Raw genomic sequence first — 57,164 nt, forward strand, 5'->3', positions numbered from 1 at the left:
AAATTTCCTATTTTCCTTCAACGTTTTCCTTCTCAGAGGTATTATTATAGACTGGAGCTGCTGCTCCACTTCTTCTGATGAAGACGCTGATAAAGAGAGGAACAGATCAAACCAGGCCATGGTGAGTGTTGAACATTAACAGGTGTGTGGTCGTTTATTAAAGGAAGTCAGAGCAGGTGACAGAGGCGGTGAGAGTGGATCCACATGTGGGAGAGTTTATTATCTCTGTCTGATAATCAGTTTAAATTTAACCTCCACAGGTGGAGGAAATCCTGTTGGATAATTATATCTGACCTGTTTTTAAGAGTTTCTTCAGATGCTAGACTCTGGTTGTCCCTGCAGGCCACCGTACTTCATTTATGAAGAGTAAACACTCTCTTTGAATGCTGGTAATTTAATTTCTGGGGTAAAATATGCAAAAATAATAAACATTTAACATTGTATGTTATTACAGTTTACGTAGATACTATCCATAATTAGAACTATACAGACAAATTTCACTGTTTTTGGTACTTTTGGACACGTCTTGATTTTTTTTCTCTCCATTGGTGGTCAGATCTCTGACTGCACTGGTAAATCCTCAAAAACCTCAAGAGTTTCTCTTACGTTCCTCGTACTTCCATCAAACTGTATCATAAAGTTTCACTCTGCTCCGACGACACCGTGGTGTATCCCAGAAAAGGTGAGCATCAGTTCAGGCTTCTTCAGTCAAACAGATATTTAAAATCATGTCAACTTAACAGAATCAACTTTATATTTTTTTTCACACACACTCAAATATAAGAAAACACAGGAAGTGACATTTTAATTAAAAAGGCCCCGGGGCCACTAGTAACATGGAGGACCCCAGAGACCCCGAAGTCTACCAAGCTCAGATTATCACAGTTTTCAGAACCTTATATGAAACAGAAAGACCTTAGCAAGCGTCTGACACCGTCAACGGCAGGACGGGGACGAGCTGTCGTTACAGCAGGTGTAATAAAACAACAGAAGCCCCGCCCCCAGCTTCTTCTGTCTTTGATCTCAGGTGAGACGCACCTGGAAGACAGGAGCCTGATTCTTTAAATCCAGAACGCACACCTTCCCTGTTTACAGCTGTTTTAATAAAGATGGGACCGCAGTTAAAACCTTACTATGAATATAAGTCAGATCTCATCAGTCCTGGCTGTCAGGATTGGGATTAATTTCCTATTTTTGATAGATAATTATTATTACACACGTGTAAAACTGCATGAGTTTTTAGGCCAGAAGGAGAAAGCGTACTCTGTCCTTAACTTCAAACCATGAAGCTCCAAATCTTTGTTTGAGCCAGACTGGAAGTTTCTACAAAGTCTGATAAAATTCCTTTTAAGTTTTCCTGAGATATCAGGTCCACTAGCCTGACCTGGCAGGACCTGAACCTGGAAACATAACACCTCCAGCCTCGACTATCACCGGCGAGGAGGAATAAAAACAGCAGCTGAGCTTCTGTGCTGGAAACTCTGAGCAGAGTGAAACAGAAGGTTATCGAATAACACACAGGAAGTCCTGGGATTCTCTGGAGTATGAGTAATTCTTGGGGAAAAAAACATCTGACCGGAAGCATGGGATTCTTTCTGAATGTGGATGAAAATGGAAAGTTGTCCACGTGTTATCTCGGCCCTCCAGCTGGATCTCTGTTTGACGTCTTTGTCAGCAGCCGTCACAGTTTCAGACCTCATGAGCGAGCCGGCTCTGCCTCAGGATTCAGATGTGGTTTTGGTTGGAAGCTGACAATTTGGGTCAAGTTTTGAGGAAAAATCCATCAAAATAGCTTTAAATACACTGAATTACTTCAATGTTTACCTGAATAAAAGATAACCCTGATGACTTCTTTATATAACCATGACTTTTATGCTGATAAAGATCAGTGGGTCTGAAATAAAGCTTTAATTCAGGCTGTTTTTGTTTGAAGTCCCAGAATTCCTCACTTTGGTCCCACATTCATGCCCTCTGTCCCCCCCTGGTGTCTCAACTTCACAATGCAGCTGTCAGGTCTGCTACAGAACTTTCTGGGCCCATGAAACACTGAGAAAGACCCTGCCCCAGGTGATTTATCAATGATATCACTATATGTGTGTGGATCGATGGCATTGGTGCAGTAATCTTTATGACAGCCATCTTTCTTTGGAGCTGAAATGTGTGTCGAGCTTTTACTGGGTTCTAATGCTGAAAGCAATTATTCATTCTTATTTTTGACCACTTTTTGACATGTTTTGACCCCTTTTCACCACTTTTCATCACTATTTCACTACTTTCCAACATGTTTTAACCCATTTTCACCACTTTTCTGGACAATTTAGTCACTTTTTTGGAGACTTTACGACTTTTTTAACGCTTTTGACCTACTTTGGGTATATTATCCCAATTTTCACTTCATTTGAACAACTTTTTGCCTCTTTTTACCCATTTTTGACAAGTTTTGACCCCTTTTCACAACTTTTTCCTGCCTATTTTGGCCCTTTTTAACCCTCTTTTTCCAGTTTTGCTTCTTTTTTGTCAATTCTTTCCCCGTTTGCCTCCGTTCACATCTTCTCACTGTGTTTCCCGTCAATTCTTACCTTCTATGACTGTTTTGCTGCGTTTAACCCAATTTTAGCAACTTTAACCCATTTGCCTCTTTCAATTTATTTCTGCCACTTTTAACACAATTTTAACCCATGTTTGACACATTTCTACCCCCCTTTCACCCTTTTTTCTGCACATTCACACTCTTTTTGACAGTTTTGACCACTTTTCACCCATACTCTAAAAATCTGTGCCTCTTTTAATCCATTTTTGACACATTTTTACCTCTCTTTACCACTTTCTGCCAGTTTTTCCCCTTTTTGCCCTTTCTGCCAGTTCCTGCTATTATTTAATTATTTCCTTAAAGTTTTCTCAGAATTTTCTGAATGATTCTCTGGCATCCTGACATTACTTTACAGATGCTTTATTTCAGTGCGCCCATCCACATTGTTAATATTACCAATAAAAAGGTAATTCTATTTTAAGTAAATAGGTTTACAATTTAAAAAGACTGTACTGATTGATTGATATTATTGATTTATACTCACTGTGCAAGATGGCAACATGCTTGAAATAAAAAAATGAAAGAAAGCACACCAGTTCTAGACAGCCCAGTCAAAACCAGAGCAGGTTAAGAGTGCAATCTAGGATTTGAATGAATTGCAATGGATTGTGGATGCTGTTTTTGCAGGTCATGGTTCCTGATTTTAAAGATTGATTACAGGATTTTATGGATTGTGAAATGGAGATGATAAAAACGCACATCCTGAAAAGCCAACTAAGGATTTCAGTTGTCCTCCATGTTTGTTTTCACATTTTTCTGAGTTTCTGTGAGATCTCATGTCTGTCGAATCTCCACTGTGAAACTGTTTCCACAAACAGCAGGTGTGTGGTCTCAGTCTGTCCCAGTCATCTAGTGTGTGTGTTCAGATTATAAAGTTAAAAATCAGTTCAAACTGTCCTTTTGACTCTAGTCTCCAACAGCCGACCCAGCAAAGCCAGTTCCCTGAAATCTTTCAGTACTAGACCTCGAGGACGGACTTGACACCAGAGACTGAGACGACTCATTAGGAAAATGTCTGGAGTCAGAAATATGAGCTGTGGCTTCACTTCTCAAATCAGGGACAAAAACAAAGTCTGATGCGGACGGTAAATTTAGAAATAAATTCACAGAGTCAGCAGAAGCACTAAAACAGTAGTAAGAGAACAACATGTGTCGAGGACAAAGCAGAAGTGAAACCATGAGTGTTGAGATGGATTTAAAATACTGACATGAGGAAGAGGAGAGGGTGGCATCAACTGTTCCAAAACCAACAATAGAAAAGTGATCCATCATAGAATATTCACCAGGATCATCAGCTGCGGTACCTTTTTCAGCATGAAGGTGAACAAAGAAGAAAGTCTATAAATTTTCTTAAAAATGTAAAAACTTTATTGGCCAGTACAATCATCATTAAAAACATGTAATGCCGAACAGTCTGACTATGCAGCTCAAACATACAAGGCTAAATAAAAAGCTTTCATTCCAGTCAGCTGTGCCAGTCAGAGGTTCTCCTCTCATCAGTACCGTATCTTTCCATCACAGTGGTTCCTCTCTGAAATCAAACATCTTTGGTAGACAGTTTTTGGTTTCAGTGTTGGAAAAGTGGGTTTAAAAATACCAACAAGGTGCAGAGACGTTTGGGAACGTCTCATCAGGTGAAGGTTATTATTAATAATCAGTAGTTTTCCTTTTCCAATCATTGATGTCCAGCTCAGTAAAAGTCGACCTCGGCTGCAGTGTCTTTATTCTGAGGTAGGAACTGCAGCCGAGGACTCGAACCAGAACCAGGGTCCTCCAGTGGAAAAGACCCTTGGATCTGGGAGATGTTGTTGTTCATTTGTTTTTGAAAAAGTGTCTGAAGTGTTGATTTATCGGACACTAACATCGCCAAAAAACTCAAACAAATGACAGCAAACAGATCAGTGCCACTTAAAGGGATAGTTTGGTGTTTTTGAAGTGGGGTTGTTTGAAGAGGGTAACAACTTTCCTCCATTCTCGTTGGTTCCTAACAGCTGTTCTTCACTCCCAGACATCCATCTGACTTTCACGAGTCATTAGGATCACATGACTGTAAATAACCTTTAGTAACTATGTGAGCTGTTGGAGATGTAGGCAAATAGGCTGCAGGTTAATTTGTTCCACATAGTTTTGCTCATTTAAGAAAAAATGTGATCTTGAAAACATCGCGGGAAGTGTTTGCTGTATTTTCCACCAGAAAGATTCTCTGTTCTGCTTCTACGGGCACGGCCCAGAGTCTGTGGCCTCAGTCCTGATGGTTTCTACCGTCACAGGCCGGGCTGGCCATCATCTTCTGGAGCGAATATATTTACAAGTACCTTTGACAGTTCCACTAAAAAACACCAAACTATTCCTTTAAAAACATTTGAGCTGCATTCACGCCACACCAGAAGGAGAGATATCCAAATCTATGACTGTCTAAGACTACAGGTCCTCGATGTTTACTTCTTTAAATCAAGCAGACCCAGCTGCATTCATGACATTTTAGATTTAGCACGTTTTACACATTTCTCTGTTTCTGTGCCCAAAAGTCAGTGTGCTGAAACAAGAAAACAATCACTGTGAGTAACCCAGAGTCTGACATTATACAGCATTATCTGCCAAATACAGCTAGATCTTCTGGTTGTTGAGTAAATTCCTGTTTCACATGGCAGGTAGATGTTTGTACCAGAATAGTTAGGTATGAGAGAGCTACGCTGAGTTTAACTCTCGTCTGGAGCAGCTCCATGAACACCTGAGTGTACGGCTGCAGCACAGAGACTGTCGAGGTCAAACTGACTGAACCACAACCAGAATGCTTGAAATCCACTGGTCAGTGAAAAAGTATCACTGTGGTCTGAAATCTGCTGCCAGTAAACTGTTCAGATTGTTTTTGTCAACGAAGGCAGGAATGAGCGTGTGTAGGAACCAACAGCTTTGCTTAACCTCCGGCTGCTCTGGAAAGATTCACCTCCAAAGGAAGAACAAAAAAACACTCCAGTGACCCTGACCATCAGAAGTGAACCGAGCTGACCAGCATGCTGCTGTTAAAAAAGTCATCCAAGTCCATTCTCTGCACATGTTCCTGCATACGGAAGAGGATTAGGACCGCCAAAAAAAATTATTTTCTTCTTTTTTTTTTTTTGAGAAATATAATTTTAAAAATAGAACAATTTTTTGAAAAAAAGTTTGTTTGTTTTTTTGAGAGGATTTTTAACAATCCTGAATTCAGATTTTAAAGAAAAGCCGTCTAAGAAAAAGTTTAGTCAAAACTCAGGCTTTTTGGAGGACAGACGCTCTAGTGTAGTGGTTCTTAACTGATGGGTCGGGACCCAAATGTGGGTCATGGAGCAGTTTTCAGTGGGTCCCGAATATGTGTCTTGAAAAAAATGGTGGCAAAAGTCTAAGAAGAACATGCAGCCATACCGTTTATTTTAATCTGTTTAATTGTGATAATGGGTGAACGTATATGTTTTACCTATATTTCAACTCGTTTCTCCTTTTCTTGCTATAAAAGCAGCTTTTACCATGGTGATGAAGTGACTCCTCAAGATCTCTGGAAAATTGGCTAAAATGTACACGTTACTATGGGGAAAGGGGGGTGTAAAAAATGTGAGTTTTGTCCTGTCTCTTGTTCCTGTCATAAATTCTGTTCCATCCAAGTTCTTAAGTGCAACTTCTTTATTTATTCAAAAGTGAACTGTTAAAATTTTTTGGAAATTTGGCTCACGATTAATCATCAAAGATATTGGTGGGTCCTGGGGCTAGACCAGTTGGGAACCACTGTCCTGGTAGTTAGGTAGTGCTCCGTGTACGTGGACCGGTTCAAGTCTGACCTGTGGCTCCTTCACCGTGTGTCATTCTCCACTCTCCCATAAGTTTCTGGTTCTATCTGCTGTCTGATCTCTAGAATAAAGGCAAAAAAAAAAGCTGGAAAATAATTTTTAAAAAGATAATAAGACTTTTCCCTCAGAATTTTCTCCTTTTACATTATCAAAATCTGAAAAAAAAGATCTTTAATCTCAGATTTTTTACTTTTAACTTAAAGACAGAATTCTTTACAATTGAGAAGATGTACTTAAAAAAAAAGCAAGTTCAGTTTGAATTTGGACTTTAATTTTATGTCAGTATTCTTACTTTTTTCGGCATCCAGAATTCACCATTTTTCTCAGAATTTTAGCTTTTGAATTTAATCTCAGAATTCTAATGTTTCCTCACAATTCTGATTTTAATCTCAGAATTTTGACTTTAAACATTAAAGTAAGAACTTTTTTTCTCTAGAATTTAAATGAGCTGTTTCCAAAAAAATCAGTTAGAATTACTTAAACTTAAACTACAAGTCAGAGTTATAACATGTTTTCAGAATTCTGACTTTCGCCTTTAACCCTTAAAACCTGTTGTATCATATTTGATAGACTTTTATGACACTTCTATCTAATCATTATGATCATAAATGACTAAAAAAAAATTATGAATAAAATCTAATAAATGATAAAAATGCCCTCAAGTGGATTATCAGTTACCAAAAACACCTAATGTATCAAATGAGATACAAAAAATATAAAATATAATGTTAAATTTTATGGAAATTTAGATTTTTTTAGAGAAAGAGAAAGTGAAATAAACATTTCAGTTCCAAAAAATAGAATTTTCTGGCTATAGTTTGTGTTTTCAGGCTTTTACGGGTTAACCTTGGAATCTGATTTGAAAAAAGTTTTTTCTTTCTAACAACACAAAAATAAGACTGAAATTTGACTTTTTTTCCTCAGAATTGTAACTTTTGACTTTAATCTCAGAATTTTGATTTTTAATTTTATAATCAGGATCATAGCTTGTGCTGAATAAAAAGTTGTCTCTCCAATAAAATCTGTCAATCTTATTATCTTTAACTATCCTGACTTTCATTAAGAATTTGATATATATGTACCTGCAGGCCCCTGTAAAAAGCCTCTATTGATGATTTTAAACAAGCAAAATCTCCTGAATTTCCCTAAATTTGAGGTTTAACTGCATGCATGACCACAAACAGGGGGATTTTCTTACCACGACTCGCTCTTCCTGCCCATCCTCATCAAAAACATCTGTGTGATATCAGCATTAGCCATGCTAACTAAAAATATTCTTATTATTCTCTGCCGTTAGGATGCTGGAAATCTGGACATTTGGGGATTTAGGATTGACTTTTAGGTTTAAAAAGAAATGTTTGGAAATGTCTCATCAGTCAAAAGTTAAACTAAAAGGTGAAATTGCTCCCCCTACTGTCTGATTTCTCAGTGTTTAATTACTGGAGGTTTTCCTTTTGCAACATGTAAATGCAGCAGGAAGAATTCTACAAAATTCATTGCCTGTATGCAGCGTCATGCTTATAATGAAGCTGCTTCATACTCTTTGTTTTCTAGGATGTTCTTTTCCAGCCTTTGTCACTGAGAGGAAAGAGCCTTCTAAGCGTAAAACTTTGAGGCGTTGGCCACCATCTTGGTCATTATAGCATCTTTTTTACATGTCTAACCTCTTGATAGGCTCTGATTTGATTGGGGGCAGGGAATAACCATATTGACGACTCAAATTTTGAGGATTATATGGACAAAAATCAGGAACCAGGCCTACTTCTCTCCAGATGGGAAGGGAGGGGAAAGGCCCTAAAATCGTCCTGTCCTGGGAGGATAAGAGAGGAACCGTCAGCAGCAGCCGTCTCTGCAGCGTTCTCTCTATGCAACACATGCTGGAAGTCTGTAACTGCAACTAAACTAAATCAAACGCGATAAAAACATCCAAATGTTCTTCCCTTGCCCACTAGGATGAAGAAGAGCCTTTTCCCTTTTCTAATCTGACGTGATGTGAATGCAGCTCAAAATCTCCCTCCGTTTTTACAGTCGTTTCTTGGATCAACCAACTAAAAAGTTTCCTCTCTTTTTCTAATTTTTCCTCTTTTATAACAACAAAAACCTGCTTTAAAAATCAGAGTAAAAACAACAAAAACACTGAGGTTAAACACAGAGATATCAGCTACAAATATGTTCAGTAGTTCTTTTGAAATTTGGACCAAAAAACTTTTGTTGTCTCCCTGTTTGCTCCAGTTTCAGTCCGATGAAGCTCGGGGGTTAATTTGCCTGCAGCATGTTTTTGATCTGCTTGGAGGTAGCCTCATCGTTCAGATGTTTGGTCGTGTACCTGCAGAGACGGAGCAGGAAATTATTTAGGGATATCTGAAAACAATGATAACAACCTCACAACCTGATAAAGCATGGCTACTGGTGGATACTGGGAAAGTGTTGCAGAAAAAGTGTAGCCTCTCATATCCTAAATCCTGAGTGGTTTCAATCAGTGCGCTACAAACGTAACCGTTTAGGATGTGCTCCTGTTATAGAGACAGACCTGAGAGCGTTGAGTAATCCCTCCACACTGCTGGGCGGCTGCTCCTTCAGCACTCTGATGCATCCTTTCATCTAAAAAAAACAATCAGTTATTATTAAAACATTTACATTTTATGAAGAGTTTGACAATTCCTGAATTCTAAACCTCAAAGTCTGATATGGACTGATATTTACAGCTGATATAGACTGATAATTACAGCTGATATAGACTGATATTTACAGCTGATATAGACTGATATTTACAGCTGATATAGACTGATATTTACAGCTGATATAGGCTGATATTTACAGCTGATATAGGCTGATATTTACAGCTGATATAGGCTGATATTTACAGCTGATATAGACTGATAATTACAGCTGATATAGACTGATATTAACAATTGATTTAGACTGATATTTACAGCTGATATAGACTGATATTTACAGCTGATATAGACTGATAATTACAGCTGATATAGACTGATATTAACAATTGATTTAGACTGATATTTACAGCTGATATAGACTGATATTTACAGCTGATATAGGCTGATATTTACAGCTGATATAGGCTGATATTTACAGCTGATATAGGCTGATATTTACAGCTGATATAGGCTGATATTTACAGCTGATATAGGCTGATATTTACAGCTGATATAGGCTGATATTTACAGCTGATATAGACTGATATTTACAGCTGATATAGGCTGATATTTACAGCTGATATAGGCTGATATTTACAGCTGATATAGACTGATATTTACAGCTGATATAGACTGATATTTACAGCTGATATAGACTGATATTTACAGCTGATATAGACTGATAATTACAGCTGATATAGACTGATATTTACAGCTGATATAGACTGATATTTACAGCTGATATAGACTGATATTTACAGCTGATATAGGCTGATATTTACAGCTGATATAGACTGATATTTACAGCTGATATAGACTGATATTTACAGCTGATATAGACTGATATTTACAGCTGATATAGACTGATATTTACAATTGATTTAGACTGATATTTACAGCTGATATAGACTGATATTAACAATTGATTTAGACTGATAATTACAGCTGATATAGACTGATATTTACAGCTGATATAGACTGATATTTACAGCTGATATAGACTGATATTTACAGCTGATATAGACTGATATTTACAATTGATTTAGACTGATAATTACAGCTGATATAGACTGATATTTACAGCTGATATAGACTGATATTTACAGCTGATATAGACTGATATTTACAGCTGATATAGACTGATATTTACAGCTGATATAGACTGATATTTACAGCTGATATAGACTGATATTTACAATTGATTTAGACTGATATTTACAGCTGATATAGACTGATATTTACAATTGATTTAGACTGATAATTACAGCTGATATAGACTGATATTTACAGCTGATATAGACTGATATTTACAGCTGATATAGACTGATATTTACAGCTGATATAGGCTGATATTTACAGCTGATATAGACTGATATTTACAGCTGATATAGACTGATATTTACAGCTGATATAGACTGATATTTACAATTGATTTAGACTGATAATTACAGCTGATATAGACTGATATTTACAATTGATTTAGACTGATATTTACAGCTGATATAGACTGATATTTACAATTGATTTAGACTGATAATTACAGCTGATATAGACTGATATTAACAATTGATTTAGACTGATATTTACAGCTGATATAGACTGATATTTACAATTGATTTAGACTGATAATTACAGCTGATATAGACTGATATTAACAATTGATTTAGACTGATATTTACAGCTGATATAGACTGATATTTACAATTGATTTAGACTGATATTTACAGCTGATATAGACTGATATTTACAATTGATTTAGACTGATAATTACAGCTGATATAGACTGATATTAACAATTGATTTAGACTGATATTTACAGCTGATATAGACTGATATTTACAGCTGATATAGACTGATATTTACAGCTGATACAGACTGATATTTACAGCTGATATAGGCTGATATTTACAGCTGATATAGACTGATATTTACAGCTGATACAGACTGATATTTACAGCTGATATAGACTGATATTTACAGCTGATATAGACTGATATTTACAGCTGATATAGACTGATATTTACAGCTGATATAGGCTGATATTTACAGCTGATATAGACTGATATTTACAGCTGATATAGACTGATATTTACAGCTGATATAGACTGATATTCACAGCTGATATAGACTGATATTTACAATTGATTTAGACTGATATTTACAGCTGATATAGACTGATATTAACAATTGATTTAGACTGATATTTACAGCTGATACAGACTGATATTTACAGCTGATATAGACTGATATTTACAGCTGATATAGACTGATATTTACAGCTGATACAGACTGATATTTACAGCTGATATAGACTGATATTTACAGCTGATATAGACTGATATTTACAGCTGATATAGACTGATATTTACAGCTGATATAGACTGATATTTACAGCTTATACAGACTGATATTTAGAGTTGATTTAGACCGATATTTACAGCTGATATAGACTGATATTAACAATTGATTTAGACTGATATTTACAGCTGATACAGACTGATATTTACAGCTGATATAGACTGATATTTACAGCTGATACAGACTGATATTTACAGCTGATATAGACTGATATTTACAGCTGATATAGACTGATATTTACAGCTGATATAGACTGATATTTACAGCTGATATAGACTGATATTTACAGCTGATACAGACTGATATTTAGAGTTGATTTAGACCGATATTTACAGCTGATATAGACTGATATTAACAATTGATTTAGACTGATATTTACAGCTGATATAGACTGATATTTACAGCTGATATAGACTGATATTAACAATTGATTTAGACTGATGTCTACAGCTGATATAGACTGATATTTACAGCTGATATAGACTGATGTTTACAGCTGATATAGACTGATATTTACAGCTGATATAGACTGATATTTACAGCTGATATAGACTGATATTTAGAGTTGATATAGACTGATATTTACAGCCGATATAGACTGATATTTACAGCTGATATAGACTGATATTTACAGCTGATTTATACTAATATTAACAATTGATAAATGTTAATAGATTTGTGGATATAAGCCAATAGTTACAGGTGTAGAATATGTTGTTTGCTTGCTGTGTATATGGTGATTGGGTGTTGCTAACGTACGTCTATATTGGAAGTCTTAACGAAGGCTCCAGCCGGGTGAACGTGGTCGTACAGGATTATGACGCCGACCATCACACGGAGGCAGAACAACACCGTCTCGTCACTGGTGAATCGACTGCGGTACTCCCTGCAAAAACACACAGCACTGGTTTGTCTAAAGCCCGACTTCTACTTCTGCATCAAATCTACACCATAGATCTGTTCAGCCCTGAGCCCTGCACACAAGCTTACAAACTGAGCCAATGTGCTCCTCTTTAAAAGTGTAACTACAAGCCAACATGGCACAGAATGCAAGCCCAGTCTAAGTAAACTCTGCAGGCATGAATGACTGCAGACTTTACATCTAGAGAAATCAGTTTTCCAGCTTACCAACAAGTGCACAACTTCCCCTGTTGAGGTCACTACAGCGTAGGTTACTACGGTGTAGGGCACTACAGTGTAGCTCAATACAGTGTAGCTCAATACGGTGTAGGTCACCAGCGTGTAGGTCACTATAGTGTAGGTTACTGCGGTGTAGGTCACTACAGTGAAGGTCACCATGTTGTTGGTCACTATGATGTAGGTCATTACAGTTTAGGTCACTAAAGTGAAGGTCACTGAGTAGGTCACTACAGTGTAGGTCACTACAGAGTGGGTCACTACAGTGTAGCTCAACACGGTGTAGGTAACTTCAGTGTAGGTCACCATGGTGTTGGTCACTATGATGTAGGTCACTAAAGTTCAGGTCACTACAGAGTAGGTCACTACGGCGTAGGCCACTTCAGTGGAGGTCACTACAGTGTAGGTCACTACAGCGTAGGTCACTACGGTGTAGGGCACTATGTTGTAGATCACTACAATGTAGGTCACCAAAGTGTAGGTCACTAAAGTTCAGGTCACTACAGTGTAGGTCACTTCAGTGTAGGTCACTACAGAGTAGGTCACTACGGTGTAGGTCATTATGTTGTAGGTCACTACAGTGTAGGTCACTACAGTGTAGGTCACTACAGTGTAGGTCACTACAGTGAAGGTGACTAAAGTGTAGGTCACTACAGTGTAGGTCACTACGCTGTAGGTCAGTATGTTGTAGGTCACTACAGTGAAGGTCACTAAAGAGTAGGTCACTTCAGTGAAGGTCACCACGGTGTAGGTCACTATGGTGTAGGTCACTTCAATGAGAGTCACTATGGGGTAGATTTGGTGCAGTAGTATAAAACAGGTGAATTCAGGAACATGTAAGGACTCACGGTGTTTCCAGCATCACTTTACAAACGCTGGCCATCGTGCTCAGACAGTCTGTTGTGTTTTCAGTCGGGACCTCTGGATTCTGCAACAACAGCAACATATAAACAAAGTTTAATAAAAAAAAAAAAACAGAAAGCCTAAAACTTATTCTATTGATGGTCCAGAGCAACGCAAACAGGCAGGTTCATGTCTTTATTCTCAACAGTGAGGGATTAATTTTAGAAACTAGAGTTTTAGAGTGTGCTTTTCATTATGCTCTCACCCATCCACTGTCTGATTAACATTATAATGTTGGAGAAGAACTTCATTCATTATCTTTATATACAGATGTTCATTTTTTATAAATAAATCATATTTAAACACTTCTTTGTCTAAAATATAAACAATTAAAGGACATGTAGAGGAGAGGAAATGTATCTTATTTTTCTCAGTGATGTAATAAAATGCAGTTGCAAAGATTTAATAAGTCAAATAGAAAATTACAGACAAGTCAGGCTGTTGCATGTCGCTTGGCCTCCAACAGCACTATAGCTCATCATGGATTCTGTTAGTGGCATTGTCAGGATCTCAGAGTGCAGACGGGACTTTCTCATGAGTTTCTCAGACATTTTTCAGAATAAAAGATATTTAACAGATACTTTTAAGATGGACAAGGTTTATTTGAACAATATTTAACCAAATATTTTATTTCATTGTTTTGTTGCAGATAAAAAATGAAGCATGTAGTCCAGAGGAATTTAATTCTGAATACTCAATCTAACAGGGATTTTGGTTTCAAAAAAGGTTTGAGGATTCTTTAAACTAAAGGAACAAGTTAAGTGTAACAGCATGTGTTAGTAGTCAGAAAAACTTAGAGGGAAAGCGCCCTCTGCTGGTGATTTAGGGGAAGGGTTAGCAGATAAACTGCTTAAAGTGCTTCTGCTGCCCCCAACAGGCTTGAATGATCATTACAGCTACAGCATTTACATGAACCGCCTTGGACCTGAGCTTTTGTTTGGGATGTTTTTTTTAGCTTTGAACAAGAAGAAGTTTTAACCAAAAACTGATGTATGCAGACAACATGCTTATCTTAATATACAGGCCACCAAAAAAAAACTTCAGCTTGAAGTCATTTTCCCAAAGTGTATGTTCAAAATCACTAAAGATGTCTGTGAGACGGACAGCACTACACATCTCTAAAAGGATCTGTTTCTCGAAACATCACTGAGTCGGTTTTTGACCGCCTGATGAGAGATGCTAAAATTTTTTAAGGCTGTATATGGACTAAATTTACACTAAAAGGATCTTAAAACATTCCTTTAAAATATTAAAGATTTCCAAAAAATATAAAACAACATATCTGCAAACTTTCCAAGACATACTGACAGTTTCTGTGATAATTCTTTAAAATCCCTTTAAAAACTCATAATGTGCTCACCAAATATTTCAATACGTATTTCTGGAAAAAAAATCCAAATATTCAAATAAAACTTTATCCCAAATTCCTGATCAAATCACTCCAAATTTACAAATAAATCCCCCTAAATTCCAAAGAAAATTAAGAAAATATTTCTAATCGAATTTCCCTGAACATCCAAACAAATTTTCTGAAGATTTCCATAAATATTGAAAAAAATTATGAAGGAAATTCCTCACTCAAGTCAACCAATCAAATGCCCCCAAATTAACAAATTACCCAAATTCCCATGAAAGTTCTGAAAATTTTAAAGCAACCCATCCCCCATTTAAAAAAAAAAACAAAAAACTTTAAATCAAACTCTCCAAAATATACGAACATATACCCAAAATTTTTAAGAAAATTCCTGAAAACTTCAAAGCAAATTCCCACAGTGGGAATTCCGGACAATTATCTCAAAATTATAACACCAGAATTTACTTTTACATTGTAAAAAAGCCAAAATGTAGTAACGTCCTCTTACATACATGCAGAATCTGAGAAGATTAAATGTTTTTTCCCTCTAAATTTTATCAATAAATCCAAACACAAGAGTGTATTTTTTGTGCCTTTCTCTTGTTTATAATTTCTGTTTTGTTGCATTTATAAGCCTTCCTTATTTTAAATATTAAAATACAGACATGACCTTTAATGTAAATGAAGTGGAAAAACACAGACAACCAAATAACCAAGTATATAATGATAAAATATATATTTAGACATTTTTATTTACTAATTTATCAATCTATTTTCATAATCAGTGATAGAATACAAATGTTAGTAGATCCATTTCTGTGATTATTTTCATTTATGTTTGTATCTTAATTTTTAAAATTCTTGTAAAGTACTGAACTTCATATCTACTGAGTTTATCAATAAAAATTCACTTATTCAAATATGATAATAATGTGTCAAAGAATGAGTTCAGAGAGGTAAATAAAACAGAATAAATGCAGTCATTAAATAAAGAAATATTTTTTTAAAAGTGCAATAAAGATTAAACATTTAAAATCTAAATAAATCTGAATTTATGCAAATAAAAAAACCAAACAAAAAATACATATTGTTTTCACAAATACAGAAATAAATCAGGACTATGTGTGAAAATGGATGAAAATTGTTATAAAGACTCTTTTTTGGTCTTAATTTAGTAACTAACCATTAAACCTGAGTGTGCAGTTTAGGTTCATGTATGTATTTAGATAGTTGGGGAATATTCTGTCTTAGATAAGTGAATCTAAATCAGGTTCATAAATCTCAGTTTGGACTCACGTCTGAGACGAACTTTGACGTAGCGTCGCTTAGCGTCTTCAGCATCGGCGTGGAGCTGGCGTAAAATAACGACATCCGATTGGCCAGCTCGTTGTTGACTTCATTTCCTGAATCCGCCTGGAACCAAAAATAAAACCATAAGCAGCCATGATGATCCAGGATGAGCTGAAAATATATATTTACTGAAGAGAAGGCAGTCTCTAAAGTCAGTCAGATGTTTTAGTCTCTTACAGAAAGGTTGTTGATCCTCATCCGGCTGATTGTTCGTCTGTAATAGCTGAAGTCGTTCTGGATCGCAGGGTTTGTCATCTGGAGAGGAGGGTGAGGAAGAGGAGTTTGTTTTATTTCTAATCCTGACATTTTTGTCTGTAATTTATGACTCATAATAACAACTCATTTAGACTGCCATGGAGGCTTTTAGGCCGATACAGGGAGAAGAAGGGGTTAAAGGAGGTGAGGAAAACGAAGATGAGGGATACGGTAGAGATGAGAGGAGGTAGAGGAGGTGCAGGTGAAGGAGCGTGAATGGACCTTGAGCTCGTCGAAGCGCAGCGTGAAGTGCAGGATGTGGGCGAACTGTCGAGCCAGAGCCTGTTTCTGCTCCAGGTGCTGAGTGGGAGTGGAGGCAGAGCTGGTGAGGACAACCAGGAGACGCCGCAGACTGGACTCTGATGGAGAGGGGAGACAGAGGGGAGACGGATTCGTTAGTGACGACATTTACTGAGATGATCTCCACGTCTGCTGCCATGCTCCCTCTAGTGGCTGCAGCGAGTTCTACAGTCAAATTATCAAAGACTTGGAGAAGAACTTGACAGTTGCAGAGTCTACGTTATTTTTTGTCCTGATGGTGGCACTAGAGAGAAGTTTACATTCTTCTCACCGAGTTTCTGGGAGAACTCGTAGAATGTTTTGAGTTTAGCGACCAGAGGAACCACGGCAGACCAGGCCTTCTCCTGAACGCCCTCCACACCAGGACTCTGGATGGCCTGAAAACACAGAAATATCTCTGTTAGAACAGTAACAAAGGCTCAAAAATACGTTTAACTGACATTAGAGCCTGATCAGTCTGACTGGACAACTGCCCTCGTCCCAGTAAACCTACAGTATAGAAGCAGAAGTCTGAGTCCTCCACAATAGGTGGCGGTATACCTGCTTTTACTACAGTTCAATTTCCTGTTTTCTTTGCTAAAAACTAGCGTAGCTAACTGATTTTAAGTGAACTAGGGGTATACCATTTATTGGCGTAGCTGATTATTGATGCAGATATTTGTTATCAGTATACACATTTTATTTAACTGACAATCAGCCATCAAAGGTGTGCTTCTTTGGCTCCACTGTAAGGTGTGTCTACCCCTCTGGCTTTGTTTACACTCTCTACAGTCTGACCTAATGTCCCACCCTCAACACTATCTGACTGGCCTGATGTCACACAACTACCAGCCAACTGGCAGTGAGGCCTGAGTGGCACTGACACAGAGAGTGTACGGCATCACTTCCTGTTTCCTGCTGCTACTGTGTTGCTCTGAGCTGTTTTCATTGACAGAGCTAGAGTTAAATTATTTATGTTCCCTGATGTTAAACATGTAGTTTCAGTTTTACCACATTAGCTACTTTTTATCATAACAAATGAAGATCAGTTCCAAATCTCAGTTATCAGTCAAATGTACGACTGATAATAAATATAGTATCAGCCCTGAAAAACCATAATCAGTGAAAATCAACTGTTGATATCGGCCTATAACAGCTGTATATATGGGTTTGAATCAGCTGTGATTTTCAGCCTATGTTAGCTGTAGATGTTGGCTTATTAAGTCTGTTAATATATAGACCTTTATTGACTAAAAAACTCAGCCTCTATCAGCTTTAAATATTGGCCTAAATAATCTGTAAATATTGGCCTAAATCTGTTGTGAAAATTGACCCAAAACAGCCGTAAATATCACAATATGTCAGCTGTTACAATGGTCTAGATCAGTTGTAAATTTCAGCCGATATGAACTATACATATCAGTCTAAAATTGCTGTTAATATCAACCTTTATATGCTGTATATATCGGTGTAAATCAAATGTAAAAATTGGCATATCAGCCTAAATTGGCTGTAAACACTGAACTATATCGGCTGTAATTATCGATGGAAATCAGTTGTATATATTAGTCCAAATCCCCTGCAAATGTTCGCCTAAATCAGCTGTAAACATCGTCTTATATCAGCTGTAAATACTGACCCAAATCAGCCTTAAATTTTGGTCTAAATCACATGCAAATATCAACCTACAGTTGCAAGAAAAAGTATGTGAACCCTTTGGGACTTCTTGAATTTCTGTATAAATTGGTCATAAAATGTGTTCTGATCTTCATCTAAGTCACAACAATAGACAAACTCAGTCTGCTTAGACTAATACCTCACAAAAAATGATATGTTTTCATGTTTTTATTGAACAAACCATGTAAACATTCACAGTGCAGGGTGGAAAAAGTATGTGAACCCCTAGGCTAATGACTTCTCCAAGAGCTAATTGGAGCCAGGAGTCAGCCAACCTGGAGTCCAATCAATGTGATGAGACTGGATGTGTTGGTTAAAGCTGCCCTGCCCTATAAAAAAAACACACCAGTTTGAATTTGCTGTTCTCAAGAAGCATTGCCTGATATGAACCATGCCTGGCACAAAAGAGATCTCAGAAGACCTACGATCAAGAATTGTTGACTTGCATGAAGCTGGAAAGGGTTACAAAAGTGTCTCTAAAAGCCTTGATGTTCATGTGTCCACGGTAAGACAGACTGTCTACAAATGGAGAAGGTTCAGCACTGTTGCTACTCTCCCTAGGTGTGGTCGTCCTGTAAAGATGACTGCAAGAGAAAAGTGCAGAATGCTCAGTGAGGTGAAGAAGAATCCTAGAGTCTCAGCTGAAGACTTACAGAAGTCTCTGGCACATGCTAACATTTGTGTTGACAAATCTACAATAAGTAAAACATTAAACAAGAATGGAGTTCATGGGAGGACACCACGGAGGAAGCCACTGCTGTCCAAAAAAAACATTGCTGCACGTTTGAAGTTTACAAAAGAGTACCTGGATGTTCCACAGCACTACTGGCAAAATATTCTGTCCATAGATGAAACCAAAATGGAGTTGTTTGGAAGGAACACACAACGTTATGTGTGGAGAAAAAAAGGCTCAGCACACCAACATCAAAACCTCATCCCAACTGTGAAATATGGTGGAGGGGCCATCATCGTTTGGGGCTGCTTTGCTGCCTCAGGGCCTGGACGGATTGCTGTCATTGACGGACAAATGAATTCCCAATTTTATCAAGACATTTTGCAGGAAAACTTAAGACTATCTGTCCGCCAACTGAAGCTCAACAGAGGATGGGTGATGCAACAGGACAACGACCCAAAGCATGGAAGTAAATCAACAACAGAATGGCTTCAACAGAAGAAAATACGCCTTCTGGAGTGGCCCAGTCAGAGTCCTGACCTCAACCTGATTGAGATGCTGTGGCATGACCTCAAGAGAGCGATTCACACCAGACATCCCAATAATATTGCTGAACTGGAAAAGTTTTGTAAAGAGGAATGGTCCAAAATTTCTCCTGACCGTTGTGCAGGTCTGATCTGCAACTACAGGAAATGTTTGGTTGAAGTTATTGCTGCCAAAGGAGGGTGGAGGAGGGGTTCACATACTTTTTCCACCCTGCACTGTGAATGTTTACATGGTTTGTTCAATATAAACATGAAAACATATCATTTTTTGTGCAGTATTAGTTCAAGCAGACTGAGTTTGTCTATTGTTGTGACTTAGATGAAGATCAGAACACATTTTATGACCAATTTATGCAGAAATCCAAGAAATCCCAAAGGGTTCACATACTTTTTCTTGCAACTGTAAATCTGCTGCTTATATCAGCCTAAATCAGCTGTACATATCAGCCTAACGTAGCTAAAATTATTGGCCTGTGTCAGCTGTAAATATCATTTTTAAGGTGAAAAAGATGCAGAAAAAGCATATTTATGTACGTCACTGTGCAGTATTGTCCTTTTTGCAGAGACAAATCTTCTCTCCAGTTGCAGCGGTGTGAAGTGATGGGCTTTAGTTGCAGTTCAGAGTTTTAACTTGTATCACTGCATTCTTTGGTCTGAACGGGCTTTCAGTATAACTTACAGGAAGTTAATGTTGCACTGTGGAAGTTCTATTAAGTCCTTTTAAGTAAATCTAAAAATCCATATTACCATTCTGATTTCCTCTCCAGCCCCTCTGTACGCCTGCAGGTCCTCCAGGATGACCTGAGCCTCCGTCAGCACCTGGTTCACCTCCTCCCACACCTCCGTCTCTGACTGTGAGGGCTGAGCGTCTGCAGACGGACACAAATGCACACATCAGAGTTTGAACACTGCATCCATTTTCTCTCTGAGTTAGTAAAGATCCAAAACTTCAGAGGAGTTTGTGTGGGTGTTTTTCTCACTCTCAAAGTCCAAGAAGAAGTTTCCCCCGTTGTTGTCGATGTCTCTGGTTAACACCTTGATCAGGTTCCCCATCCTGAAAACACACAGTGTGAATTTTATTAGTTTGAAGTGACTATGCAGCCATTCTTTAGGTTTTAAAATCACAGCGGCTGCTCGGTAAATCTCTTCACAGATACCAGAACCACCTGACAAAGACAGAACATTTTCACTCAGAAAACATATCTGAATGTCACAAGTTAAGTAAGATGGTGAAAAGTAAAAGTTAAAAAAACATTACTTTGATAAAATCTCTTATTTTAATATTTAACATGAACTCGGTTTCAACTAAACATGAATAAATGCTGTCACATCTATCGGGAGCCATTGGACGTTGGTGAGTCATTTTGTACATGCCCACATGCATTTTTCCTTTAACAGTTATATACCTACGTTGCTTTCCTCCGATCCTCTAGAGGAAGCCAAAGTGGTACCAAAAGAGGAGTTGTTTGGGAGCAGACAGACCAGCTCTTATTTCTGAGCTGAGCCAAATTCAGATTTAGAGATCCAGATCTCTAAAAAGAATCAGATTTCCCATCACTCTGAGCGAGGCTGGATGGACATAAATGAAGCCATGCTTGTGTTTACTAGTCAAATACAGCAGATCATGTTAGCTGACTGGATTCCTAAAACTAAAATACAGTAAGATGGCTTATAAATAAATAAAACAGACTATAAGGATGAAATAAACTCCAGTTATCAGCACTCTGATCATCTTCTATAGTCTTCTAATAGTGTCTAAAGTCAGAACTGCACTCCCCTCCAAAATTATTGGAACAGTGAGGTTAATTCCTTTATTTTTGCTGTAGACGGACAACAAGACCAGGTTAAAACCCAGAACAGGTACATCTCAAAAAATTAGAATATCTTGAAAAAGTTCAATATTTTTTGTCACTCATTTCAGAAAGGTAAACCCATATATTGTATAGACTCATTACACATAGTGTGAAATATTTCAAGCCTTTATTTCTTGAAATGTTGATGATTATGGCTTACAGATAATGAAAAGCCAAAATTCAGTGTCTCAGAAAATTAGACTATTGTGAAAAAGTTCAATATTGGAGACTCACGGTCTCACACCCTAATCAGCTGATGAACTCCAAACACCTGCAAAGGTTTCCTGAGCCTTTAAATGGTCTCTCAGTCTGGGTCAGTAGGCTACACAATCATGGAGAAGACTGCGGACTTGACAGATGTCAAGAAGACGGTCATTGACACCCTCCACAAGGAGGGTAAGCCACAGAAGGTCACTGCTAAAGAAGCTGGTTGTTCACAGAGTGCTGTATCCAAGCATATTCATAGAAAGTGGAGTGGAAGGAAAAAGTGTGGTAGGAAAAGGTGCACCAGCATAAGGGAGAACCGCAGCCTTCAGAGGATCGTCAAACAAAATCCATTCAAGAATTTGGGGGAGCTTCAGACCATTCCTCATGTCAATCCACTCCTGAACCAGAGACGACATCAGACGCGTCTTAGCTGGGCTGTGGAGAAAAAGAACTGGACTGCTGCTCAGTGGTCCAAAGTCCTCTTTTCAGATGAAAGTACATTTTGCATGTCATTTGGAAATCAAGGTCCCAGAGTCTGGAGGAAGAGTGGAGAGGCACAGAATCCACGTTGCGTGAAGTCCAGTGTGAAATTTCCACAGTCAGTGATGATTTGGGCTGCCATGGCATCTGCTGGTGTTGGTCCACTGTGCTTTCTGAAGTCCACAGTCAATGCAGCCATCTACCAGGACATTTTAGAGACCTTCATGCTTCCTTCTGCTGACTAGCTTTATGGAGATGCTGATTTCATTTTCCAGCAGGACGTGGCACCTGCCCACACTGCCAAAGGTACCAAAAGCTGCTTCAATGACCATGGTGTTACTGAGCTTGATTCAGACCTGAACCCCATAGAGAATCTATGGAAGATGAGAGACACCAGACCCAACAATGCAGATGACCTGAAGGCTGCTATCAAAACAACCTGGGCTTCCATTACACCTGAGCAGTGCCACAGGCTGATCGCCTCCATGCCACGCCACATTGATGCAGTAATTCATGCAAAAGGAGGCCCAACCAAGTATCGAAGGCATAGAAATGAACATACTTTTCAGAAGCCTGACATTTCTGTTTAAAACATCTTTTTCTTATTGATCTTATGTAATATTCTAATTTTCTGAGACACTGAATTTTGGCTTTTCATTATCTGTAAGCCATATATCATAACATTTCAAAAAAATAAAGGCTTGAAATATTTCACTCCATGTGTAATGAGTCTATATAATATATGGGTTTCACTTTCTGAAATGAGTGACAAAGTATATAAAACGTTTTCATGGTATTCTAATTTTTTAATGTACCTGTATATCAGCTGTAAATATCAGTTTTCATTAACTGTAAATATCAGTCTGTATCAGCTGTAAATATCAGTCTGTATCAGCTGTAAATATCAGTCTGTATCAGCTGTAAATATCAGTCTGTATCAGCTGTAAATATCAGTCTATATCAGCGGTAATTATCAGTCTATATCAGCTGTAAATATCAGTCTATATCAGCTGTAAATATCAGCCTGTATCAGCTGTAAATATCAGTCTATATCAGCTGTAAATATCAGCCTATATCAGCTGTAAATATCAGTCTATATCAGCTGTAAATATCAGTCTATATCAACTGTAAATATCAGCCTATATCAGCTGTAAATATCAGTCTATATCAGCTGTAAATATCAGTCTATATCAGCTATAAATATCAGTCTATATCAGCTGTAAATATCAGCCTGTATCAGCTGTAAATATCAGTCTATATCAGCTTTAAATATCAGTTTTCATTAACTGTAATCATCAGTCTATATCAGCTGTAAATATCAGTCTATATCAGCTGTAAATATCAGCCTATATCAGCTGTAAATATCAGCCTATATCAGCTGTAAATATCTGCCTATATCAGCTGTAAATATCAGTCTATATCAGACGTAAATATCAGTCTATATCAGCTGTAAATATCAGTCTGTATCAGCTGTAAATATCAGTCTATATCAGCTGTAAATATCAGTCTATATCAGCTGTAAATATCAGTCTATATCAGCTGTAAATATCAGTCTATATCAGCTGTAAATATCAGTTTATATCAGACGTAAATATCAGTCTATATCAGCTGTAAATATCAGTCTATATCAGCTGTAAATATCAGTCTATATCAGCTGTAAATATCAGTCTTTATCAGCCGTAAATATCAGTCTAGATTAGTTAAACTATCAGTACCAATTCATCTATAAAATTTAGGCAGACTTCAGAAATTTGGAGGCAATTTTAAGCAAATAAAAGCAACAAATAACAAAAAAAACAGGAGCATGAGCATTCAATTCTTCCCCACGGTAAGGAAACAAAGGTCTATTTTCTTGATTTTTACTGGAATTGCATGAAAGTCGAAATTTCTGGTATGAGGTCAACCCTATTTTCCAAGATTTCATAGTCACCAGTACAACTTAAATGTAGGACTAAATTACATCAGTGGTAGATTAGCAGGCATGAGCAGCTTAGAGTAAAAAATGAGAAAATAAATACGCATAATAAAGTGTTTATAGTTCTGCTTTAACAGCCTCATAGAAGCTCACTGTAAGTGTGGTGTGAATATTAAACTTTAAGTGTTAAGTTTTCTGCCGGTAATCTTCTCAAAGTGAAACTGTCACACTGAAGTGACAACAGTGTCATCGTGTTACAAACAGAGAAAAGAGGAAGTGAACTCTGAAAGTTTGTCCTAAATTTAACAGAGGAAGTTCCGCAGACAGAGCTCAGATCAGGTAAAACAGCAACACCAGAGCTAGTCATCATCAGGGTATGAAACCAAAGAGGTTATTATTGTTGTCTCTGCGCCATCACAAATTTATCAAGCCTGCTCTGATAAAATGACTGAACATCTAACGTTAAATCAAAACCATAAACTATCATAACAGTAGGGCGGAGGAGAAGAAGGCCCTCAACGTCTCCCAGATCCCTCTGAGGGATTCTGAGGTACTCCCAGGTCAGATGGGATATATAATCCCTCCAGTGAGTCCTGGGTCTGCCCCGGGGTCTCCTCCCAGTTGGACATGCCTGGAGGACCTCCACATGGAGGCGCCCAGGAGGTATCCAGATCAGAAGATTGAAGTTGTGATCAAACCCCAAAGCAGATTTTAGAATAAGGAACGACTGACAGAAATAAAGAATGATCTATCTAAGCATGTTTGTACGGGAAATGCCTCCATAAATAAAAAAAGCCCAGTCTTAAACTTAATACTGAGCTACAATATAATAAATGACACTAATGATAGTGAGTCCAGTCATGTCTATCAGGCATTATAGGCTGAAATGAAGAGTTATGTTTCATCTACGAATGCATCTCAGTAAATTACAATATTGTCAACAAAATTGGTTTACTTCAGTAATTCAATTCAAAAGGTAAACTCTTATATAGATTCAGTCCACACAGACTGATATATTTCAGGTGTTTATTTATTTCAATTTTGATGATTATGGCTTACAGATAATGAAAACCCAAAATTCAGTGTCTCAGAAAATTTAAATATTATGAAAAAGTTAAATGTTGGAGACTCATGGTGTCATACTCTAATCAGCGGATTAACTAAAAACACCTGTAAAGGTTTCAGAGCCTTTAAATGGTCTCTCAGTCTGGATCAGGAGCTACACAATCATGGGGAAGACTGCAGACTGGACTACGTCCAGAAGACGATCACTGACCCCCTGCACAAGGAGGGTAAGCCACAGAAGGTCCCTGCTAAAGAACCTGGCTGTTCACAGAGTGCTGAATCCAAGCACATTCATGGAAAGATGACTCTAAAGGTACACACACAGCAGGGATAACCACAGCCTTGAGAGGATTGTGAAACGAAAAGCATTCAGGAATTTGGGGGAGCTTCACAAGAAGTGGACTGCAGCTGGAATCAGAGCTTCAAGAGCCATGCACAGACCGATACAGGACGTGGACTACAACTGAACCAGAGACAACCTCAGAGGAGTCTTACCTGGGCTAAGGACTAAAAGGACTGGACTGTTGCTCAGTGGTCCAAAGTCCTCTTTTCACATGAGGGTTAATTTAGCATTTCATTTGTAAATCCAGGTCTCAGAGACTGGAGGAAGAGAGGAGAGGACCAGAATTCTTCAGGTCTTGAGGTCCAGAGTAAAGTCTGTACAGTCAGTGGTGGTTTGGGGAGCCATGTCATCAGCTGGTGTTGGTCCACTTTGTTTTATCAGGTCAAAGGTCAGCACAGCCGATCCTGATTTCATTTTCCAGAAGGACTTGGCACCTGCCCACACTGACAAAGTACCAAAACCTGGTTTATGGACCATGGTACCCCTGTAGACTGGTCTGACCTTAAGCCGTCAGAGGATCTATGAGGGATTAAAGAAGAAGAGAGACACCAGAACCAGCAACACAGAAGAGCTGATGGCCATTATCAGAGTAACCTGGGCTTCATTACTCCTCAGAAGTGCCACAGACTGATCCGTTATTTAAAGATGATACAGGCCGATATTTAAAGATGATACAGGCCGATATTTACAGATGATACAGGTCAATATTTAAAGATGATACAGGCTGATATTCAAAGATGATACAGGCCGATATTCAAAGATGATACAGGCTGATATTCAAAGATGATACAGGCTGATATTCAAAGATGATACAGGCCGATATTTACAGATGATACAGGTCAATATTTAAAGATGATACAGGCTGATATTCAAAGATGATACAGGCCGATATTCAAAGATGATACAGGCCGATATTTAAAGATGATACAGGCTGATATTTTAAGATGATACAGGCCATGGTTAAAGATGATACAGACCGATATTTAAAGATGATACAGGCCGATATTCAAAGATGATACAGGCTGATATTCAAAGATGATACAGGCTGATATTCAAAGATGATACAGGCCGATATTTAAAGATGATACAGGCTGATATTTAAAGATGATACAGGCCGATATTTAAAGATGAAACAGGCCAATATTTACAGATGATACAGGTCAATATTTAAAGATGATACAGGCTGATATTCAAAGATGATACAGGCTGATATTTTAAGATGATACAGGCCGATATTCAAAGATGATACAGGCTGATATTTAAAGATGATACAGGCTGATATTCAAAGATGATACAGGCCGATATTCAAAGATGATACAGGCTGATATTCAAAGATGATACAGGCTGATATTCAAAGATGATACAGGCCGATATTTAAAGATGATACAGGCTGATATTCAAAGATGATACAGGCCGATATTCAAAGATGATACAGGCCGATATTTAAAGATGATACAGGCTGATATTTTAAGATGATACAGGCCATGGTTAAAGATGATACAGACCGACATTTAAAGATGATACAGGCCGATATTCAAAGATGATACAGGCTGATATTCAAAGATGATACAGGCTGATATTCAAAGATGATACAGGCTGATATTTAAAGATGATACAGGCCGATATTTAAAGATGATACAGGCTGATATTCAAAGATGATACAGGCCGATATTCAAAGATGATACAGGCCGATATTTAAAGATGATACAGGCTGATATTCAAAGATGATACAGGCCGATATTCAAAGATGATACAGGCCGATATTTAAAGATGATACAGGCCGATATTTAAAGATGATACAGGCCGATATTTAAAGATGATACAGGCCGATATTTAAAGATGATACAGGCCGATATTTAAAGATGATACAGGCCGATATTTAAAGATGATACAGGCCGATATTCAAAGATGATACAGGCCATGGTTAAAGATGATACAGGCTGATATTTAAAGATGAAACAGGCCGATATTTAAAGATGATACAGGCTGATATTTTAAGATGATACAGGCCGATATTCAAAGATGATACAGGCCGATATTTAAAGATGATAAAGGCCGATATTTACAGATGATACAGGCTGATATTTTAAGATGATACAGGCCGATATTCAAAGATGATACAGGCCGATATTTAAAGATGATAAAGGCCGATATTTAAAGATGATACAGGCTGATATTTTAAGATGATACAGGCCGATATTTAAAGATGATACAGGCTGATATTTTAAGATGATACAGGCCAGTATTTAAAGATGAAACAGGCCGATATTTAAGTTGATACCGGCCATGGTTAAAGATGATACAGGCTGATATTTAAAGATGAAACAGGCCGATATTCAAAGATGATACAGGCCGATATTTAAAGATGATACAGGCCGATATTTAAAGATGATACAGGCCGATATTTAAAGATGATACAGGCCGATATTTAAAGATGATACAGGCCGATATTTAAAGATGATATAGGCCATGGTTAAAGATGATACAGGCTGATATTTAAAGATGATACAGGCCGATATTTAAAGATGATACAGGCCGATATTTAAAGATGATACAGGCCGATATTTAAAGATGATACAGGCCATGGTTAAAGATGATACAGGCCGATATCTAAAGATGATACAGGCTGATATTTAAAGATGATACAGGCCGATATTTAAAGATGATGCAGGCCCATATTTAAAGATGATACAGGCCGATATTTAAAGATGATACAGGCCGATATTCAAAGATGATACAGGTCAATATTTAAAGATGATACAGGCCATGGTTAAAGATGATACAGGCCGATATTTAAAGATGAAACAGGCCGATATTTAAAGATGATACAGGCCGATATTTAAAGATGATACAGGCCGATATTTAAAGATGATAAAGGCTGATAATTACAGTTAACTTAGGCCAAATTAACAGTAGCTTCAGGCAGATATTTATAGTAAATACAGTCCAGTGTTTACAGATTATACAGGTTGATATTTGCATTCAATTAAGGCTGATATTAACAGTTGTTAAAGGCCGATATTTGCAGTCAATTTTGGCCTATATTTAGGCTGATATTGATCATTAATTTGGGCTGATAATTAAGGTCCATTCAGGCTGGTATTCACACCTGATAGAGGCCATTACTGTTTGACAACATTTCCCAGCCCTAACTGAAATACATCACAGTTTCTATCATTTGTCTCTTTGAATTAATCAGAGGGTCATTGCAGATGTTATAGGAGTAAATCTGATCAGGAGAGTAAAGTAAGGCTGCTAATAGGAAGTTCAATGACATTTCTTGTTTGTTGTTGTCTGACAGATGTGCAGATTGTGGCCGTTGTTGTTGTTTAGATCTTGAAATAGTCAGAATCACAAGAACCAGAACTTTGTTTGCCATATAGGGAAAAATTATTTTACATTTAAATTTGCATAAATAAGTTTAAGGCCCTTTTACAGTCATTAACACTGACATTAACATTAACTTCTGTCCATTTTGAGCAGAACTAACAGATTAACTGTTATCAGCGTTTGTGTCTTTGCTTATATATTAACAGTTACTCTCTAATAAACCGTTTAAACCCTCTACCTGGTAACTATACTGACTAGCTTTTCATTAACCCAGTCTTTCTTTCACAATGGTGGTTCAAACTTGGAGGGAAACTTTTCCACACAGAAACTACAGATTGACTTCAGACCCAGTAAGGACCCTTCCTCCTTAGAGATGGTCTTTCCTGTTTGGCCCTTTCGTTTACGTTCATGTCTAAGTATACGGTTTGTGTGAATGGGTGCAGTAATAATCATAGCTGTAGGCTACATATTGTAGGTTCCTCTACTGCTCGGCACTAGCAGCAGATCGGCTGTTCAGTCGTCACATACCTTCAGAAAACCTCCGTCATGTTCATGTTTCACTATCAGAAAGAAAAGCTGAACTTTGACCTCTCTTCGCGTCATTTCTGTTTGTTTATACCGAGATTAAAAAGCAGAATTAAAAGTATAGAGTTTGTTTTTTCGTCCTGGTGAAGTTTGCAGCAGCAGCAGCAGCTTTCTGCAGGACCTGACATGTCTGATGAGATCCACCCACGGAGGACTCATCCCCCCCTCTGCTGATCCAAAACACCCCCTCAAATACCCGAACCTGCCCCCTCTCCTCACCTTCACCGATATCTGATCGATACGTGCGGATCGATAGCGAGCGTAGATCTCCAGTCTGTGTCCTCGGTGGTCCAGGTGTCTCCTCTACATGCTGAGTGAGTCTGAACCCGGAAAACAGCCGCTCTGCGCTGCCTTCACTATAAAAGGAGTGATTTCCTCAGGGCTCAGCCAATCACAGAGCGCCGAGGCTGCAACTGCAACCTGACGGAGGCAACCTGGACTCAGCGGCAACCGCGACAGAGAGAGCAACTTCTACGGCAACCGGGACGGAGCAGGAGCAAGACGCGATTTTACAGTTCTGTATGGAAGCCCAAAGCTGCAAAGAAAAAACCTCTCATTTATTTAAATTAGTTTATGTGCAAGGTTGGCAAAATTTCAGGACTTCACTGTGAAATTCAGCTTTCAATTCTATTAAAACCTACCATTAACCTCCTTTTAAATGCTGAATTACATGAAAATGACTCAAAAAAAAAACAAAAAAAACAAAAGTAGGAATTCAAAACATTCATCCTCTTACAGCTTTAAATTTGGACTTTTTTTTAAATAAAGAAAAAAATATATGGACAAAACAGAGAATTCTTTAAACATAAAAAGTTTAGAGATTTTTAAGTCCTAAATTTATCTGGAAAAAATCCCTTTTTTTTAAATTAAAAGTCATGAATAGATGTTAAAAAAATAGATTAAAAAATAAAAATATAAACAAAAATTCATGATATAAAAACTTTAAAATAAAATATTGTTTGTTCTTTAAAACAATATTATTGAATCCTGAAATATTTTTAATATTTAGACCTCAACGGGTGGCTCTTTTTAGCTTAATCTTAAATACCAGTCCCCCAGAAATCCTTAAAAAAGGAAACTTTTTTTTGCCATTTTCACAATTTTTGCAGATTTTCACCCATTTAAGTTACCCATTACCATTAGATAACCCTTTTTGCCACTTTTCCCCCATGTTTTCCACTTTTAATCCATATTTCCCTTTTTAATGACCATTTTTGCCACTTTTTGCCCATTGAAGCTACCTTCTGCCATTAAATACTCTTTTATATTTTTGGCCATGTTGCAACTTCTTTTTGACACTTTTTCCCCATTTTTCCCTTATTATTTACCATTTTTCCCACTTTATATCCATTTAAGCTACGCTTTGCCATTAATTACCATTTGTTTCCTTTTTTCCCATTTTAGCCCTTGTTATTTTTCTTTTTTTTTTTTTTTGCCCTTTTCCTTTTTGCCATTTTTCCTCCCATTTTTGCCCTTTTTATTTTCCTTTTTTTTTTTTGCCCATTTTCTTTTTGCCACTTTTTCCAATTTTTGCCCCTTTTCACATTTTTTTTGCCCATTTAAGCTACCTTTTGCGTTACATACCACTTGTTTCCTATTTATTCCCAATTTTTTGCCACTCTTGACTGCTTTTCAACCATTTTTTTGTCACCTCTCACCCAATTTTGCTACTGTCTGACCATTTTCCCCCCTTTTCTTCCCATTTCCACCCATTTTGTTGCTTTTTGACCATTTTTGCCACCTTTAACTTATTGTTACTGCTACTTCAAGCTGTTTTTGCCACTTTCCACCACTTAGATTGTGGCCCTTGTAAAGGTGTTTTTCATTATTTTGGCTCTTTGGTTGAGTAACACTGATTTAATCAATTCACAGAACACAAACATGAATTTTAAGGCGTTTGGTGCTTTTTTAATTCAAAAAGTTTTCCTTAAAGAAAAAAAAAACATTTTTTTTTTTTTTTGCATTTTAAAGTTGCGGCCAGCAAGACTATAACATCAGAACTTTTTATCTCATAGGTTTAAATTTATGAGGATTCAAATGTCAATTTTCTACTCAGGAAGTTCATTAAAAAACTTTAAACTATTTGACTGAAGTCATTAAAGTCTAAAATAAATGTTTTTTGTGTTTTTTTTTTTACATTACAAAATGTTTGAAAGTATTGCTAAAATGAAAAAAGATTGTTTCCAAGATTTAGAAAAGCCACAGGATTTCTCTCATGGTAAAGTTTCAGAAAGGAAGGACTGAAAGGTTTTATTTTAATCTCAGAGGTAAATTATACATTTCTGAGAAGTGAAATTCCTAATTTCACACTTGGGAAGTCAAAAATACAAATAATTGGAGGTTGAAATTCATAAATAAATGTGTAAAACAGCATTTTTAACACAATGAAATGTTATCAAAATCTTTAAAAATCTGTTATTAAATCTTTCAAACATGATTCTCATATAGAAAAATACTTTTTAAGATTTGGAAAATTTACGAGACACAAAACATCAATTTTTCAGAGCAAACTGGTCTGAACTGGTCAAATATAACGACTCACCTCCACCTCCTTAAAGATAATGTGAGCCAAGATTTTCAAACTCTTAGATTTATTGAATGAAAATGTTTCAGATCGGAGCCTAAAAGGAACACTGCAGAAGGAATAACAAACGTGTTCAAAAAGAAATTCATTACATAAGGACGCGCATGCATGCATCACATTTGACTCCATTTTCCCAAGACAGCTTCCAAATGTGGACATTTCTTGAAGAATTTCCTGGTTATCATGGAAAAAAACAGCTTTGTTTCCAACAGAAAGGAAATTAATAAAAAATACTGAAATGTACTTATTACAGGAAAACGTAAAAAATGCATTTATTTATGTATTGATCTACAATTTAGTGTTTGCACGTGAGAAATTACAGTTTTATAAACACAACTTTCTCATGGAACGTGCATAAGTGAGTTTATGCAGGTGAGGGTCTATAATCAAACTTTACAATGTCATGTATTGGTCATTTCATTACAAGGAATGGTTGATACATTATAAAACACTATCAGTCCACTTAGGGCTTCCATACAGAGACTTATTACCATGTTTTCTTCCAAGTCCACCTTGGTAACCAACTGGGAAAAGCTTCACGACCCACTTTTGAGTCCTGACCCACCAGTTGAGAGTCACTGCCTTAGAGCATATGGTTGATTGTTTAAAAGAAGAAATGATTTTTTAATGAAAAAGACATAATTTTGACAGAAAAACATCAGAATTTGTCAAATTAAAGTTGCAAATATGTAAGACTCCAAAGTCAGAATTTGAGCTCAAAAACTAAATTCACAATTTTCAGCAATTCAGAAGATGTTGGAAGAGAATACTGACATTTGAAATGGCTTGCCTCATTGAAATGTTGTTGGCAGCACAGAGTAAACCATTTTACTCAAACTTCATCCTTGACGTACAGACGGCGTTCCAGAAACTTGTGAATGGTCAATCAACCATCCAGTCCTGTGCAAATGAGTTTCTGCTCCCACATCAAGCAAGGAATGTCACAGAGGACCGCGGGACCAAGGCAGTGGCAGTGTTGTTTGGTGGAAGAGCACAGATTCTGACCTGAGGGCCGCCATCTTGAAAATGACGCCTTTCTAGAGGTCAAACTTTGGTAAACTTTTAGTATGTTATTAAGCACATCTGACACCACTGTAAACCACTGAGAAACCTTTTGTTAGAATTTTTTCGGGGTCAAACCATATATGCAGCCGCCTATGTCTAGAACAGTGGTTCTCAACCTTGGGGTCGGGACCCCCTCTGGGGTCGCGAGACACTGAGAGGGGGGTCACCAGTTGTCTCTAAAAAACTAAGAATATTTTTTAAATTACACTGTTGCCACTTTACACCAATTTTGTCAAATTTTTTACCCCTTTTATCGTTTTTTTCCCACCAATTTTAACACATTTTTACCATTTAACAGATATTTTTTTAAGTTTTAAACTCTGTCCACCACTTTTTTCCAGCCCGTTTTTGCCATTTCTAAGTCAATTTTTGCCACTTAAGTTGAATGTTGTCTCTGTTGACCCATTATTGCTGCTACTTACCCATTTTAACCACTTTTTACACTCAATTTTTCCCATTTTAACCCAAATTTACCGATGATATACCCATTTTTGCTAGTTTAACCAATTTCTGCCTTTATTTTCCTTCTCAGTTAACCCATTTTTGCCAAATTAATGCAATTTTAGCCACATTCTAACTCCTTTTTACCACTATTTATGCCCATTTTTGCCACTTAAACTCATTCTTGACTTTTTTTTCCATTTTTTATCTAATTTTTGCCACTTCAAAAGCATTTCTTCTACTTTTAAAATCCAATTTCACCGCATTTTCCACCATTTTTTGCCATATTTTTAACATATTTTAGAGATTTGAGAAACATTTTAAAATGAAATATGGATACCACAGCCTAACTTTACAATGGACTATGGTTTTGCCGACCTCCATGGGCCCCTGGTTTGGCTGGGCGCCAAAAAAAAAATCATGGTCTATTGCACTGATCATCAACTGGTGGCCTGGGGGCCAGATCAGGCCCCCCAAAGCTTCCTGTCCGGCCCCCGAAAGATCCTTAAATTCAGAAAAGGAGGAAAAGAAGATGTTGTGGTTTTAAGAGTATCCTTTGGCTTTAAATGTCTGCAGCTGTTAAATCCATCCCACAAACAATTAATACTGAAACATTTTTAGAATGACTGAACATTTGATCTTTTTAAACAGAAATTTACTGTCATAATTAGTAGATATCTAAAAAATAGTTAAAGTTGGCAGAAGTGCTGCAAAAATGACCAGATAAAGTGGGGAAAGGGGTTAAAGAGTTGAAAAATGGGTGAGTAATGGCAAACTGGTTTATGACAGAAATTGGCAGAAAAAGTAGTGAAAAAAAGGTTAAAATGTGTGAAAAAATGGTAAAAGGGGTGAAAGGTATCAAAAAATGGTTACAAATGATAAGAAATAATGCAAAAAAAGTAATGAAAAGGGGTTAAAAAGTGGAAAACATGGAAGAAGAGTGTCAAAAATTGATAAGAGTGGCACAAAGTGCATGAAACATGCAGGAAAAGTGGTTTAAGTGGGTTAAAGGATGGCAAAAACTGGGTTAAAGAGGCAACAAGTATCAAAAATGGGTTAAAAATGGCAAAATTGGTTTTAAAGTTGCAAAAATGGTTGAAAAATGTAATAAAAGGGGTTAAAAAGTGGCAAAAATAGAAGAAAAGCGTCAGTGGCACCAAAGGGATTAAACATGCAAGGAAAATGGTTCAAAAGGGTTAAAACGTTAAAATCTCACAAAAAAATTTGGGTTCCAGAGGCAAATGGTGCAAAAAGTATCAAAAAGGGGTTAAAAGTGTAAAAAATGTGTTAATACTGGTGCTAAATCCCAGTTGGGGAGGGCCCATTCTCTGGCCCCCAGGGTTTCTACTGAGAATAAATCTGACCCTTGAGCAAATGTAGTTGATGACCCTGGTCTATTGGAAAGTTAAGCTGTGGTATTTCATATTTAACCTGAATAATAACCACTTTTATCAAAGGAACAAATTTGAATTCATCTGTGTAGAAAGTAAACCTCTTAAATATGTAAATCTTTTTGTTGAAAACATAATAAAAATACATTAACAATAGCTAAAATGGGTTAATGATGGCAAAAAATGGTGGGGAAGGTGGTGAAATTGGATTTTAAAAGTAGCAGAAATGAGTTAGAAATGCCAAAAAAAATCAATAAATGTGGCAAAATGACCCCAAATATGAGTTAAAGTGGTAAAAGGGGTTAATAGTGGCAATAGTGAGTCAGCAGAGCCAACAATAGGCAGAGGGTTTCAAGATTAGGTTTAGAAGTGGCAAAACAGGCAAAAAAAAGTGGTGGGAAGGGTTTTAAATGGACAAAAAATGGGTTTTAAGTTGCAACAATGTGTTAAGATTGATAACTTTGGTGGGAAAAGGTGATGAAAATGTTTTTTTTGGGGGTTTTTTAAAATATATTTTTTTAAATATTCCTAGTTTTTTGAAGGTATGTGGAGACCCCCTCTCAGTGTCTCCTGACCCCAACGTTGAGGACCCCTGCTCTCCAGTGAGCTGTTAAAGCTCACCGTGCTGCATCATTGTTGAAGGTTATGGAGACTGGAGCTCAGCCATGCTGGACCAAAAACAGTTGAACTTCACTGGAGAGCAAATATGAACCTGCATGTAGCTCTGAATATGGACACTAGAGGGCAGAGTTTAGCAGGAGTTGTCTTTGAAAGGACCCTCTCATTTCTCTTTTCATCTACATTTATGTTTTCATGCTTTAACCTGCTGAGAGCTGAGCTTTTGTTTGGGATGCATCTTTAGTTTCTCACACATATTTGTGATTAAAAAGACCAGATCAGTCTAAAAGCTCAGCCCAGGAAGTAGTCTTGACCAGAAATGATTTCCACATATCTCATGAAGGATTTGTTTCCTGCAGAAAATCCAGACCTGGATGGGTTTTAGAGCAGCTGTTTAGGCTGAGTGTCAGAGACGGTGTCGGTCATTGAGAGAGGGATGGGGGACTCATTCATAATGATGGCCCACGAGGACTGGTTAAGGCCGAGCATCAGCACAATTTCAACTAAAAGTTCTGAATTTACTGGAAAATTTCCTCCTTAAATCCACAAAAAATTCCCTAAAATGTAGGGCTGAATGATTTGCAAAAATAATCTAATTGCATTTTTTCCTACAATATTGCCAATGTGATTTTGAATTTTAAATGTGTACAATATTAGATGAGTTTAAACTAGGGCTAAACTTAGAAATAAAATCTTTCTGTGATTTTGGCTACTAAAGCAAATTTGATATCAACTGCTTAATTGAAGGGGATGATCATTTCTCATATTCTTCTCATTCTGATGAAGAAAAGTAAATGCATGAGCAAGAAAAGTAAGATTTTTGTAAAAAAAATCCTCAATAAGTGGCTCTTTTATGTCTTCATTTTGAAAATGATTCCCCCTGAAAACCTTAAAAAAGGGAAACTTTTTTGTACTTTTTACCCATCTAAGCTACCTTTTGCCATTTAATACCACTTTTGCCTACTTTTTGCCCATTTTGACTCTTTTTTACAACTTTTAACCCATTTTTATCCCACTTTTTCCCCTTTTCTTCTCTGCTGTTTCACCCATTTAAGCTACTCATCGTCATTAAATACCACTTTTTCGTAGTTTTTGCCCATTTTAGTCACTTTTCGCTCATTTTTTTCCACAGTTTTGCCAATTTTGTGTCATTCTATGCCAACTGTAACTCATTTTTTATAACTTCTCACCCATTTTTTACCATTTTTGCTACCTTTACCTAGCATTAAAATGGAAAAAAAGATTGTATCAAACTGATATTTTGACATGTTCAAGGTTAAAGAAATATTGCACTGTCTGCAATTTGAAAATTGCAGCATGCCATAGTGTGATTTAATCTCATTTGCGATTGATTGACACTAGAAACTACTAGGGCGGGGCAAACATTAAGAAAACATGAGATCATCAGCCAAGAAGTAAATCCACCTGCACAACACCATGCACAGCTTAGAAAAATAGTGCATGCTTTGTCCTTTGTAGGACAGACTATTTGTTGCAATACTTGAATCTAGCTAGATAACAGGAGTATGACCATGCCCATGTGGGCTTCTGCATGCGAGTGTTGGCCCTGCCAACGGCTCTGATTCAGAGGGGAGAGAAAAAGGAGTGACAAACAAGTGCGTGTTTCAATGATTCTCTCCGATTTATTGCAGGGCGACATGAGTTTATATACAGTGTGATAAACAAAGGCAAGTTTTACACGGAGCAGGGCACTCTGTCCAGAGTTACAGGCAATAAAAGATATTACATGATCTCATCAGGTTTGAGTTACCCTTTGTTCATTACATGAGAACTTCCTGAATTATACAGCTAATTAAAAACTGCAAAGTAATGCAGACTAATCAGAAATGATGTCTTATTTTGATTCTTCTAGAATCATAAAAGAAATGACATATTAACTTTACAAACCAGGGAACCTCACAGTCGTTGATGGACCTGACGGCCGTCACCCAAACCTGCTCAGAACCCAGGTCCCTAATCGACTTATAATCTATAGTGGAGAAATCAAAACATGCACAGTGCTTCACAAATTTATTAGACCACCCGGACTCTTTCATTTTCAGTGAGCGCTCCACGTTTTACCATTTTGAACAGGAATGAGGAATTTCAAACTGAATTCACCCAAATTTGAGCCGGCTCACTGGGTTTCTCTGAGAAGTCAGAAATGAATCAAGCATAACATTCAAGCACTAACACTCATTTTTCTCTTCAGGAATGACAGTAAATAACTATAATTTGACATATTAATTAAGAAATATTAATGTGCTTTACTATTTTCAGTTTTTTTGTAAATCAGTAAATTTGAAAATTCATGGATAACAATAATAATTCTATTTTAGCATTAAAAATATCATTTGGGTTAAAGAGCTTCTACATATTGGTGTATTAACCATTGCAGAAACATCAAAAATGATTTTGGTAATTACCAATGCTGTTAATTTAGGGCAGCTGTGGCAGAAACCTGACTTTGGGTGGTGGTCTAATAAATTTGTTAAGCACTGTATGTACATGTAATTTTCTTGAAAGCTGCAGAGCAAACAACCCTACACTGTCTTCCTCCTCGTCATCTGAGGACTCAGAGGACATCCTCCAGTCTGGCTTCTCCCAGTCTGGTACAGGATAAAGGTCAGGGGTGCGCACAAGCATCGACTCTGTAAGTCGCTGCTGTACACAACCCATTATGCATGGTATACACATACAAGTCAGCAATGTCAAAATAATAACTGATGCAGCAGGGAGGAAAACAGACGTAATTATACTAGAAAAAGGACCAAAAGTACTGTGCATCCATCTATTAGATCAGTCCTGATTCAGCTGAGCATTAATGTCAACAAACTCCTGCCTGAGGTCTTTCATTTCTTGGATAGCCCTAGTGATATTAGGCATGTCAGATAATTATTTCACATTAGTACAACATCCTTAATCTGCATTTATAAAAGTAAATAATCCCCCTCTATCAGCCAACGTGATGTCTTAGTTAATTCTTGTTTCAATAGTTTAAAAGGATTCAGTGGAAGAAATTATTCTGTTTAATTTCATGTTAACTCATTAAGATTCTCTGTTTGCATTCGAGCTTTCAAAACAATAATGCTGGTTCATTAAATTTAATGAAATATATTTGTAAGTAGGGCTGTCAAATGATCAACATTTTTTTCGGGATTAATCTCAGAATCCCTGCAGTTAATTGCAATTAATCACATCATGTTTAATCACACTCATTACAATTTAAATTCCAGGTGAAGGTAAATGTTTGATAATGTAAGGTGTAGATGAGTTTTTAAAAGGGGAGTAAAAATATGAGGATCAGTGATCAACTTATTTTTCATAACTGTGGCTGGAGGGAGACATAAAAGCTGAACCAAAGTGTGTTGAAAAAGACAATCATGTGTGAGATTACTCTGGATTAAAATAATAATGCAGTAATTAATTGCAATTAATCTCGAAAGCCCTGGTAATAAGTTGTTACAACAGTCCTATCTGATAATTTAAAACAACGTTGCCCTCAGGAAAGAAAAAAAAAACAAAACAAAACAGAATTTATGTGGCCCCCTGGGTGCCCAAAGTTGCCCGTCCCTGGCTTGAATGATGTCGCACTCCTTAAAGGGACGGTGTAACAGTCTTTGGCTGAAGGGGCTGCTCAGGCCCCAACAGAGTTATGCAGAGGGTGAGGGGGTTGTCCAGGACGGATGCCAGCTTGGCCAGCATCCTCCTCAGAGTCCAGGGAACAGTCCAGGACAGACCTGCCCCTCCTTACCAGTTTAGTCTTTTCGGTGCTCCCTCCTCCACAGCCAACCACTGCATAAAGGAGAGCAGACGCCATCACACTATCATAAATTGGCATTGTCCAGCCTGATGTCTGGCTGGTAGGCGAGCTGCAGCGGGTCCAAGCTCGAGCTCACCAGGGGACAGGTGTGCCAAGGTTGATCTCCTCCATGGACTTCATCAGACGAAAGGCGAGGATCTTAAGTGGTTCAGCTCCCTGGGGTGCAACGTCTTCAGGAACAGAACCATGCAGAAAGTCTTCCACAAAGTCGGGATCCTCTCCAGACTCGGGCTCAGGTTGAAGATGACCAGAAGCCTCCTGCAGTTTGCACAGTCCTTCAGGAGTCAGGGCTGATACTGGCAGGACCTGTAAAAGAATGTAGATTGTAGATTTATGGATCCCTTGAAGAGTTCCATTTAACATTTACAGTTTCACAAAGATGATAAAAATCAGTACTTCCATAAAAGATTAAAACCATTAAGAGAGGTTTTTTTAACTGGTTTTGGGGGTAAAGTAATGGAAAATAACACTCAGATTTCTAAAGATTTAGCTAAAATCTAAAAAAAAAAAAAAAAAAAAAGGTAGTATGATGAAGTTTCCCACCAAGAGTGCAACATCACAACATTAGGAATATGGTGTTCAAGTTGAGGCCTAAAAAATAAGACTTAAAAAGCAGAATGTGATGCTCACCTGCAAGCACTTGTTGCTGTCGGAACTACGTCAGAGCAGCTCTGGCCTCCAATGTCTTCAGGTATCCGGTGGTTAGCTGACGACCCAATCTGAATCCTGGCTCAGCATCCCAGCGTAGATGGAGGGCATCGGGGTCTTCTTATAGGATGAACACTGGGTAAGAGGAGAAGAAATAGGTTAAGTTGTAGACAAGGGTTCACACCCTCCTGCAGCCTATGGCCAGAGACAAGTCCAGAGTCACCAAAGACTGACTTGCAGATGCAATCTTGACCTTGGACTGGACAAAACAAAGATGCTTCAAAAGTGCATCATAACAGCATCTGTACATCACGGTCCCAACCCATCCAAAATTGGGCTTAAGTTAGAAATCATTTGAAACATGACATGAGTGTATTGAGTCCCAACTTCCTCTTACCTGCGGCTATGGTCCCCAGCACGAGGATGCCTGGCTCAACTTCTCACGTAGACGGAGGAACCAAAGACCATCTCCTTGTAGACGCCATGATGTAAAACAGCAGCAGCGTGTCCCTGAAATTTTTGCCAAAATGCCCAATTCTGCAGCACTGGGCATTTTGGCAACTTCTTAAGACCAGCAGAGAGAGAGATATACAAATACACAAAGGACTGCAAACACGACCAGTACAGTACACACATAAACAAGACAAATTATCAGTATACGCCATGACGTCTGGGTCTTACTGTAGTCTTCGTCATCATTTTGTTATCTTCATATTGCTGGGTGACTGTGCAGGAGCGATAAAAACAAGGCCTGATGCTTTGTTGGTTGTCACAATTCTTCCTCAGTGTTGGGCTGTAGTTCCTTCCAGAGCACCTTGTGAATGTTTTCATTGCCATAGTTGGTCCAAGTTTCCTTGAAAGCTCTTTGAGAATATTGTTTTTTTTTGTTGTTGTTCCATAGTTGGTCCAAGTTTCCTTGAAAGCTCTTTGAGAATATTGTTTTTTTTTGTTGTTGTTCCATAGTTGGTCCAAGTTTCCTTGAAAGCTCTTTGAGAATATTGTTTTTTTGTTGTTGTTCCTTAGTTGGTCCAAGTTTCCTTGAAAGCTCTTTGAGAATATTGTTTTTTTGTTGTTGTTCCTTAGTTGGTCCAAGTTTCCTTGAAAGCTCTTTGAGAATATTGTTTTGCTGTTGTTTCATTGTTTCCTTAAAAGTATTTTACCCACATGATTGATGTCGTAGCACCTTGAGTTTTGTCATTCAGTTGTTGGTTTCCCTTGGACGAATGTTGTTTTATGTTTTGCATTTTGTTGTTCTCTACTGATTTTTTTTTGGTAATATGAAAGACACAGCTTTTTTCACTGATATTGAACACACTTTTTGAACCTTGAACAGTTTAAGTCGTTATTTTAGAGCAGTTTTTAAATTTTGCATTTGAATTCGGTTTAATTTTATATTGAGGTAGTTTCTATTTTGCATTGTTGCTTTTTTTTGTTTTCCTATTTACTGTGGTTGTTGTAAGTAATCAACCATGCAGCATTTATAAACTGAATAAACTTGACTCACCTGGTGATGGTGACCTACCTGCTGCAGGGTAAGAGTGTAGCAAAAAGCCAGGGGAACCCCCTGAAGGGTGGAGGTGAACCCCCCAGCAAAAGAACCCTCCGTAGGGTGGAGGTAGACTCACAGGTCAAGGAAACCCCTGAGGGGTAGAAGTGGACCAACAGGTCAAGGAAACCTCTGAAGGGTGGGAGTGGACCAACAGGTCACATGAACCATCAACCTGGACACCAACACAAGACCGGCCAGTGAATTCCTCTGATTGTGGGTCAAAGTAAAGATCAGTCAGGTTGTTAATTCTAATTCACAGCTAAAAACTATACAAACATTGAAGTTTGAAGAGTGCAATGATTGGCCCATTTCCTGCATAAATGCTTGTTTATTGTATTATCATTAGCAGGGTCAAATAAAAGGAGGAACACTTTCTAAGGTGGAGGAGAGCCCAGAGGCCAAAGGAACCCATTTTTAGGGTGGAGGAGAGCCCGGAGGCCAAAGGAACCCATTTTTAGGGTGGAGGAGGACCCGGAGGCCAAAGGAACCCATTTTTAGGGTGGAAGAGGACCCGGAGGCCGGAGAAACCATTTTTGGGTGGAGGAGGCCCCAGAGCAACCATTATTGCGTGAAGGAGAACCCAGAGGCCAGAGAGACCATTTTTGGGTGGAGGAGGACCCGGAGCAACTATTTTTGGATGGAGGAGAACCCGGACGCCAGAGCAACCCTTTTTGGGTGGAAGAGGACCCGGAGGCCGGAGCAACCATTTTTGGGTGGAGGAGGACCTGGAGGCCAGAGGAAGCGTTCTAGGGTGGAGGAAAGCCCGGAGGCCAGAGGAAGCTTTCTAGGGTGGAGGAGGACCAAGAGGCCGGAGCAACCATTTTTGTGTGGAGGAGAACCCAGAGACCAGAGCAACCATTTTTGGGTGGAGGAGGACCCGGAGCAACCTTTTTTGGGTGGAGGAGGACCCAGAGGCCAGAGAAACCATTTTTGGGTGGAGGAGAGCCCAGAGCAACCATTTTTGGGTGGAGGAGAGCCCAGAGCAACCATTTTTGGGTGGAGGAGGACCCGGAGGCCGGAGCAACCCTTTTGCGTCAGGGAGGACACGGAGCAACCATTTTTGGGTGGAGGAGGACCCGGAGGCTGGAGCAACCCTTTTTGGGTCAGGGAGGACATGGAGCAACCATTTTTGGGTGGAGGAGGACCCGGAGGCCGGAGCAACCATTTTTGGGTGGAAGAGGACCCGGAGGCCGGAGCAACCATTTTTAGGTCGAGGAGGACCCGGAGCAACCATTTTTGGGTGGAGGAGGACCCGGAGGCCGGAGCAACCATTTTTGTGTGGAGGAGGACCCAGAGGCCAGAGAAACCATTTTTGGGTGGAGGAGGACCCGGAGCAACCATTTTTGGGTAGAGGAGGACCCGGAGCAACATTTTTTGGGTGGAGGAGGACCCGGAGCAACCATTTTTGGGTGGAGGAGGACCCAGAGGCCAGAGAAACCATTTTTGGGTGGAGGAGGACCCGGAGCAACCTTTTTTGGGTGGAGGAGGACCCAGAGGCCAGAGAAACCATTTTTGGGTGGAGGAGGACCCGGAGCAACCATTTTTGGGTGGAGGAGGACCCAGAGGCCAGAGCAACCATTTTTGGGTGGAGGAGAGCCCAGAGCAACCATTTTTGGGTGGAGGAGAGCCCAGAGCAACCATTTTTGGGTGGAGGAGGACCCGGAGGCCGGAGCAACCCTTTTGCGTCAGGGAGGACACGGAGCAACCATTTTTGGGTGGAGGAGGACCCGGAGGCTGGAGCAACCCTTTTTGGGTCAGGGAGGACATGGAGCAACCATTTTTGGGTGGAGGAGGACCCGGAGGCCGGAGCAACCATTTTTGGGTGGAAGAGGACCCGGAGGCCGGACCAACCATTTTTAGGTCGAGGAGGACCCGGAGCAACCATTTTTGGGTGGAGGAGGACCCGGAGGCCGGAGCAACCATTTTTGTGTGGAGGAGGACCCAGAGGCCAGAGAAACCATTTTTGGGTGGAGGAGGACCCGGAGCAACCATTTTTGGGTAGAGGAGGACCCGGAGCAACATTTTTTGGGTGGAGGAGGACCCGGAGCAACCATTTTTGGGTGGAGGAGGACCCAGAGGCCAGAGAAACCATTTTTGGGTGGAGGAGGACCCGGAGCAACCTTTTTTGGGTGGAGGAGGACCCAGAGGCCAGAGAAACCATTTTTGGGTGGAGGAGGACCCGGAGCAACCATTTTTGGGTGGAGGAGGCTCCAGCCAGGCTCATAGCCATTATTGACGCATGTTTTATATTACCATTAGCAGTGAGAAATCAAAGGCTCACAGCCATTAATAATGCATGTTTTATATTACCATTAGCAGTGAGGAAATCAAAGGCTCATAGCCATTATGAATCCATGTTTTATATTACCATTAGCAGTGAGAAATCAAAGGCTCATAGCCATTATTAATGCATGTTTTATATTACCATTAGCAGTGAGAAATCAAAGGCTCACAGCCATTATTAATGCATGTTTTATATTACCATTAGCAGTGAGAATAAAAAAGACTCATAGCCAGCATGAATGCATGTTATATATTACCATTAGCACTGAGAAATCAAAGGCTCATAGCCATTATTAATGCATGTTTAATATTACCATTAGCAGTGAGAAATCAAAGGCTCATAGCCAGCATGAATGCATGTTTTATATTACCATTAGCAGTGAGAAATCAAAGGCTCATAGCCATTATTGATGCATGTTTTATATTACCATTAGCAGTGAGAAGTCAAAGGCTCACAGCCAGCATGAATGCATGTTTTATATTACCATTAGCAGTGAGAAATCAAAGGCTCATAGCCATTATTGATGCATGTTTTATATTACCATTAGCAGTGAGAAATCAAAGGCTCACAGCCAGCATGAATGCATGTTTTATATTACCATTAGCAGAAAGATATCAAAGGCTCATAGCCATTATTAATCCATGTTTTATATTACCATTAGCAGTGAGAAATCAAAGGCTCATAGCCATTATTAATGCATGTTTTATATTACCATTAGCACTGAGAAATCAAAGGCTCATAGCCATTATTAATGCATGTTTAATATTACCATTAGCAGTGAGAAATCAAAGGCTCATAGCCAGCATGAATGCATGTTTTATATTACCATTAGCAGCGAGAAATCAAAGGCTCATAGCCAGCATGAATGCATGTTTTCTATTACCATTAGCAGTGAGAAATCAAAGGCTCATAGCCATTATTAATGCATGTTTTATAATACCATTAGCAGTGAGAAATCAAAGGCTCATAGCCATTATTAATGCATGTTTTATATTACCATTAGCAGTGAGAAATAAAAGGCTCAGCCATTATTAATGCATGTGTTATATTAACATTAGCAGTGAGAAATCAAAGGCTCATAGCCAGCATGAATGCATGTTTTATATTACCATTAGCAGAAAGATATCAAAGGCTCATAGCCATTATTAATGCATGTTTTATATTACCATTAGCAGTGAGAAATCAAAAGCTCATAGCCAGCATGAATGCATGTTTTATATTACCATTAGCAGTGAGAAATCAAAGGCTCACAGCCATTATTAATCCATGTTATATATTACCATTAGCAGTGAGAAATCAAAGGCTCATAGCCATTATTAATGCATGTTTTATATTACCATTAACAGCAAGAAATCAATGGCTCATAGCCAGCATGAATGCATGTTTTATATTACCATTAGCAGTGAGAAATCAAAGGCTCATAGCCAGCATGAATGCATGTTTTATATTACCATTAGCAGTGAGAAATAAAAGGCTCACAGCCATTATTAATGCATGTTTTATATTACCATAGGCAACGTCAAATTAAAGGCTCATAGCCATTATTAAAGCATGTTTTATATTACCATTAGCAGTGAGAAATCAAAGGCTCATAGCCAGCATGAATGCATGTTTTATATTACCATTAGCAGCGAGAAATCAAAGGCTCATAGCCAGCATGAATGCATGTTTTATATTACCATTAGCAGCGAGATATCAAAGGCTCATAGCCAGCATGAATGCATGTTTTATATTACCATTAGCAGTGAGAAATCAAAGGCTCATAGCCATTATTAATCCATGTTTTATATTACCATTAGCAGTGAGAAATCAAAGGCTCACAGCCATTATTAATGCATGTTTTATATTACCATTAGCAGTGAGAAATAAAAGGCTCATAGCCATTATTAATGCATGTTTTATATTACCATTAGCAGTGAGAAATCAAAGGCTCACAGCCATTATTAATGCATGTTTTATATTACCATTAGCAGTGAGAAATCAAAGGCTCACAGCCATTATTAATGCATGTTTTATATTACCATTAGCAGTGAGAAATCAAAGGCTCATAGCCATTATTAATGCATGTTTTATATTACCATTAGCAGTGAGAAATCAAAGGCTCACAGCCATTATTAATGCATGTTTTATATAACCATTAGCATTGTGAAATAAAAGGCTCATAGCCATTATTAATGCATGTTTTATATTACCATTAGCAGTGAGAAATAAAAGGCTCATAGCCATTATTAATGCATGTTTTATATTACCATTAGCAGTGAGAAATCAAAGGCTCACAGCCATTATTAATGCATGTTTTATATTACCATTAGCACTGAGAAATCAAAGGCTCACAGCCATTATTAATGCATGTTTTATATTACCATAAGCAATGTCAAATAAAAGGCTCATGGCCATTATTAATGCATGTTTTATATTACCATTAGCATTGAGAAATCAAAGGCTCATAGCCATTATTAATGCATGTTTTATATTACCATTAGCATTGTGAAATCAAAGGCTCATAGCCATTATTAATGCATGTTTTATATTACCATTAGCAGTGAGAAATCAAAGGCTCATAGCCAGCATGAATGCATGTTTTATATTACCATTAGCAGCGAGATATCAAAGGCTCATAGCCATTATTAATGCATGTTTTATATTACCATTAGCAGTGAGAAATAAAAGGCTCATAGCCATTATTAATGCATGTTTTATATTACCATTAGCAGTGAGAAATCAAAGGCTCATAGCCATTATTAATGCATGTTTTATATTACCATTAGCAGTGAGAAATCAAAGGCTCACAGCCATTATTGATGCATGTTTTATATTACCATTAGCAGTGAGAAATCAAAGGCTCACAGCCATTATTAATGCATGTTTTATATTACCATTAGCAGTGAGAAATCAAAGGCTCACAGCCATTATTAATGCATGTTTTATATTACCATTAGCAGTGAGAAATCAAAGGCTCACAGCCATTATTAATGCATGTTTTATATTACCATTAGCAGTGAGAAATCAAAGGCTCACAGCCATTATTAATGCATGTTTTATATTACCATTAGCATTGTGAAATAAAAGGCTCACAGCCATTATTAATCCATGTTTTATATTACCATTAGCATTGTGAAATAAAAGGCTCATAGCCATTATTAATGCATGTTTTATATTACCATTAGCAGTGAGAAATCAAAGGCTCACAGCCATTATTAATGCATGTTTTATATTACCATTAGCAGTGAGAAATCAAAGGCTCACAGCCATTATTAATGCATGTTTTATATTACCATTAGCATTGTGAAATAAAAGGCTCATAGCCATTATTAATGCATGTTTTATATTACCATTAGCAGTGAGAAATCAAAGGCTCACAGCCATTATTAATGCATGTTTTATATTACCATTAGCAGTGAGAAATCAAGGGCTCACAGCCATTATTAATGCATGTTTTATATTACCATTAGCAGTGAGAAATCAAAGGCTCACAGCCATTATTAATGCATGTTTTATATTACCATTAGCATTGTGAAATAAAAGGCTCATAGCCATTATTAATGCATGTTTTATATTACCATTAGCAGTGAGAAATCAAAGGCTCACAGCCATTATTAATGCATGTTTTATATTATCATTAGCAGTGAGAAATCAAAGGCTCACAGCCATTATTAATGCATGTTTTATATTACCATTAGCAGTGAGAAATCAAAGGCTCACAGCCATTATTAATGCATGTTTTATATTACCATTAGCATTGTGAAATAAAAGGCTCATAGCCATTATTAATGCATGTTTTATATTACCATTAGCAGTGAGAAATCAAAGGCTCACAGCCATTATTAATGCATGTTTTATATTACCATTAGCAGTGAGAAATCAAAGGCTCACAGCCATTATTAATGCATGTTTTATATTACCATTAGCATTGTGAAATAAAAGGCTCACAGCCATTATTAATGCATGTTTTATATTACCATTAGCATTGTGAAATAAAAGGCTCATAGCCATTATTAATGCATGTTTTATATTACCATTAGCAGTGAGAAATCAAAGGCTCATGGCCATTATTAATGCATGTTTTATATTACCATTAGCAGTGAGAAATCAAAGGCTCATAGCCATTATTAATGCATGTTTTATATTACCATTAGCATTGTGAAATCAAAGGCTCATAGCCATTATTAATGCATGTTTTATATTACCATTAGCAGTGAGAAATCAAAGGCTCACAGCCATTATTAATGCATGTTTTATATTACCATTAGCAGTGAGAAATCAAAGGCTCACAGCCATTATTAAAGCATGTTTTATATTACCATTAGCAGTGAGAAATCAAAGGCTCACAGCCATTATTAATGCATGTTTTATATTACCATTAGCATTGTGAAATCAAAGGCTCATAGCCATTATTAATGCATGTTTTATATTACCATTAGCAGTGAGAAATCAAAGGCTCACAGCCATTATTAATGCATGTTTTATATTACCATTAGCAGTGAGAAATCAAGGGCTCACAGCCATTATTAATGCATGTTTTATATTACCATTAGCACTGAGAAATCAAAGGCTCACAGCCATTATTAATGCATGTTTTATATTACCATTAGCATTGTGAAATAAAAGGCTCATAGCCATTATTAATGCATGTTTTATATTACCATTAGCAGTGAGAAATCAAAGGCTCACAGCCATTATTAATGCATGTTTTATATTATCATTAGCAGTGAGAAATCAAAGGCTCACAGCCATTATTAATGCATGTTTTATATTACCATTAGCAGTGAGAAATCAAAGGCTCACAGCCATTATTAATGCATGTTTTATATTACCATTAGCATTGTGAAATAAAAGGCTCATAGCCATTATTAATGCATGTTTTATATTACCATTAGCATTGTGAAATAAAAGGCTCACAGCCATTATTAATGCATGTTTTATATTACCATTAGCAGTGAGAAATCAAAGGCTCACAGCCATTATTAATGCATGTTTTATATTACCATTAGCATTGTGAAATAAAAGGCTCACAGCCATTATTAATGCATGTTTTATATTACCATTAGCATTGTGAAATAAAAGGCTCATAGCCATTATTAATGCATGTTTTATAGTACCATTAGCATTGTGAAATAAAAGGCTCATAGCCATTATTAATGCATGTTTTATAGTACCATTAGCAGTGAGAAATCAAAGGCTCACGGCCATTATTAATGCATGTTTTATATTACCATTAGCAGTGAGAAATCAAAGGCTCACAGCCATTATTAATGCATGTTTTATATTACCATTAGCAGTGAGAAATCAAAGGCTCATAGCCATTATTAATGCATGTTTTATATTACCATTAGCATTGTGAAATAAAAGGCTCATAGCCATTATTAATGCATGTTTTATATTACCATTAGCAGTGAGAAATCAAAGGCTCACAGCCATTATTAATGCATGTTTTATATTACCATTAGCAGTGAGAAATCAAAGGCTCACAGCCATTATTAAAGCATGTTTTATATTACCATTAGCAGTGAGAAATCAAAGGCTCACAGCCATTATTAATGCATGTTTTATATTACCATTAGCATTGTGAAATCAAAGGCTCACAGCCATTATTAATGCATGTTTTATATTACCATTAGCAGTGAGAAATCAAAGGCTCACAGCCATTATTAATGCATGTTTTATATTACCATTAGCAGTGAGAAATCAAAGGCTCACAGCCATTATTAATGCATGTTTTATATTACCATTAGCTGTGAGAAATCAAAGGCTCACAGCCATTATTAATGCATGTTTTATATTACCATTAGCATTGTGAAATAAAAGGCTCATAGCCATTATTAATGCATGTTTTATATTACCATTAGCAGTGAGAAATCAAAGGCTCACAGCCATTATTAATGCATGTTTTATATTACCATTAGCATTGTGAAATCAAAGGCTCACAGCCATTATTAATGCATGTTTTATATTACCATTAGCAGTGAGACTTCAAAGGCTCACAGCCAGCATGAATCCATGTTTTATATTACCATTAGCAGTGAGAATTCAAAGGCTCATAGCCATTATTAATGCATGTTTTATATTACCATTAGCAGTGAGAAATCAAAGGCTCACAGCCATTATTAATGCATGTTTTATATTACCATTAGCATTGTGAAATCAAAGGCTCACAGCCATTATTAATGCATGTTTTATATTACCATTAGCAGTGAGACTTCAAAGGCTCACAGCCAGCATGAATCCATGTTTTATATTACCATTAGCAGTGAGAATTCAAAGGCTCATAGCCATTATTAATGCTTGTTTAATACCATTAGCAGTGAGAAATCAAAGGCTCATGGCCATTATTAATGCATGTTTTATATTACCATTAGCAGTGAGAAATCAAAGGCTCATGGCCAGCATGAATGCATGTTTTATATTACCATTAGCAGTGAGAAACAAAAGGCTCATAGCCAGCATGAATGCATGTTTTATATTACCATTAGCAGTGTGAATCAAAATGAAAAGCCCCCTTTCAAACATAAATTCTGAGTTTTGTTTTACCATTCGCAGGGTGAAATAAAAGGCTCATAGCCAGAAGGACTGCTTATATTCTTATTATTAGCAAAACAAAAGATAAAAGCAGTCCAAAGTTTAAAATGATTTTCAAAAGGTAAAAGTAAAAATGTACCAACCTACCATTACCTGGTCTTGGACATCTCAGGGTTGATTGTGAGGTCCAGGTGTGGCCTTGGATCATCGCTGCGTCCTTACACATGCAAATGTTGTCCGCTTCTTCTTTAAATCAGCAGAAGTTTGATGTATTTGATCCCATCATAAATGTGAAAAATTGTTTATGTTGTGATTAACGCTTTTTTTAAGTTGTGTTTTTTAAGGTAATTTTTGCTGTATTGATCACGTTTTATTAACTGGGTTTAGGCGGTTGGGTTTAGACGGTTGGGTACAGTCTACTTGGGGGAGTTATGTTTCTGTCATTTGTTGCAGCACCATTTTAGCAGCGTTTTATTGTTTTAGCAGTGTTTTACTGTTCTAGCCGTGTTTTATTGTTCTAGAAGTGTTTTAGTTTGTTTTTGTTTCTTTGTTTTACCTCCTAAGCTTTCCCTGTAGCCAATAAAACAGCACTTACTTGAGGCTGGTCAGGACACTGATGAAGAGGGCTGTGATCTACCTATGAATCCTGGTGTAGCTGAGGATACCTTCCTGGAGATGAAGTCTCTGTCCATGTTGAATTTGATGGGAGTCAGGAATAACTCTGAAGACCGACGCTTTGCCTCTGATGACTGGAGTCTCTGAATAAAAGAAAAAAAAAACATTTATTTCGGATCCACAACCCATAAAACACCAGAGGTTTTTCTCTGATATTTGCCACAATATCCCATTGAATGTTCATTGAAACTTTGTATGTTGTGTTAAAACTATGCAAGTAAGACCAAAAGAAATAAACATCAGAAATAAATGTTTGGGCCAGGGATTTTCAGTGTGTGAGAGAGTGAGCCTCCCCTAAGAGAAAATGATTCATTCATTCATTCGGTGGACCCCCACCCACATAAAGATTCAGACTGAAAAAACGTAACCATATTTTCAAACATTTATGTCCAATTTTAAATACTTAACATTTTTATACAGTGCTTCACAAATGTATTAGACAACCTGTCGTATTTGTCTCAAAGACCATCCAGCATCATGAAGTGCTTTAATGCGGACTCTTTCATTTTCAGTGAGCTCTCCACGTTTTACCATTTTGAACAGGAATGAGGAATTTCAAACTGAATTCACCCAAATTTGAGCCTGCTCACTGGGATTCTCTGAGAAGTCAAATGAATCAAGCATAACATTCAAGCACTAAAACTCATTTTTCTCTTCAGGAATGACAGTAAATAACTATAATTTGACATATTAATCAAATATTAATGTGCTCTACTGTTTTTTCAGGTTTTTTTGTACATCAGTAAATTAGAAAATTTATGGATAACAATAAAAATTCTATTTTAGCATTAAAAATATCATCTGGGTTAAAGAGCTTCTACATATTGGTGTATTAACCATTGCAGAAACATAAAAATATTTTGGTAATTACCAATGCTGTTAATTGAGGGCAGCTGTGGCATAAACCTGACTTTGGTTAGGGTTAGGGTGGTCTAATACATTTGTTAAGCTCTGTATCTTTGATATTTTGGTCTGCAAATGTTCTTAAACATCTGTCTTTACCAGGTAATCAGTTATTTGGTTTCAGTAATGAATTTATTACCAATACTACCCAATTATTCTGCCCTGATAATCCTTGACCCTGCTCAACCAAAGAGCCAAACCGTTGAAATATACCATCGTGAGAGCCACAATCTAAGTGATGAAAAGTGGCAAAAACAGCTTGAAGTAGCAATTAAAGTAAGTTAAGATGGCATAAATGGGTGAAAATGGGCAAAATGGACATAAAAAGTGAAAAAAAAGGTGAGGTGACAAAAAAATGAGTAACAGGTGGCAAAAAATTTAGTAAAAATTAAAAGCAGTCAAGGGTGGCCAAAATGGGCAAAACGCAGGAAAAAATTGGTATTCAATGACAAAAGGATGCTTTAATGGGCTGAAAGTGGCAAAAAAAAATGGTGAAAAGGGCAAAAAATTGGAAAAAAAAGTGGGAAAAAAGTGGTATTTACTGACCAAAAGGTAGCTTAAATGGATGAAACTTATCAAAAATGGTATAAAGGGGCCTAAAAGTTTCCCTTTTTTAAGGTTTTCTGTGGGAATAATATTTAAAATTATGACAGAGAGCCACTAATAATCACAAATCACATGCTGGGTACCACCGCCTTAAAGTTACTGTAAGTCTATCCATTTAGCTCCATGCAGAAGTTAGCAAAACAAATCACCTTTTCTGGTTTACGGTTCCGTGCTTCCCCTGAAGTTCTGTGGCGCCCCCCAGGGGACGCCCGCCTCACACTTTGAAAAAAACTTGTGTAGGCTATATAACAGGGGTCATCAACCACATCTGCACAAGGGCCAGATTTAGTCTCCACACAGACTCTGGGGGCCGGACTTCCAAATAAACAAAAATTAAATCAATATTTTGGTCTGATTAAAATATGATTGTATTAGTATTTGTATTTCTTTTCAAAAGGCAGGATGTTTAACAGCGAGATCTATCGCTGTTATCTATAATGCAGCAGGCCACAAAGAGACAGGCCTGCCCACAGAGATGTCCAGACCCCTGAAAATCCCAAATAATGGGCCCTCGCACTAATATTCATTTATTTTTGACACTTTTAACCTCTTTCATCACTTAATTTGTCCATTTCTGCAGGATTTTCTGCCCATCAACTTATTTTTGATCATTTTTGCAACTTTCCTGCCAATTCCTGTTCCCGTGTCCCACTCTTAACCCATTTTCACTACTTTGCCAGGCTATTTTTGCAGTATTTTTGCCACTTTTGACTCATTTTTGATATCTTTTTGCCTGTTTAAAACATTTATTTTCTCCAACCCCTTTTAACCATATTTTCCTGCACATTGTTGCCCCTTTGTGCCACTCCAATATCCATCTTGCCACTTTTTAACCCTTTCATTAGTTTTTTGCACCGTTTTTGCCACTAATAACTCGTTTTTTAACTTTTTGCCTCTTTTACCAATTTTTTCCACATTTTAACCTCTTCTCCTACAAATTTTTGCCCCCTTGTGTCTCTCCACAGCCCATTTCTCCACTCTCTAACCCCTTTTCATCACTTACTCAGGCCATTTTTGCAACATTTCTGCCAGTCTTAACCCATTTTAAAAAATATATTTACTAGTTTGAAAATGATTGATGAGTGAATTTCTGTAAAAAAGGTCAAAATCAGATCATTATAAAACCATTTCAAAAGTTGTTTTTTTCTTTTTGACAGATTTAACAGCTGCAGACATTTGAAGCCAAAAGACTATCCTAAAACCAAAACATCTTCTTTTCCTCCTTTTCTGATTTAAATGATCTTCTGGGGGCCGGACAGAAAGCTTTGGGGGGCCTAATTTGGCCCTCTGGCCGCCAGTTGATGATCAGTGCTATATAATGAAGTGGCTAAATCACGCATATATAAAGATTAACTAAGCAGATGAAAACAGGATAGGAGGTTGTAAATCTCAACACTTGCACATGGTGACCTTCTGAGGTCATACCAACCTACAGATACCAGGTCAATCATTATTTAGAAATATTATTTTAAAGGTGCTGGAGTAAAGATGGCTGAATGAAACCTCTGAAAGTACTGGAGCTTTCTTTCTATTTGTGCTGAAAAAGATTCTCAGCCTTAGGGTGTACATTAGGGGATAAACAGCGACATCTTCTGGTATAATAACGTTACTGCAGCCAGTTTAAAGTGGAGCATTTGAACACCACCTCACTGTGTTGGTCTGTAATAAAGTCACAGACTTCTGCATGTAACTGAAGCTGCACGTGCAGCTATGCATCAACAGTTCTGTTTCTACAAGCTTTGATCAAAAATGAGCACATTCAACTTCGACTACTTCTTCAGGGAATGATTCGAGTCTGTAAAAATGCACTGATTCATCTTGGTGAGCTATCATGTATACAGATTTTAATTCTGAAAAGTTTCTTTCCAGAATGGCTCATTTTCTGGATGACTATTTATCTGGCTTCCAGGAAAAAAACCTTTAACCTCAAAATTGTGTAATCAGATTCAGTCTGGCAGAAATTCTACAATTTGTATCAAATGTGAGTCAGATTCATGTGGATGGGTTGAAAAGTGTCGTCTTTTAACCCACTGACCCTTTATGCCACTTTTTCACCCATTTATGCCCCATTCTGCCTTTCTTATCAGATTTTCTGGTTTTTGTCTAAACCAATAATTGCCACCTTAACAACGCTTCATCATTTTTGAGCCACTTTCAACTAGGGCTGGGCAATTAATCGCAAATTAGATTAAAACGCGATATGGCATGCTGCAATTTTCAAATAGCAGACAGTGCAATATTTCTTTAACCTTGGACGTGTCAAAATATCAGTTTGATACAATACTTTTTTCCCTTTTTGATGCTTTATGCCAGTGTTACTCAACCCTGCTCAACCAAAAAGCCAATTTGTTGAAAAATACCTTTGCAAGAGCCACAATCTAAGATGTGGAAAGTGGCAAAAACAGTTTGAAGTAGTGATAACAATAAGGTAAAGGTGGCAAAAATGGTCAAAAAGCAACAAAATGGGTGAAAAGGGGCAAGAATGCAGAGGAAAAGGGGGAAAAAGGTCAAAAAGTAGCAAAAATTGGATGAGAAGTGACAAAAAAATGAGTTACAGTTGGCAAAAAACGGTACAAAAGGGGCAAAACCATGAAAAAATGAGTGAATAGTGACTAAAATGGGCAAAAAACAGTCAAGATTGGCCAAAATGGGCAAAAAAGTAAGAAAAAATTTGTATTCAGTGGCAAAAGGTAGCACTAATAGGCAAAAATGGGATATAAGTGGCAAGAAAGTACAAAAAACGGGTATTCAATGGCAAAAGGTAGCTTAAATTGGTGAAAATGCAGAGAAAAAAGGGTGAAAGTGGGGCCTAAATGGATAACAGTGGCAACAAATGGGTAAATAGTTGCAAAAAGTGTCAAAATGGGCAAAAAAGTAGAGAAAAATTGGTATTCAATGGCAAAAGTAGCTTAAATGGGTGAAAATGCAGAGAAAAAAGGGTGAAAAGGGGCAAAGATGGGATAAAAGTGGCAAAAGTGGTAAAAAAAAGTTGCAAAACAGTGTCAAAATGGGCAAAAAAGTAGGGAAAATCTGTATTAAATGGTAAAAGATAGCCCTAATAGGCAAAATGGGATATAAGGGGTTAAGAAAGTAGGAAAAAAAGTGTATTCAATGGCAAAAGGTAGCTTGAACAGGTGGAAAGTTAAGAAATGGGTGAAAAAGTGCAAAAATGTTTCCTTTTTTTAAGGTTTTCTGGGGGATAATATTTAAAATGAAGGCATAAAAGAGCCACTTGTTGAGTATCACTGCTTTATACATTATTAAAACCTTCAAGAATCTTTTTTTATTTCTTTTTATTTTTTACAAAAATCTTACTTTTCTTGCTCATGCATTTACTTTTCTTCATCAGAATGAGAAGAATGAGAAACGATCATCCCCTTCAATAAAGCAGTTGATATCAAATTTGCTTTAGCAGCCAAAATCACAGAAAGATTTTATTTCTAAGTTTAGCCCTAGTTTAAACTCATCTAATATTGTTCTGGTTAGCATACAGAATGATTTCTTGCCCATGTTTGTTAAACAACAGAAAAACTGAGGAACCTAAATAATCGCATTTCAAATCGCAATATTGCAGGAAAAAATTGTAATCAGATTAAAAAAATCGTTCAGCCCTACCTCCAACCCGTTTTTGCAGCTTTTTGCATATTTTTTCCTCTTTAACCTATTTTGCCATTTTCACTTATCTTCAACAGTTGTGAACCATTTCTGACACCCTGGACTGCTTTTCAGTTTTAGCCTGCCCATTTTTGACAGTTTTCTGCCTCTTTTTGCAATTAAATCAATTTTCCCTTAAAGTTATTTCAGTTGCCTCCATTTTATTCTCGTTGTTTATGCAGATCCCGCTTATCTGGAGTCTGACATCACTTTTTAAAGAAAGGGCTTTACATCTTGAAAACAGTGCTACTGGACTACAGCATACATGAATAAATCATCATTTTAAAGAGCGGTTATTCAGGTTAAGAATTAAATATGTTTATTACAGATTAACTTTAACATTGGTCCCCTTTACCCCCCTCATTATGGGACGCTTTGATTTTCTTTTAACTGGAAGATTGGCGTAGAAAAATTACTAATGAATTTTGATCTAAGCAGTATCATTAGTTGAGCTTATTTTCATCCTCCATATTCCCTTCAAATGACTGTGCCCCCACATATATGTCAACCTCCAAGGGGGTCAAACCCCCCCATTTGAAAAAGCATTTTGAAAAGGTTTGAACGCATTCATTTCAAGCAGAAATTCTACAATTTGTATCAAATGTAGTAAAAATTGAATTCTGATCAATGGTATGATCTTGGGTTCTTATGTTGAGGTTAAGAGGATTAGCTGGATTTACCCTTGGATCTTTCCTGGTGCGTGCTGGTGGTTTGTTGTATATGTGCCTTTGCTTATTGTCAAAGTAATCTTGTTTTTTTAAAGAGCTGTACAAAAAACTGTCATTATAAAACGGCTTTTATAAGTTCACTGTGCCATCACATGTCACTGTTAGACTTAAACTTCAAAAGTTTGACATTTTCAAGATAAAATAAAGTCCTGAAGCTAGATAGTCCTCAGTAGACAGCAGGAGAAATTTCTATTTAAAGAATTTAAACAGACAGGTAAGAATTTAAACGGACAGGTACGAATTTAAACGGACAGGTACGAATTTAAACGGACAGGTAAGAATTTAAACGGACAGGTAAGAAT

General features: G+C 37.5%; 1 protein-coding gene across 2 annotated transcripts; it reads right to left on the bottom strand.

Annotated features, from left to right (window-relative positions):
• Positions 1-7,270: 7,270 nt before the first annotated feature.
• LOC121519623 (CYFIP-related Rac1 interactor B-like) lies at positions 7,271-29,715 on the bottom strand. 2 transcript variants are annotated; one of them, XM_041802405.1, is made up of 11 exons: positions 29,597-29,715; positions 20,580-20,653; positions 20,347-20,468; positions 16,997-17,102; positions 16,648-16,784; positions 16,348-16,425; positions 16,117-16,233; positions 13,412-13,491; positions 12,186-12,312; positions 8,942-9,012; positions 7,271-8,737 (listed from the first exon to the last, which is right to left on the bottom strand). In XM_041802405.1, exons 2-11 carry the CDS (start codon positions 20,650-20,652, stop codon positions 8,668-8,670), a joined length of 981 nt encoding a protein of 326 aa, XP_041658339.1. In that variant the 5' UTR covers position 20,653; positions 29,597-29,715; the 3' UTR covers positions 7,271-8,667. The 2 variants fall into 2 exon arrangements, with proteins under 2 accessions (XP_041658339.1, XP_041658340.1); XM_041802406.1 differs by having other exon boundaries at positions 20,580-20,692; positions 29,597-29,701.
• Between the last annotated feature and the right edge of the window lie 27,449 nt (positions 29,716-57,164).

The sequence above is a fragment of the Cheilinus undulatus genome, linkage group 13, assembly GCF_018320785.1.
Source record: "Cheilinus undulatus linkage group 13, ASM1832078v1, whole genome shotgun sequence".
Taxonomy (NCBI): Eukaryota; Metazoa; Chordata; class Actinopteri; order Labriformes; family Labridae; genus Cheilinus; species Cheilinus undulatus.

Excerpts from the sequence above, each read along its gene's own strand:
- LOC121519623 (XM_041802405.1), bottom strand. The coding sequence starts at position 20,652 with ATGGGGAACCTGATCAAGGTGTTAACCAGAGACATCGACAACAACGGG. Across the intron at positions 13,492-16,116 it reads CGTCAAAGTTCGTCTCAGAC|AATCCAGAGGTCCCGACTGA; the intron begins GTGAGTCCAAAC and ends CTGTTGTTGCAG. Across the intron at positions 12,313-13,411 it reads AAAGTGATGCTGGAAACACC|GGAGTACCGCAGTCGATTCA; the intron begins GTGAGTCCTTAC and ends GTGTTTTTGCAG.